At 43.2% G+C, this 72,089-nt stretch overlaps 1 protein-coding gene across 1 annotated transcript; it reads right to left on the reverse strand.

The window, feature by feature from the left end:
- Positions 1 to 2,253: 2,253 nt before the first annotated feature.
- ORAI2 (ORAI calcium release-activated calcium modulator 2) lies at positions 2,254 to 49,943 on the reverse strand. Its single transcript, XM_073565619.1, has 3 exons — positions 49,791 to 49,943; positions 17,423 to 17,661; positions 2,254 to 5,341 (listed from the first exon to the last, which is right to left on the reverse strand). The coding sequence occupies exons 2-3, from the start codon at positions 17,645 to 17,647 to the stop codon at positions 4,793 to 4,795; spliced, it is 774 nt and encodes a 257-aa protein (XP_073421720.1). The 5' UTR covers positions 17,648 to 17,661; positions 49,791 to 49,943; the 3' UTR covers positions 2,254 to 4,792.
- Between the last annotated feature and the right edge of the window lie 22,146 nt (positions 49,944 to 72,089).

Here is a 72,089-nt window from a genome sequence, read left to right on the forward strand (position 1 = left end):
ATTTGCTCTATGTTCTCCTGGGAATAAAAAATTGTGATAAGTGATTTCCTAATCATTGAGTTTTCTTTACATTCTACACAGTATCCCAAAATTTGGAATACTGGTAGTATCTAACATCTTAAAGGTGCTGTCCACTACTCCGACTACCCCCTCTGAAACCTTATGTTTCACCTCAGTAAAATAATAACTCCTATACTAACCTCTCGCCATTCTAGCAGTATCAACAATGGCTATAATAAAAGAAGAAGTGATCCAGCTGAAGTGCTCTGGTGATTTATTGAGTGCTGTTCAGACAACAGAACATTGTTTACGCGTTTCTGGCTAGACACCCTTAATCATAACGGTTTACGATTAAGGGCGTCTAGCCAGAAACGCGTAAACAATGTTCTGTTGTCTGAACAGCACTCAATAAATCACCAGAGCACTTCAGCTGGATCACTTCTTCTTTTATTATTGCTGTGCGGCCAGGGCAGGGCCGGATCCGAGTCTGAGGTGCGGTGAGGTCAGACGTGGGTGAGCTGGTCTTTCAAACCAATATCAACAATGGCTCTCCCAGGGCTTGCGTTGCATTGTTATATCATGTGATCCCTGTAGCCAATCAATGCTAGCTTCACTCTACTCCTCCTTCAGACAAATCAAGATATCCAGAAGAAGTCAGAGCTGGGACTGCTCGCACTTCATCCGCATGTCAATTATGTCCATAGGAGAGTGATAACATTGTCATGCCAGAGGTGAGCGTAAGTATTATTTTACTAAGGGGGAGCATAGAGATTCAGAAGGTGTTGTACGAGTAGTGGACAAAGCCTTAGATTTGTAGATTTCTATCAGGTATAAGTTGAATTTGTTGGACGCTCTGACACCAGGGTATGAGTGTGACTCCTACATCTGAACCCTTATAGATGTGCCCTGCATTGCTGCCCACGCTCCTTCCTACAGTATAATGACCTTATTCCTAATTTAGGTGCACTGCTTATACCTTATCTTAGTATTCTGGTAACTTTTATAGCCTTCTGTTGGTGTAAGCTGCTACACCAGTCTACATAAATTAACAATTATATTAAGAATAATAAAATAAATAGTCAAACAAAATATAAAATAGCACAGGAGGTAAAGTACACAGAAACTAAGATTGGAGTGAGTTTAGGATAAAATCATCCCAATGTGAATACAATATAAAAGATCATCCATATATCCAATATTTATTTTATACCATTAGCAATCTGAGAATATAAATAGAGGCGGCATGAAAAGTGACCGCAGCAGTTTGCTATCAGTAGATACTTGGCATTTACTGTAAATAGGAGCCACATAGGAGCTGATGACAAAGCTGTTCACCCGCTGGTCTGGATCATGTATTGTACCCTCACACACTGTACTAGGTACATCAGCTGTCAAGGTCCCATATCCCTTCCTGCCACCAATCTTCACAGATAGTATATCTGTAAAAAAACTTTAAAAAATGATGATGGAACTTCCATTTAATCTCACTTAAAGGGGTATTCCCATCTTCAAGATCCTATCCCCAATATATAGCATGTGTAATAATAAGAATATTGGAAAACACCTTCAATTAGAAATGTAGTATAGTACTTCTGATTTGTTAAGTCGCTTTCCTCATGTGCAGGCATTGCAGGACCTTAGGTTATGACCACTAGCAACTAACTGTCACTATATCAGTGGTCGTAACCATGGATACCTAAGGTCCTGCAATGCCTGAACATGAGGAAAGAGACATAGTGAATCAGAAAAACTATACTACATTTCTAATTGAAGGGATTTGCTAATATTATTATTATTACACCTACTACATATTAGGGTAAGATCTTGGAGATGGGAATACCCTTTTAACACAATATATTATCACGCTTGCATTTACTATGATAATGAAAAAACAAAAATTAGACTAATTAATTTTTGACATTAGATGCCTCTGTTGCCCCAAATATCACTTACATCAGTAATCAGGTGGTACCTCTTTGTCTCAGAAATCAAAGTAATTGTGAAATATAAAAGGAAAATATCTGTTTACCTGTAAAAATAAAGTGATCATCTGATTATCTAGGACACATACCTGGACCTTTTAGTGCCAGCTTAAAGAAATCTTACTGTAATTCTAATAAGTGTTACAATTCATTTGCATTTTAAAAAGGCACCGTATTATTAGTTAACATAAAACTTACATTGTTTGTGTAAAGTGTCATACCTAAATGTTAACCTTGTAAATGAGCATATACTTACAGTATAAACAACAAATGATAGAATGAAAATATTTAGAAAAAAGACACATAATACACCATACATTTACATTTAGACCTCTGCATATTAATATATATATATATACTGTATATATTGTTTTCATATCTCAACAATATGGATGTTTTATAACAAATAATTTATATACTTATGTTTATTATATAGGATCGAATGGTTATCAAGATTTCATGCTATTACTGTGCTTCTCTCAACCCACTAGATTAAATAAGTTGTCTACTACTAGGACAACCCCTTCTCATTCCCCACTCTTGGCCCCGATAAAATAAAAAAGCCTATACTCACCTCCCATGCTGGCGCCGTTACTGTGGTGTCGGCACCCGCGGTTCCGGGGCTCTGCTGCAGTTGTGATTACATGTGAGCCTGGTGCCTAATCAGTGCTGGCATCACTGGCCAGGTCTTCTGACGAATTGAACATGAAGAGGAAGCCAGGGATCAGCTGCAGCCCAGACTTCCTCTTCCTGTTTGATTTGTCTGAAGGCAGAGACAGTGACGCCGGCGTTGACTGGGCGCTGTGCACCATGTATCATGAAACCGCACAAAAGCGCCGGGACCACAAGTGCTGACACTGCAGAAACGGCACCGGCACTGGAGGTGAGTATAGGCTTTTTACTGGGGCAAAGTCTGGGAATGTGAAGGGGTTGTCCAAGTAGTGGACAAAACCGCTAAGTGCAACTCAGGTTTCTTCTTGTTCCACAAATGAAGAGAGCGTCCAATGTAAAAATTGAGAACAGTCAGAACTTACTATAGTAAGTCTGCACTGTATTTGTCAGGATTCAGTGCCCCATTGCATCTATAAAGGGTATAGAGAGAGCTGCCAACTCATCAGCTACTAAAAAGGCACCATTTATAATGATCAGTGTCATTGGAGCTCAAAACATTGGGTCTGATTTATAACTGCACGCGCACCCTTTTGTCTAGTTTTGCCTGAGTTTCATTTGCTTCTAATTCTTCTTTAAACTTGCAACTTTTTTTTATAAGTCCATTGTATATCTATATTCTCCTGTTTTCACCTTTTTGGGCAGAATTTAAGTTTTCAAGATGTTTTTTCCCGATACATTACTTGCAACTCTTTGAAAAGTCACAAAAGTTATTACAAATGAACTCTAGTCCTCATAGAGTGATTTTATGTACGCTGAGTATTTTGGAAAAATGTTCGCGCCATTATGCAACCTGTGCGACTGTTTGCTCTAAAAGGTCATCAGAAATGGTTTAAGGCAACAATAAAGACTATATTTTACTTTGCAAAAAGCATATTAACTTCATAAGCCATGTTGATGAATTTGGAGCAAAAAAAGTCAGCAAATACCACAAGATGAAAAAAAGACTTTAAAAAAATCAGAAATTGGGCAAATTGAGCCTGTATTATATACCGTTTATCACACCATGAAGGTAGCGGCTATGGTAAGGGTGTGTGCAGATGCTGCGGAATCCGCTGCGGATTAATCCGCACGGATTTTGCAAAAACTGCAGATAAACCGCAGGTCAAAAGACCTGCGGATTATCTGCGGTTTTGCCTGCGGTTTGGTCCTGCGGATTCACCATCTCCACAATGGTGGAGATAGGAACCCGCTGCGGATTCCGCAGAAAGAATTGACATGTCACTTCTTTCTGCGGTTTCAAAACCGCAGCAAATCCGCGCGGATTTTTCCGCAACGTCTACACAGCGTTTTTTTTTTACCATTCATTTGAATGGTACTGTACACCACAGCTAAAACTGCTGCGTGTCCGCAGCGGCCAAAACCGCTGCGGAAACGCAGCGGAATCCGCAGCGTGTGCACATACCCTAATACTCAAGTTTATGATTTTTCTGAGCAATTCTCCTTTCATAAATTTCAACATTTGGATTCATATTTTGTCAGGACCTCATCTATCTTTTCCCAGGTTCCCTTGAGCTTTACTGAGTACTGTACTTGGCTATTTCCTTCAGTCCCGTATACTTTCAATTGAGCCCCACCGTGTATGCTCAACTACCGCACCAGTGGACTTGTGAACTCCCCAGTAATCAGCAACTTATCACCTATGCCAAAGATAGGTGACACATTGTGATTGTGGCATAACTCCTTTAAACTGATGGTCCATTCTGAAAGTATTATGCCTAATTTTCCCAGTGGTGATGCTGCAGGAAAACTCAGTGCCAGGTATCCAGACACTATACAATGGTTTCGCTAGAGGTTCCAGCAGGGGGACTTTTTGTGATCAGCTTATTGTCAGTGGAAAACTCCAAAGCAGAAAATCCCTTTAATAAATCATTTAAAAGTACTCTGTACCCACTAAAAAGTTATGTTGTTTTTACACCATTGGTAAGTAAGCACTTCAGGCCCCATTTGTAAACAATACAACTTTTCCTTTTTAGATTTTGTCCCATTTACACCCTTCAGAACGACAATGAAAAAATAACCTGTAACTTGGGACAATTCAGGCTTAAAGCTCTACAGCTATGACCATTTGGCCTGAAATACAGGTCAACCTCTGAAAAGTGTTCAGTAATGGTGACTCATGAACTTGAGTCCATTGAACTTCACACCACATTGACATCCCGGTCATGCCCATCAAGTTGGATTTTTAACTTGTGGAGTTCTTCGATCTCCCTGTGATGGCGCTCTGTTTTGTGCCTCACCAGTGTGCGATAAAAGTGAATCGTGAAGATGACAAAGATAATGCCCACAGGTACCATGATGATGGTGGACACCAGTGCAGAGGTAAAACCGGCATCTGAACTTTGCCTCTGTGATGTGGCAGTTTCATTACGAACTTGTGGAGAGTCAATTGGTAAGAACTTTATCCAGCACAAAAGTACCACCTCCGCAAGAAACAAGAGGATCCCAAGAGCTGTGGAGAAGCCCCAAGCCAGTTCGATATAGGGATGCATACGGTCATGGGGTGATTCATTGACAGAGTTCAAATTATGGATATTACTCACTGCCTCGACATTGGGAAGTATACAAGTGCTGATCAGAAGTGCAAATAAGTGGACAGCCACCAGTATTGTGGTGCAGGCACTAAATGCAATGAGTAACGGTTTGGGGTAATCATATTTCATCTCGAGCTGGACTTCAACCATTGCCACCTAGGAAACAACATAAAAATAGAAAGACTTTTACAATGTTATAATAAAATATCATCAAAATGTCGCAGATAGAGATAAGAAAATCGATAGAAGGAATTTGAAATTCATGTTGAAGTTTTAGGAACATACTGAATCTGTCAAATTCGAGCAATGTGCAAATTGCGTTGTGCAAATCAGGAAAGATTGCTGCCATCATTTTACACATTTCAGAAGATTGGATCATCCAGAGAAGGATCACTTAACTTTGGGCGCATCTGGGTGGGCTTCCCCATAATGCACTGCAGTTATCCCATCATCTGATATAGCATAGCCAATTAAAAGGGACTATCGCAGCCTGTAACAAAGCAGAGGCAGGGAATGCAGCAGCCGTTTTGTGGTTGATCTAGATAGTGAGAGGATGTCGCAGCTCACAGCTTAGCCATAGAGATTGGAAGAGAAAGCCATAAAATACTGAAAAAAATGTATTAACAGTGTGTGACAGCACAGCAGTGATCAGATTTGTGCATGTGGAAAAGAAAATATTACAAATATAAGTGATACTAGCTGAAGAGCCTGGCGATGCCCGGGCAGAGTAAGTAGCTGTGGTTAGTTATCTATATATATAAAGCTGTGTGTAAAAGCTGTGCTGCAGAAAAATGCGGTGTATAAAGGAGGAGCGTGAGGTGCAGGAGGAGGCTGTGTAAAAAGAAGGAGCATGAGGTGCAGGAGGAATAAGGCCCCTTAACTGCTGCCGCTATTTGTTATAGCTAACCACAATTAGTTACTATGCCCGGGCTCTGCTCTCAGGTCATTCCCATTAACCCCTATTAGGTCTCAATCAGCACATTGGCGGCGGCGAACAGCACAGACAGAGTGAAACTCCGGAGAGGGTTCCTGTCTTCCCTGGCTGAACTCTCGGTAGATGCGAGATCCTGGGTAGCGAAAGGACTTGGGATGATTTCACGACCATGTGACCAGTCACGTGCTTGGGAGGAGGAGTCAGATGCAGGGCTCTGCTGGTGCTGGAGTAGAAGTGTCAGTTCATGTCACAGAGCAGGGTCTTATATGACATCAGTGGCAGAAGTATAGTAACCTCATATACATGGGGTCAGAGGGTCCCTGCAGCAGAGCTGTGTGTGCAATGTGTCACGATCCATGCTGGATTGTGACAGATAAAAGCACATGTAACCTTTTTCTTTCCTTTAAGCTGTTTGCTTAAAGTTAGTTTTGTCCCCGGTGGCCATTAGGGTCATTACACAGTGGTGTCTTTAGTTCTAGTTTTGCCCCCGGTGGTGGCTAGTATTATTACACGGGAATCACTAGCAGGTGTGATTGCTCTGGCTCTTGCCTAGAAAGGAGAGTCAGGTGGTCTCACTCACTGTTGGTGATATTGGTCATTTCCAACCATCCTTGGTGGAGGAAGGAGCTAGAGAAAAGTTCCTTGCAGCTCAGTCAGAGTCCTGGTGTGGAAAGAGCTACAGTGAGGAGTTCCTTGCGGCTCTGACAAAGCTTTGGTGAAGTAGCAGCTATTCAGGAGGAAAGCTGCACTCAAGTGCTGGACCCTTTTGCTGGGAGCAATAGCAACAGAGCAAAGCTAAGTGGTTTTTCCCTGTTTGTAACTTTCCTTATGTGTGTTTTAGTGCAGTGGTGGGATTAGTTTCTGCACCGTCCAATTCATTATAAAGGGAAAGGTGCAGGGCAAGCTAGGGTTTTTGGGTATCCTGCTCGTCGCCAGGTGCGGAACCTGCCTAGGGACCGTTAGGAGTGTAGAGACACTGACTCAGGGGAGTGCAGGAGGTCTCCACAATCCCCGTTCCCTATTGCAGGGCCCTCCAGTGTATCGGTTTCCCTGGTGTTTCTCTTATCTTTGTAAATTCGCCCTGCTGAAGGCGGTGTATCCAGATACACGTGTAACTACTGAATTGTTTAAATTTGCCCTGCTGGAGGCGGTGTATTCAGGGCCACGGGTGTCATAGGAATTCGCCCTGCTGGAGGTGGAGTATCCAGTCACCCGTGACATCACACAATGTATCTGAGTCCAAGCTGTGTGTCCCACCTTGTCAGGTGTCTCTGGACCAGGGGCTCTTTCCCTGTGGCTATGTGGAGTGGGCGCAGCTTGATACACACACACACACACACACACACACACACACACATACATACATACATACACTCAGCTTTATATATATAAATGTAGAGAAAGGAGAGTCGCTCTGTGGCTGGACCAGGGAGAGACACATAGACTATCAGTGTGGCTATAGTGCTGCTGTAATTTAGTCAGACATATGGAACTTTTTTGGGCATTTGCAAGTTTTGGAGTACTTTCAATTTGCTTTGAATAGATTAGATGAAAATCAATATTCCTAGCAAAATTTGGCAGAGCTGTCAAATTTGAATTTCAAAATATTCCCTCATTTCTAATTGTACATTTTATTAATTAAAGAAAAAAAAAAGAAGAAAACTGAACCTTAAGGCAATGTGCACACGGTGCGGATTCTGCTGCGGATCCGCAGCATTTCTGGCTCTGCGGGTCCGCAGCAGTTTCTGCTGCGTTGTACAGTACCATTCTTTGTAATGGTCAAACCAAAAACGCTGTGCACATGCTGTGGAATTTTCCGCGCGGATTTGCTGCGGGTTACAATCTGCAGTATGTCAATTCTTTGTGCGGATTCCGCTGCAGTTTCACACCTTATCCATTGTGAGGTGTAAAACCGCAGGGCTAAACCGCAGGCTAATCCGCAGGTAAACCGCAGGACTTTTGACCTGCGGATTTTTACAAATCTGCGGGGACAAATCCGCAGCTCTCCAAACTACATGTGCACATAGCCTAAAGTATTCAGCCTTTAGAAATTTGCGAGTTTGTCATTTTTGCTAAACAACTGGAAATGTTTCCAGCACACTCAAGCATCTTTCCCATGCACTGGCATTTTATGGGAATAGAAACAATGTTCCAGAAACCTTGAAATGACCAGAAATGTTTCCCTCTAATAAGAAACACATTATAAAATAACATTACTTTAGAGATTTTATATTTTTCTTATACTTAATTTACTTAAAGCATAACCCTTGTTTTAATTTTATAAATTAATACTTCACATGAAAGTAAGCAACTTTGTAATATATGTTATCAGAGCGATATGCTTCTGTCTCTGTCAGAATTGATCAGTCATTATTATCAAAATTCTCAGCTCTGGGGTAGAATCTGTATTCAGTGAAGACAGATTGTTATATTACTGAGACAGGAGATGGCAGCTGCTACTGAAAAGATTCTATGAAGGCAGGAGGAAGGAGGGGCTAGAGACAGACTCGTCCCTCCTCATCCCACCACCTATCGACATAGAATCTTATGAGCACCAACTGCCATCTCCAATCTCAGATATGGGACAATATGTCTTCACTGACTACAGGTTCTACCTCACAGCTGAGAATTTTGATAATGACTGATTAATTTTGGCCGAGAAAGAAGCAGAATTCTCTGATAAGATAAAGTTGAAACCAGAAGTTGACATACACTATATAAAAAGACACATATGCATGTTTTTCTCAAAATCTGACATGAAATCACAATAAAATTTTCCAGTTTTAGGTCAAATAGGATTACCATAATTATTTATATTTGCCAAATGCCAGAACAATGAGGGGAAGAGAATGTTTTAAGGCATTTTTATTACTTACTGCAAAGTCAAAAGTTTATATACACTAGGATTACTGTGCCTTTAAACAATTCTGGACTCCCCATATGATGTTTTTTGGCAACATCCGAGTTAATTAGAGACACACCTGTGGATGTATTTCAATGCACAACATGTTTGTGGCACATTTTCAAAGCTTTTAAGTCTATTAGTCTGTATCAGTTTACTAAACACTGGGGTAGAAAATTTTTTAATCTTATCATAGAGGATTTCCAATGAAAAACATAAAACTGACCAAAATGTTGGATTCACACAGCACAGTCTCACTGAGACCCCAATTCCTCAACATGTTTATGCTACAAAACGGTATTAAAACTCTTTGAAAGGTTGCAAAATTGTGCAAACAAAATATTAGGACTTTTAGTGTTTTCACATCAGTATCATGCAGCTTTGCCATAATGAGCAGAACTTGGGAGCAGTCCGAAACCACAGATAGAAGGTGCAAAATTCATTAGGCAGAGTTTGTATCTCATTCCCGAATGCCGCTCATTAAGGCTGGTGTACAAAACTTCACTCTTAAGCCACATTCACACAGCAGTATTTTGATAAGTAGTTTCCATCAGCATTTGTAAGGCCGGCTTCACATTTGCATTCGGCAAAGCTGTGGAGGGCTGCATAGTTCCTCCGTCAAGCTCCACCCACTGCCACACCTCCTCTGGTCAGCTCCGCCTACGTCTGTATGCGACCTGTGTACCTATCTTTAACATTGGGTACGCAGGCCGTGCGTATGTATGTGGATGTGTCCGCATGTGTCATTTTGATGATGCGGCGACCCGCGTCAAACGCAACGCGCTGCAATTTGTTGTGGTTTCCGCATCGTCAAATTGACGCATGCGGATGCATCCGCATGTTCCACAATTAGTTCCACAATTGGATGTGTTTAAATAAAATGTTCCTGTGCTGAGATAATCTTATAAATGTGCTCCTGCTGTGTACTGTGTAATGGCTGTGTGTGACTGTGCAGGAACATGGTCTGATCATACCACAGCTCCTGAGTAGGGGAGGATGCAAAAGAGAGTATACAGATAGCACAAAATCGGATCGCAAATGATTATTTCTTTGAAGTAAAACATTGTTTAAAAAAAGGCAGGAAAATGTTTTACCTCACAGAAAAAAAATCAGCTGTGATAACATGCTGTGATGTCTGTATACTCTCTTTTGCTTCCTCCCCTGCCCAGGAGCTGTGGTATGATCAGACCATGTCCCTGCACAGTCAGACACAGCCATTACTGTTAGGAATCTGGGTTCTATGATGCCTATGTGGGAATCCAGATTCTCACATTTGTCTCCAGAGGCTAAGTCCTTTTTTCCAGCTTCTCAGCATGCCCACGGGACGAGCTCCCTTTGAAGTTCAGGAGTCAGGTGCTCAGGTCCTGCTCCTGATTCCATTGGTTTAGCTCAGGGCTCTGGAGATTTCCGGCAGGTCCCGTACACTATAAAAAGTGCGCATGGCCGTTATGCCATGCGCTAGTATTTTCATACTGCTGCTGTGTGTATGGTGACGGATGCTTGGACTGATGACTGACTCATTAAGAAACCCCTTCCCTCTGATAATACGTCTGTGTGTGTGAGTGGTTTTCAGTCAGTACCTGCGCCAGCGCGCACAAGCTCCATCTTTCCAGCAGCTTAGCATCCTGCATCGCGCTTGCGATATTTGCGGTTGCAGCTTGACCAGGCGTGCGCAGTTGCGACGCCGAGCACACGTGTACACGGTAAGTCCGCTCGGTTGTAGTGATCTTATCTAACTACTCCGGTTTCCGGCTACCGCACGTGTGCCGCTGAGATCCTGTGCTGTTAACAGGCTCAGGGATACTAGTTTGGTATTATTTTCCCTGCAGCTCTGTGTCCCTTAACAGAGCTTGCCTTATTGCTTCTGGGTGTGTTAGAACCCTGTGCATATTTGTGCTCTGCCTCTCTCAGCAGCGGTTTTACCATCCACCGCACGGTGGACCCAGAGTGGCGAAGGCACTTTAATTATTTTTTTTTTTTAGTGCCTTCCGTCACTCCTAACAATTACACAGTACACAGCAGGGGCACATTTATAAGATTATCTCAGCACAGGAACATTTTATTTTAAATCACATCTAATTGTAGAACTTATTATTATTATTATTTCCAGATCTATTGATTAAAATGGACTTTTGTTCGTGGTAAAAATCCCTTTAAGGCTGAGTTCACACGTGGCGGTTTTTTCACGTTTCCGCGGCGGTTTTAACCACGTGATTTTGCCGCGAAAACGCAAAAAATAAACATCCCATGCATTCCTATGGGATTCCGCAATGCTGTGCTAATGCTGCGGTTTTTACCGTGGTGGAATCTCTTTGCGGTAAAAACCGCAGCATGCTCATTAATTTTGCGGAATCGTGGAGATCCCGCACCCATAGGAATGCATTGTTCCGCTTACTTCCCGCATGTGGCTGTGCCCACCATGCGAAAAGTAAGCAGAACATGTGCGGATGGTACCCACGGTCCGGAGGAGAGGAGACTGTCCTCCGGGCTTTGGGTACCATATCCCTGTAAAAAATAGAATTTAAAATAAAAAAATATTGTTATTCTTACCTTCCGGCGTCCCGCGCAGCCTTCTCGCCTCTCTCCACGCTCCCGTTCCCAGTAATCCTTTGCGAAAATGCCCGCGATGACGTCCATTCTCGCGGGATCGCGAAGTCTCACGGTCATTCGCGCGACGTCATCGCGAATTACCGCGAGACATCGCGATCCCGCGAGAACGGACGTCATCGCGGGCATTTTCGCAAAGGATTACTGGGAACGGCTGCGCGGGACGTCGGAAGGTAAGAATAACACCATTTTTTTATTTTTTTTACATTTTATCTTTTACTACTGATGCTGCATAGGCTAGCATTTTGCAAGCTAAATACGCTTGCAAAATGCTATTTTTTCCGCGGGAAAATCGCGGGAATTTAAAATGCGATTTTCCCGCGGAATGGAATTCCGGAATTCTCGCGGTAATTTCCGCGAGAGTTCCGGTACGTGTGCACATAGCCTTAGGCTGGAGTCACACTAACCTGCGCAAAATACGGTCAGTATTTTACATGCGTAATACGGATGACAGACCCCTAAATAGTGATCCGTATGTCATCCGTAATCAAGGTGTGGTCGCGTATTTTGCGCATGTCAGCATCCGTATGCAATCCGTATGGCATCCGTATGGCGAGATTTTCTCGCAGGCTTGCAAAATGGACATATAATGGAGCCCTATGACAGGGTTTCTAAAAGACACCTGGTGCGTATTTCTCGCAAGTCACATGTGTGGTCCGTGTGTAATCCGTATTTTTTGCGCACCCATAGACTTGCATTGGCGTACTACGGGAGTAGTACGCTGACAATCGCAGCATGCTGCGAGTGGCACGGAGCGTAGGATACGGATGAGAAATATACGGCTGGTGCGAGGGACCCCATAGAGAATCATTGGTCCGTGTCTAATGCGTGCTTTTTGCGCCTCTCACTCTCCCGTATTCCTCGCCAGTGTGACCCCGGCCTTAGGCTACATTCCCACAATGACCATTTGCTATGTTTTCAATACTTCAGAATTTCTTTAAAATAGGTTAATTGCGTTTTTTTCACTGCGTTTTTAACATGTGTTTTTGACAATGGGGTTTTGTCTCTTTTTGGTATGTCATGCTTTAAATAAAGCTGCTCTGTTTTTAATACTTCCTGTTATTTGGCTTTGACAAAACTTTACTACTGATATACTTAGGTCTGGATTACATGTGTTTGTGATGTGTTTTTGCTGTGGAAATGCACTAAAAATGACCTTGCGCATTTTACCAGCGGATTTTCTGCATCTAATGAAAGTCTATGGGAAAAATTCTCACAGAAAACTCAGTTACTGCAAGAGAAATTTACATGTTGCGGATTTGAAACACGCACCGCAGGTCAGTTTACGCAGACACACTTCCCTCTGCTTCATTTTCTCATTTGTCCTCACATACTATACTTCATATCTGATCATTTCAGTACACATTGTCCTTTATATCATTAACCCCTTAATGTCCAATGACGGACACAGTCCGTCATCAGACATTTCCCCTGCTTTGATGAAGGCTCCGGCGCTGAGCCCTCATCAAAGCAGGGGAAATGTCTGATGACGGACTGTGTCCGTCATTGGACATTAAGGGGTTAATGATATAAAGGACAATGTCCAATGACGTTGATGAGGGCTCCAGCGCAGAGCCCGCATCAAAGCCGGGACATGTCAGCTGTTATGAACAGCTGACATGTGCCCGCAATAGGCGCGAGCGGAATCGCCGTCCGCCCGCGCCTATTAACTAGTTAAATGCCGCTGTCAAAGCTGACAACGGGCATTTAAATAGCATTTCCGGCCGCCGGGCCGGAAATGACCTCATCGCCGACCCCCGTCACGTGATCGGGGGTCGGCGTCATGTTGCCTGGACAACCAGAGGTCTCTATGAGACCTCTATGGTTATTCCAGGCATATGGCTTTCAGCGCCACCCGGTGGTCGGTGCTGAAAGCACAGCTGAAAATCTGCTACATATGAGCGATCTGCTCATCGCCCATATGTAGCAAAGCCGATCGGGTTGCGCAAGCTTCTAGCCTCCTATGGGGGCTATTGAAGCATGCCAAAAGTAAAAAAAAAAAAAATGTTTAAAAATAAAAAAAAAATTAAAAGTTCAAATCACCCCCCTTTCGCCCCAATCAAAATAAAACAGTAAAAAAAAATCCCACATACACATATTAGGTATAGCCGCGTTCAGAATCGCCCGATCTATCAATAAAAAAAAAGCATTAACCCGATCGCTAAACGGCGTAGCGAGAAAAAAATTCAAAACGCCAGAATTACGTTTTTTTGGTCACCAAGACATTGCATTAAAATGCAATAACGGGCGATCAAAAGAACATATCTGCACAAAAGTGGTATCATTAAAAACGTCAGTCCGGCACGGAAAAAATAAGCCCTCACCCGACCCCAGATCATGAAAAATGGAGACGCTACGGGTCTCGGAATATTGCGCAAATTTTTTATTTTTTTTTTTTTTTTAGCAAACTTTGGATTTTATTTTCACCACTTAGATAAAAGAGGACATAGACATGTTTGGTGTCTATGAACTCATAATGACCTGGAGAATCATAATGGCAGGTCAGATTTAGCATCTAGTGAACCTAGCAAAAAAGCCAAGCAAAAAACAAGTGTGGGATTGCACTTTTTTTGCAATTTCACCGCACTTGGAATTTTTTTCCCGTTTTCGAGTACATGATATGGTAAAACCAATTATGTCATTTAAAAGTACAACTCGTCCCGCAAAAAACAAGCCCTCACATGGCCATATAAACGGAAAAATAAAAAAGTTATGGCTCTGGAAAGAAGGGGAGGGAAAAATGAAAATGTTAAACCAAAAATACCCCTGGTCGTTAAGGGGTTAAAAGGAGAACACACCGGTGACTCCTGTCCTTCCCTGTCTCCTCACATATCCAGTACAGATAACATTCTTTGTTAGGGGCTTCTTCTTTTGTCAGACATGAAGAACCATTCACTTGACCATCCTCTGATATTTCATTGTCAGTTCTGCCTAAAAATGTTTGAGTGTACGGTGGAATTAGAGAAATATCACACAATGACTAGAGATTTCCATGACTCATTCGTTTAGGAATTTATTTATTTCATAAGTTTGAATTATTATGTCGGCCTAGTAACATAAAAACCTGTTTTTGGCAGGTTGTCACAATGTTAAATTGATCATCTCAAACGTTTTTTTTAACATCCTTGATGCTCCGTCAAAGCTTCAGAGACAATTCTAGCAGCCAATAAAATTGTCCTTATTTAGTGAGGAAAATGAAACAATGTCTGCAGATTTTGTTACAAGTCCAAGATTTAAAACCACAATTATTTCTGTGTCTACAAAAGTGAGAAACTTGATGAGTTTTGAACGATATTGTAAATCTTCAGATAAAATTGTAAATTGCTCTTTCTACTGACTGCAATGTCAATTATGCGGTATTTAAAGGGAATCTGTCACTTGGTTTTTGCTACCCCATCTGAGAGCAGTATGACGACATAGGGGTCGAGACCCTGATTCCAGCAATGTATCACTTACTGGGCTGCTTGCAGCAGTTTTGAATAAAAACTGTTTTATCTGCTGCAGATCTATGAGTTCATTTCTGTTGGCGGCTGAGAGCTGATGATTTTAGTCTGAGAGGGGACCAATATCCATGGCCCCTTCCTAGCCTATTAATATCAGCCCGCAGCTGTCCGCCTAGCCTTTGCTGGTTATTAATTATAGGGGGGACTCTAAGTCATTTTTATAGGGGTACCTTATTTTAATAACCAATAAAGGCTTATTAGACCGCTGTGAGCTGTTAGTAATAGACTAAGAAGCTCCATGGATATTACCCCCTTCCTTGGCTATAAACATCAGCCCTCAGCTGTCTGCTTTCCTTCTGCTGGTTAATAAAATGTCGAGGGAGCCCTCGCCATTTTTTTCAGAAAACAATTTATTCAGTAATAAAGTACATGTACAGTAAGCTGCACACACTGTACTAATTATATACTGTATGTCACTGACATCTTTATATCTATTCTATGTATATATAACAATTCTATTCTGACTTGTCATGCTGTGATTTTACTGTACGTGGCAGATGAAATGTCAGGTTTTCAAGGACATGGGTGCGTAAAAATACAACGGCACTCACATGGTCCGAGTGCCATCCGACATACGAGGACAATTGCAGCATGCAATGTCCAATGACTGTTAACTGAAGGCACACTGTACAGTGCTTCTTATTGTAGAAGGTGATCCGAGTTGAAAAAAAAAATTGCAGATGAGCTGTGACTCCTAGAATAACATTAGTCAGAGTGCAATCCAATTATTTATCGGATTGCACTCGTCCATTCTTCTCGCAGATGACTATGAGCCTTTAAACTAAAAATCTTCCACAGGAAAATCAGTAACTTTATAAAGGCTCGCTCACACAAGCATATAAATCAGACGAGTGCAATCTGATTAAAAATTGGATAACTGTCAGTCCAAAGTAATGCTATGGGGCAGTGCAGATCTGCATTTATTTTCTCATGCCTACCCCCCATGAGAAAACAATGACAGAATACCGCAAGTGCATCCCAGAATCAGATTTCACTTCCCCATACAAGTCAATGGGTGCGTTTGAAACATCGCACTGCACTCAGATGTCATCCGAGTGCAGTCCAATTACCGCGGACGCTGGCAAATGGAAGAGAAGGAGAAATTACTTTCTCCGTCTCCTCTGCACTTGTGCTGCGTTTCTCTCATGCGAGACAATCGGAGCACAGAGCACTGACACTTGGTTCAATCTCTGATAGAGTTTGAGCCGAGTGTCATTTGCATAATCGTCCCAATTCTCTCGCACGGGACAACATACCACCAGTGTGACCCTGGCCTATGTGAAAGTATTTTAGTAAATTTGGTTTTGTCCCTTTAATTTATTTTTATACAGTGATTGCTATATGTGCATGTTTAATTGAGTATCCTTACTAATAAGAACACATACTGTGCTAGTTCACTTTCATTTTTATTTTGGGCTTTATTCCTTTTGTCATTACGTGGAAGTTTGGCAACTAGAGTCCCCGTTGATCTTGTATTCCATGGGCCTGATTACACAATTCTGTTAAGAGGTGTTTTCATAATGAGGGAATTCTGGGCCCCCGCTTGGGTCTGAGGCTCTGGGGGACCCATTGCCAGATTGTCCTCATCACCTGCAGATCCTCTTCATGGAAATAACAGAAGCTGTGTCATGTCTGTGTATGTAATGTCTCTTTCAGATCTCGCTCTGTATGCTTTTGGAAAATCCATGCTTTCTGCTTGCTCAGTGGGTGGGGGAGGCTCTTTCCGCTGTGATGCTACCGCTGTGAACAGACTTTGGACTCGCCACCTCTTCTGCTTCCTCACCCATCTCATCCCATGCAGCCTTACAGATGCAGCAGCTTCTTCCCCCTCATCCCTTTCTTTTATATACTGTTTTAATTAAAGGAATTTTAGAAGACTGAGTATAAATAGGCTAATGCAGAGGTGGACACAGACAGAAGAACAATAATCGGACCCTTTGGAGGTAGAAATGGCCCCCTTACCTCTTGGGCCCCTGGTTGCACCAATTATTATTATTATTATTATTATTATGCATTTATATGGCATGTTCTCTTCTGGGCTAATAAATAGCAAGGAGATAGGCAAGTTCCTCCGAATAAGATCCGTTGCAAAATTTCATTAAACACATGAACTGTTGATTTACCCTGTACAAACACATCACATATGCAAATAACCTCTTTATAGTCTCCAATGCCACCTATTACACCAGAGCTATTTAACACTTGATATGGCGTGAATTTTAATTTTGAAAGATCTTACGACATTAAAACCAATTCTATAAAAAAAAAATTAAAATAAAAAAGAAGCTTACCATAGCAAATCCAGAAAGCAGAGCTGAGGTCCTGCTGGAGGCCTTTAATTTGGCTCGGCTAAGATACAACTTCCTCCAGGATAAGGCTTGCACCGAGTGATGGTTGGATGTGACCAGCTCCAGGTAGCTGCGCCTAACCCAGTCTCTGTAGTCCATACCTTTGTTGCTGCGCTCGGAGACGGCCGGGGTGGAGGGATCCACTGGAACATTTAGCTCACTACTCATGGTTGCTAATAATTCTAGGAGGAAACAGAATATCAGTCAGATACCAAACTACAGTGACAATATATCATGACACAGCGACAACTAACCCAAAGGTTGAGTGCAAGTTATACTAATTACAAAGGACAAAGAATAAATAATGTGTTATCATGAGCCTTGAGCCTTTGGGTTTGTGCGCAGTTTTAATTACCATCATGGTCATTGCTCTAGAGTTTAAAAATCTATTTTCAAATATACTACTGAGAATGCGGATTTAAAACATTTGGATGGCTGCTTCAGGAATTTCCTTTTATTTAAAGAGGTATTTCCAACTCCAAGATGTAGTAGGTGTAATAATAATAATAATAATAATAATAATAATATTAGCAAATCCCTCCAATTAGAAATGTAGCATAGTTCTTCTGATTCACTATGCCGCTTACCCCATGCGCAGGGCATTGCAGTAGCTTAAAGTATACATGGTAATGACCACTAACTATCTGTCACTATATGAGCTGTTCTAACCAATGATCCCTAAGCTACAGCAATGGCCTGCACATGGGGTAAGCGACATAGTTAATCAGAAGAACAATAATAAATTTATAATTGGAGGTATTTGCTAATATTATTATTATTATACCTACTACATATTGGGATAGGATCTTGGAGATGGGAATACCCTTTTAAGTCCAAGTATTTGGGGTGAAAAATATTTTTTAGGTTTCATTAAACGTTTTGCACCAGCTTTTAAAGCTAATTTCCTACACATTGCTGGCTGCCAAATGAGTTATCTGAGAATCAGTCAGTGAGCTTGTTCTGACATGGAGATTATAACTCTTTTATCTGTTTGGGGGTAAGTTGACACTTGCGAGAGAATCTGGCCAATTATGCTAATGACACTCAGCTCAAACTCTCTCAAAGATTGATCTGAATATCATCTTACTGTGATTCAATTCTCTCACTTGAGAGAATTGTATCATGGGTGCAGAGAAGACTCAGAACTTAATTTCTCAATCTTCCCCATGGTCTCTGTGAGTGTACAGCAGACTGTACACGGATGTCATCCGAGTGCAGTCCGATGTTTCACTCGCACCCATAGACTTGTATGAGTGTGCGTAATCCGATCGGATGCACTCGCCTTCATGCTGCAATTGTTTTCTCATGGCATGAGAGAAAAATTGCAGATCTGCACTACCCTACAGTATAACATTGGGCAGAGTGCTATCTGATAAAACAATGGATAACACTGGGTCGTGTTATATGCCATTATGAGCGTACCCTTTTATAAAGCTTTCTGCTGATTTATGGCCACAAACCACATCAAATGAGAACCGAGTCTTCTGGTGGTCATAAATCAGCTTTGAAAAGCTCTATAAAAGACAGGTAAAAGAATTACAAACTCTCAGAATTAGCTCACTGACAAATTCTTTGTTTACTCATTCTGCAGTCGGCAATAGGCACTGCAGCACAGATGCTTTTGATGAAACCCAACTGCAAAACTTATTCTTAGTCCAAAATTCATGCATAATATGCACTTAAGTTAAATAATATATATTCAAGATTTTCCCGTCTTGGTAAGAATGGAGAGCTGTCGGGTAACAAAGAGCATCACTCACTCTGGAAGACCTGTCCGGACCCAAATTACACAGACAAGCTGCTGAACTGAATAAACACTGAATAATGGATCATTTCCCCTTTGGTGGCTGTGAGGGGAGACAGAGCATTTACTGACAGGTTTCCCCACAGGTCACAGTAGAACGGGGGTCAGAGCAAGGAACACTTTATGATGAACTGTTTTTTTTTTTTTTACCAATCTCAGTGCCTGTTCACATGACGTACGGCCCACATGTCGTCAAAGTACCTGTATGAACCCCGAAAAAACTAGATTGGCGGTGCCCCTGAGGGAGCCCCAACAGAGCCAGTCTCTATAACAAGGCAGACACAGTCACTTTGTACTCCGATTGGCCTCCATTCTAGTGGTGTTAATCTTTTCACAACAGACACAATAGCAGCATGGTAGACCATGAAATCCACCAAAAAAGAAATGTACAACACTGGAAGACGTGAACGCGTCTGCCTCATTATAGTGACTGATTCCATCAAGGCTCCCTCAGGGGCACAGGAGAGTCACATTTTCCAGGGTTTTAAACAGACCAAACGTGATGTGAACAGGTCTTAATAAGTATTATTCATAAAGGACAACTCTTCCATTGACATTGATGGCTAGATGTGACCCCAATGTGTCTGACCCCAGATGAAGAAGAGGAGAGGAGATTAGGTCACTTTAGTATGAGAACAAGGGTTAAGGTGTGAGTGAGGGTTTATGTGCCGGCCAGGGAAGGTGCCCCCTTTTTAATTCCCTCCAAACTAGTCCCATAAATCACTTTTTATTACAAAATAATAACGTGTTAGCCTACTCTTTGTTGCTGTCGCTCACCCATATTCTGAAGGCGACTTCTGTAATATGAACCTTGCAAATGTGCTCTTTCCATTCATGCAAAGCATAAAACAGCCCAGGAAAGAACACCGGGCCCTTACGGCATACAGACACAGACTGCGTTGGAAGGATTCCAGTGAAGGATGATACTCAATAATTCAGTATAACACCCAGATCTACACTTTAACGTTCATGTTCCTTTATACTGTGTGCTTAACACATGGTAAATTAGCCATTATTTTACAAACACTGGGTGTAATTGGACGTTATGGGTAATCTGAGAACGGAAAAATAACAATGGCCGACAGCATAATAAACACAGTACAATATTTATTTTACTTCTTCCTTAGTTAAATAGCTTAGTAAAAGCTCCAGTACCGGTATGTGCCAAATTCCACACATGAGTAAAGTGCCCACATAGCCAGTATGAGCAAACCCACCCACTAAAACGGAATGATTAACCTGAGCGTGGCACGTATTACACAGTCAGACGAGGTCGACGTGCCGTTTACAGGGCTCCGCGGGCGGCTCAAGGAACAGAGCTGTTTATGTAGATCTCATTGTAAGGCAGCTCTGTGCCAGAGACAGTCAAAGATGGGTTATAATAAGCTGACATAATAGCTAAAAAAAAGCCAAGCAAGCCAATCTAGAAGCCAAATAGGTTTTTCTAGCACCACTCCAGCGGGTTTTTTCCTATTTCAGCGCTGAAGTGGTGCCACTACCACTGCTTAATATTATACTTACTATTTGTGGTCTTCAACTCTTCCCAGTGCTGCTCCGGTCCCAATCCGCCATCTTTTGATCGCAACTTTTGACTGACCAGAAGTCAGAGGTAACGGTCACCAGCTCTCAGTGTAAATCTATGGGATCCCAGTTCTGGCCCTCATAGACTTACACTGAGATGTGACTTTTGGCTTGCACTCCAAACACTGGAGCGACCCGGCAGGTTATAAACAGATGGCGACCGATCGGAGTGGCGCCAACAACAGATGAAGGAGGCTGGTAAGTATAAGACTAGGAACAGGGAACTTAGATTACTAGCACCACTTCAGCACTAAAATGAAATCTGACGCTGAACGGTGCTTTAAAAGTATATTAGGGCCTCTCTAAAGTATTAAATGACAACAGATGGTAGTAGCAGGAACCCATTACACATTATGTATTGGGGTCTGGAAACTTTAAAATAATCCTCATTCTGTAAGTGTAGGACTCTATTGGTCACTCATACAGAAGTGCAGTATATTATGGAATTTAACAGTCCCAGCAATAAAAGACCACACAGAGATCGCAGAGGCTTTGTGTGTGTCGGCTGCATAGGGCGCTTTACTTGCCATACTGAATGGTCAGCACTGGCTCTCATGGCCGCACACCATGTGTATCGCACTGAATCCCACAGATGGTCTCTGAACCTATGAAGAGGCATAGACTGCGATCACTACAAAGTCCCTGGCAGCCCAGATACATCTCCTCCTCAGCCCCCGAGCCAGCTGCTCCTCTCCTCCCCCTGCCAGGGACTTTGCAGTAAGTTTTTTACTGCTTCACTGTTTATCAATATTAAGGTATTCCCAATTATAAAACTGGTATTCACTGTCAACTCCAATTGGAGTAATATATATATATATATATATATATATATATATATAAAAAAAATGCAACAAAAAGAAAACAAAAATACAAAAAACATTTCCTCAAAGGGGGCCAAATAAATGTACAAATAGTCACAGAAATTTATTTGTGAAAATCTCTCCAAGGATTCAGAGCAATTATCTATTATGAATAGGTATAATCATAACTACTGGGACTATGTTATCATCACCCAGCAATAAATAATAATCTCCACTGATTATAGGCTGATATACTCTATAAAGGTTAGCGACTCTCAAGGAATGTACAAATCATCACAGTAAATTCCTGTGACGATTTGTACATTTATTAACACACAAAATTCCCAAGACATAGTCTGGACAGCTTACAGCTTAGGTCATAATAGCAGTCCAGAAAGGAAAGAGGATTGCACCAGCTCAAAGATAACCTTTAAGGAGGAGAATAAAGAGCCAAAAGGTGTCTAAAGATAAAAGTCAAATTTTAATTTTATAAATAGTCATAACATATATTTCAATAACAATATGCAAATCCCAGTGATAAAGCAGAAGAGGATAACTATCCCTGGGTGCCACGTTGCTTTGTAAGTGAATTAGAAGCATGACACAGAAATAACATAAAAATCAAAACATATTAACCCTTTCGCGCCTGAGCCTGTTTTTGCCTTCGTGACCAGGCCAATTTTTTCAATTCTGACCAGTGTCACTTTATGAGGCCATAACTCTAGAACGCTTCAACGGATCCTGCTGATTCTGACATTGTTTTCTCATGACATATTGTACTTCAGGATAGTGGTAAAATTTCTTAGATATGAACTGCGCTTATATGTTAAAAAAATCGAAATTTGGCAAAAATTTTGAAAATTTTGCAATTTTCAAACTTTTAATTTTTATGCCCTTAAATCAGAGAGTGATATTGCACAAAATAGTTAATAAATAACATTTCCCACATGTCTACTTTACATCTGCACAATTTTGGAAACATCATTTTTTTTTTTTAGGAAGTTATAAGGGTTAAAAGTTGACCAGCGATTTCTCATTTTTACAACAAAATTTACAACACCATTTTTTTTAGGGACCACCTCACATTTGAAGTGAGTTTGGGGGGTCAATATGACAGAAAATACCCAAAAGTGACACCATTCTAAAAACTGCACCTCTCAATGTACTCAAAACCACATTCAAGAAGTTTATTAACCCTTCAGGTGTTTCACATGAATGAATGGAATGTGGAAGGAAAAAATAAACATTTAACTTTTTTTCACAAACATTTTACTTCAGAACCATTTTTTTTATTTTCACAAGTGTAAAAACAGAAAATGAACCACAAAATTTTTTGTGCAATTTCTCCCAAATACGCCGATACCCCGTATGTGGGGCTAAACCACTGTTTGAGCACACGGCAGAGCTCAGAAAGGAAGGAGTGCCGTTTGACTTTTTCAATGCAGAATTGGCTGGAATTGAGATAGGACGCCATGTCGCATTTGGAGAGCCCCTAATGTGCCTAAACAGTGGAAACCCCCACAAGTGACCCCATTTTGGAAACTAGACCCCTTAAAGAACTTATCTAGATGTGTCGTGAGCACTTTGAACCCCCAAGTGCTTCACAGAAGTTTATAACGTAGAGCCATGAAAATAAAAAATCATTTTTGTTCCACAAACATGATCTTTTAGCCCCCAATTTTTTATTTTCACAATGGTAACAGGAGAAATTGGACCCCAAAAGTTGTTGTCCAATTTGTCCTGAGTACACTGGTACCCCATATGTGGAAGAAAACTACTGTTTGGGCACACGGTGGGGATCGGAAGGGAAGTAGTGACGTTTTGAAATGCAGACTTTGATGGAATGGTCTGCGGGTGTCATGTCGCTTTTGCAGAGCCCCTGATGTGCCTAAACAGTGGAAATCCTCCACAAGTGACCCCTTTTTGGAAACTAGACCCCCCCAAGGAACTTATCTAGATGTGTGGTGAGCACTTTGAACCCCCAAGTGTTTCACTAAAGTTTATAATGTAGAGCCGTGAAAATAAAAAAATCATTTTTTTTCCACAAAAATGATCTTTTAGCTCCCAATTTTTATTTTCACAAGGGTAACAGGAGAAATTGGACCCTAAGAGTTGTTGTCCAATTTGTCCTGAGTACGCTGGTACCCCACATGTGGGGGGGGACCACTGTTTGGGCACACGGTGGGGCTCGGAAGGGAAGTAGTGACGTTCTGGAATGCAGACTTTGATGGAATGGTCTGCGGGCGTCATATTGCATTTACAGAGCCCCTGATGTACCTAAACAGTGGAAACCCCCAATTCGAATTCCAACCCTAACCCCACACACCCCTAACTCTAGCCCTAACCCTAGCCCTAACCCTAGCCCTAACCCTAGCCCTAACCCTAGACCTAACCCTAGACCTAGCCCCTAGCCTGCCTACCTGCTTTTTTTTTCTTTTTGTGTTTTTTATTTTTTGTATTTTTGACTCATAGTAACGCCACTTCTCCTCTGATCTCACACTGGCAGATGATCAGAGGAGAAGCAGCGTTACTATGTGACAAGATCGCTGCCCGGCACATAGTAACGCCACTTCTCCTCTGATCTCACACTGACAGATGAGCAGAGGTGAAGCAGCGTTACTGTGTGACAAGATCACTGCCTGACACAGCTGTGCCAGGCAGCGATCAGCTGTGCCAGGCAGCGATCTAGTCACACTGTAACGCTGCTTCACCTCTGCTCATCTGTCAGCATGAGCTCAGAGGAGAAATCGCGTTATAATGAGGGAGATCGCCGGGAAACAAGCAGCTTTCCCAGCGAGCTCTCTCATTGGCTGCTGTGACGCGACGTCATCAGGACCTGAACCAATCAGGTCTCGATGACGTCGGGGGTCCCAGCATGCATTGTGCACCGGGATCCCCGCGTTATAAGGTATGAGGGGGTCCCGGGGGGCACAAAACCGCCGACAGTAGATAAACGTCGGCGCTGCACAAAGCCCAGCAAGCGCCAAAGTTTATCTACTGTGGGCGGTCGCGAAGAGGTTAAAAATGATAAAAATACACACATCCTCCATTCAGGAATAGAATGGTGTGGGTGGGAATAGCAGGAGGGAGAAAAAGAACGCCACAAGGATTGATGAAGAATTTTAGAGAAATGGGGCAAAACTTAATGACTCGTTCAGACCATTAGGTGTGACTGTGTCAAGGCGTCTTTACCTTGCACGCGCCGCACACAGGGTTAATCCCTGTGGCGGCTCCTGTGCATGTGACGCCTTTGATGCACACGGGGCTTCCTCAGCGCACTGCGCATGCGCCGCTTTGCTCACTGCTATTGGCCATATACGATCATGTGACCCAGGAAGCGGCTCTTTGTGGCCGCGAAACGCGCGTCAGGGAGCCTCACATCCTCCTACTGGTGCCCGCTGCCTTCTTTTGGTAAGCTTGACAATCTGTGTTATCGCATACTGAGCTTGTCTTTACTTATTACTACCAAACGTTTGGTGCGTTCAGCGCCATGTTTTTTGTCACCTCATTGGATTTAACACTTATTGCTTCTGCTCATTTGACTTCTATTAATTATGTGTCATGCTTCTAATTCACTTACAAAGCAACGTGGCACCCAGGGATAGTTTTCCTCTTCTGCTTTATCACTGGGATTTGCATATTGTTATTGAAATATATGTTATGACTATTTATAAAATAAAAATTTGACTTTTATCTTTAGACACCTTTTGGCTCTTTATTCTCCTCCTGTGGTAAAGATTTGTACATTTAATTGGCCCCCTTTTAGGAAATATGGTTATTTTTTTGTGTGTTTTCGTTGCATTTTTAACATATACATTAAAAGCTATATTTTAATATATTATTCCAACTGAATTTGACAGTGAATAGGACTTTGCTGGGAGGTAGAATTGTAGTTCTAATGGTGATTCATGCGTGGGAAAATAGACTTTCTGTTTGTACACAAAGCGTAGAAGGATTCAGCTAGCCTGTTTTTAATCACATGATGTCATAGACCTAATGGAAAAGAGAAGAATTAACTGGGTAGAAGGACAAAATGAGCAATTGTAAGTACACAGTGCCAAATAATATGGTGACTGCAATATATTAAGAGGATAAAAATGTTGATGAAAGGGCTTTTTTAATGAAAATACAGCTATTTAGATTAAAGTTATGATATTCCAATGAGGAGGAAGACATTTTATGTCAATGTGGAATATGTGGATTTTCATGGGATTTTAAGTCACCGAAACTTTTATGTGAATATTTTCTTTTATTGTTATGTCATAACTCTGAGCTCAGCGTTCTTCTCTAATTCAATTTTTAATATATGTTTTTGGACATCCATTTTTTTATATGGAGCCCAAGTTCACTGCATAGTGATATAGCTTACGGAACGATGTTAAATAAAGGTTCCCGCTATAGACAGTTGTCAACTATCAACAGAATAAGTAATATTTGTATGAAAGCTGGGACTCCACTGATCATTAGAGTAGGTGCAGGGGAATGTCGCAGGGCTTTAGCATGGGTTGTCACTCTCCATTCAAGGTCATTAGAACTGACCATGGCAGGTGAGTCAATACTCAGACGTTTCAGTGAGTCTCATGAATATTAGGGTTAACTCACACTGGTGTATAAATGAGATGAGTGCAATCCGATAATAAATCGTATTGCTCTCAGACCAATTTTCTGAGTATTATTTATCAGCTGTATTCGGCATGAAAAAAAAAAATCGCAGCATGATGTAATTTACTTCCGAAATTTGTACGAGAATTAAAATCACATGCCATACGGACCATCAGTATTTTTAAGGATACAACAAAATTCTGTAACATAGGAAACTGTAAATTTTCCTGTAAAAGATTAGTAGCTGCTGAGTACAAAAAAAAGGATTATGAGGCTGTGTGCCCACGTTGTGCTTTTGTAAGCGTTTCTACAGTGTTTGTGCCGGATCAGACGCTGCAGAAACGCTTACAAGATGCATACAATTAATTTGCATGCATTTTTGGCTTTTTGTGCCAATGCATGCGTTTTTAACCGCTCAGGAATCGTTTAGCGGCTAAAAACGCAGCATGCTCATTAATTTCCGCATAGCTGAGCGTTTTTAGAATTCCCCCAATGTTCCCAGAAACCGCGTGTCAAAAAACGCGTCAAAAACGCGCGGCTTTTTGACAAAAACCGCGCAAGAATCGCGCGGAAAAAGACGCGCGTTTTCTGGGAAGGGGGATGCGATTCCTGAGCGTTTAAAAACGCTAGCGTGGGCACATAGCCTAAATGAACAGCAAAGGGATGACATGTGAGAAATAGTCATCCCACCCTCCTGGATGAGAATTGGATTATTTATACGCTAGTGTGAGCGATCCCATAAGTGAAGTTTCACTGACGTTACACTGCGGCTCCTCCTCACTGGAGAGGTGTAGTGAGGAGTAAAGGTGGGCTCAGATCCCCTCCACAAGAGCTTATGGTGACCTCACAGTAGATTGTTGGTAAATATGCATTGTGAAAAAAATCTTTAATATTGTCATCAATGTATAATGTATACTGTAGCTCTACAAGGTTGGAAACCATAACCTACTGTTACCCTTCTTTTTGGTCAACCCAGTGCGATTCCATCATTGAGATGTGCAGACATATTTCAGACTTTGTTCGGAACACATGCGATTGTAAGACAAGCAGTCCCTAGAAACTAATCAGCAAAGGAAGCCAAAAGGAAAGGGACAAGAATGCTTGGAAGTTATTAAACTTCTCTCACCGCTTTTATCTTCTGCCATTGAATGTTTGTCTAAATAAATTTATGGACATAATTTATGTAAAATAAAAAAGGACAATACACATGTGGGTACATAGGAATAATTTAGGAGTCATTAAATCACCACATTTTATATAGTACATGATTTGTTTTGTTAGAATTAGCTACAGAATTAAAATATTAAAACCATTAATACCATTATACGGCTCGTATAAAAGCATTGTGACATTATACAGTTTATCTCTAATTTTACTACAGTACATTGTGACCTTAACAAATCCGAGCTGGGAAAAATATTTACTTCTGCACCCAGAGGGAGATGAGCTTTGGCTATAAATAATGTAGTATTAAAAATTGGAATTTTTGTAACGCTAACTCTAACATGCCTGTAGAAGTGCGTAGGAAGCCGCAGCATTACCCACAGGTGAAACCACTTTAATGACTGTAAACCACAAAGGGCTGTTAGTATGACAGTGTGAATGATGGCAGGAAAGAAGGGGTACGATGCCCCTAATTTATTGAGAGACGCCAACTACTCAATGAATTACGGTAAGCGCATCTTATCACTGTTGTGCCCCATCATGCGCCTCCCCAGAAATGTAACTCCAGTCAGTGACTGCAGTACATTCCTGGCTTAAGTGTTACACCGCTCCGTCATACTCACCCGGCCTCTGCTCCCACACCGCAGCCTCTCTCCACCCGATGGCCACGGCGGTCACCTCTGACGGGCTCGCGGCCGATACCATCCCTGCATGCAATGCGCCATAGGCCGCACCTCCCTGCTGCTTCTTATGCTCCGGCTGTGCCCTGACCCGGAAGCACCTTCGGACCAAAGGCAGACCAGACGGGGTTATATCAGGCCGCTTTTCCCTGAGGGAGGCGCCTGATCGTTGTGTTACCTTGCACACTGGGCTCTGCTTCCTCCTGTGCTTCCTGCAGCCTCTCGGTTCCGTCCGCGGTGTTTCCTGCAGCAGCCTCGCAGCCCTGTCTCCCGTGTTCCCTGCAGTATACTCCAGTCCTGCTCCAGTGTACCTGTTCCTTCCTACTCCAGTCCTGTTCCTGTGTTCCATTTCTATCCTTCTCCAGTCCTGCTCCAGCTTTCCTGTTCCTTCCTACTCCAGTCCTGTTCCTGTGTTCCAGCTCCATCCTACTCCAGTCCTGCTCCAGCGTTCCGGTTCCTCCTACTCTAGTCCTGTTCCTGTGTTCCTGTTCCTGTGTCCCAGTTCCATCCTACTCCAGTCCTGCACCAGCGTTCCTGTTCCATCCTACTCCAGTCCTGCCTTTGGTGTTCCTGCTCCATCCAGCTATCCACACTCCTACAGTCCTACTCCAGTCCTGTCTCCTGTGTTCCGCTCCAGCCACCTCTCCATATTCCAGCCTTACAGTCCACGCTTCAGTCCCACACTCCTACTCCAGTCCATTCTGAGCCGCCCCTCTCGGTACCGGCTACCATGGTACTCGAACCCCTGGGCCTGCTCCTAACGGTCCCTGTATAGGGGTCTGTTCCACCTGGCAGCTCGCCCGGGGCCCCTCGGTGCCACAGTCCAGAGGGTCCACTCCTGGAGATTCCGCCTCCTGACCACCCACGCTAACATTAAGTTATGTCACTAAACTGACATAAGGTTTAAATAATTTGATGGTCAAAATTTGCCACATCCTATCTCACCCATCTTCAAGCCCACTTTGAAGTGAAAAATGTAAAAGTAAAAAATGTTTGCACAACTTTGAATTGAACAAACGTTTTAACATTTTTCATAGTGTTTAATTAACACTAGTTATCTGGTGAAAACACCTTGATGAGGCTTAGTCTTTACCATTTATTTTTCTAGCTCTAGCACTAGAAACATGGCACTTAACGAAATGAGATTTCATGAAGCTGTGGTATGTGAATACTAGGTAATCGTAAAATGATTGTCATGATTGTTGTTTTATTCCGACACTATATTGGTTCACATAGAGTATATTAACATGTTAGGGATGATGCACATGAGTGTATTATGGCTCTCCTTGGTACATAGGAATAGAGGGGCTCACACTGAGGTGCATGAAGCCTCTACTGCTGCTACAGAAGATTTCTAGATATACAGCAGCTTACGGAGCTCAGCAGTCAGCAGATAAATAATGTCACGCAGAAATCAGATAAATAATTTTCTCCAGTCCCCAAAAATAAATTGTTTTACAGAAACATATTGCTAGTAGCATCCAGACAAATTAGGGCAGCCCATAAATATTCTAGGATCCCAGAGAATACTAAATTTTGCAAGACAACAGACATGTCAAGTTGAGTGCAACTTGATTATCTAAGGTTGTGAAATACAGAATTTAAAACCTACCATTTTAGTGGTCACTGGTAGGCGGTATTCACCTGGTTTGGTAGACTGAGGGTATGTGCGCGGAATTTTCCACAGCATGTGCACAGCGTTTTTTGTTTTCCATAGGATAACATGGTACTGTACATCACTTGGAAAACTGCTGCGGATCCGCAGGGCCAAATCCGCAACGTGTGCACATACCTTAAGTGATTGAATTGGTTACTTGCAACATTTTTGGAGTTCTGGTGTCCAAGTGTAGTGAAGAGGTAATGCAACGTCGCCATTCTTGGAGCCTCAGCCTATAGCAGGGAACGGGTAATACTTCATGCCTGGTGTTGAGAAGTTTACTTATACCTTTTAAAGAGGTTATCCAGCACTATTTTATATTTTTCTCATGGGGCTGAGACCTGACAGGCCAGTAGTTGCTAACTACCTGCCTGTTCTGCTCGGTGCTAGCTCACAGAAGTCACGGACTGCTCCTGCTGGCGACTCTGCTGCTTCACTTGACCTCATGTCAATAGAGCAGCTCTTCCCCTTCCTGGCTGCTCTGACGACGTCATGATGGATGACAACCGGCTCCCCACAGTTAGGTAGCAGGGAGCCAGTTGTCATTCAGCATGACATGACAAATATTTCTTGTCAACAGAGCAGAGCGGAAGAGAAGCAGCTCTGTCGATGTGACGTTACTGGAAGCCGCACAATCAATGGCGGGAACGGTCTGTTACCATTCTGAGCCAGCAGAGATCGATGCCGGGTACAACTGGCAGTTAGTTATAAACTACCTGCCTGTAAGTTTTTAGGTCCAAAAGGAAAAAAAATAGTCCCGGATAACCATTTAAACATTTGAATCCAGGGACGTTCACAAAAAAACACCCATTTTGTTATTTGCATAAGCGCTGCCCCATGAAACCAAATGGTTCGAAGGTATGCTCACTTTTTCACGATTCAAAATATTGCTTCCGCTTCCATTTCTTGTGTTGCCCCAATCATAGACAATACTGAAAAGATCGGATAGCGAGGACTGAGAAATCTGCAATGCCAGGCATCGTATTGCTGTAATTAGTGGTCATAGAGGTCCAGCATATACGGTTCTAAAAGGACGATATCCTTTCACGCGTAACTAGCCCAATGTTGAAATTATTGATACTGCAGTTAAAGGGGTTGTGTATTTTTTTCTTTTTTTAACAAATGTGTTGGGGATACAATTTTGTGGCATTTACTAATATTACAAGTTTTTTCCTCCTATACTGACTGTAAAGGGTATGTGCACACGAGACACGGACATCTGAATGAGACCTAACATAGCGTCTAAAAAGGGGGTGTAATGTCCAGTCAGCAAAGAGTTAAAAAAGAAAAATATTTTTGTAAGTTCAACAAACTATTTAGCTCTATTTATAAATGATCCTCCCCTGACTGAGTAAGCGATCATCCAGATGGACGGGATATGCACTGGATTCTTGTGATACGCACAAGCAGCCTTCAATCCCATGACATTAAAATCACATAAAGGGCAGATATAGATCAGACCGAGGCCTGTGATCAGGGAGATTAGTGGTGGCTGTGCCGCTTTATGACAGATCACTGTTACCTCCAGAAACAAGCTTGGCTATTAAGTGTTTTCAGAGGCAGCAAACAGGCACCGTACTGAAATGGAACCTTTGGGGATTAAACTGAGAATGAAGAGCAACACTTACCCTTAGGGTTCACACCACCGTATACATCGGAAGAGTGCTAGACGACGTTTTATCGGACATCACTGTCACCAATGTTATTCAATGGGGCAGTGCTGCTGACTGATATTTATCACTGACAGATACCACACTCAATTTGAAATTGAATGCAATTCAACCATTCAAGTCTACGGGTTCGTGGAAAACATCAGACTGCACTCTGATGACCGTTGAACGATTTGCGTGGACTTTAAAACTGGAAAAGATGGAGAAATTTTGTTCTCCATCTTTTCCTCACATGTGATCATATCCTCTCAATTGTGACAACCGGAGCACACAATACTGACACAGAGTTTGATCAGAGTGTCAATTGCATGATGGGCATGATTCTCTCTGTTGAGAGAACACAGCTGTCGGACCATAGCCTAGGGGATAACTTGATGATAGCTGCAGATGCAACCGCAGAGATTCCCAGCAATTCCAAATCATGGCACAGGAATCCCAAGAACAGGGCTCTGTTGCTCCATCTTAAATGGAGTGGACTCTGCTCCATGCACTGTTGTCACGCAGGAACTATACATGATAAGGAAAGGGGCCCTGAACCATCCCTAGGACTGAGGTAACTATCCCTGCTCCCAAAGCTACCTCTAAAGGTGAGGTGGTTTGGGCCACCAGCTTTACTATTCTCCTGTTATTCCCTAAGCCGTTCATGTTCAGGGCCCCTTTTCCTACTCACATACAGTCACAGCGTGAGAACTGCCTATGGGAAAAAAATAACGATTGCACTCAGCAGTCCCATAGGCAATAGATGGAATCAATGCCAAGCATGTACTTATCCACCTAATTTTGGACAGAGCTGCAGAGCCCTGTTCTCCTGATTTTGAAATATACTAAAGGAACAGAAAAGCGCAATAGGGTCTTATCAGAGTTGATATTAAAAGATTAAAAGAAATTCACTCACCTATTTGTAGGAGAGATCAAGCACATAGGATTCGTGGTCAGCTGCTGCATGTCCAAGGGTCAAACCGAGTGACTGCTGATACATCAATTCTTATGGAAATAATTTATGGACTTCCATGCGCTGCTTGACAAAATACAGAATCCCACTTACGGTGAAAGATTAATCATTTATTCCCAACGTGTTTCGAAGTAACAACTTCTTCCTCAGGGGATGACAAACATCCCCTGAGGAAGAAGTTGTTACTTCGAAACGCGTTGGGAATAAATGACTAATCTTTCACCGTAAGTGGGATTCTGCATTTTGTCAAGCAGCGCATGGAAGTCCATAAATTAATTCCATAAGCATTGATGCATCCTGATTTTGGAATTGCTAATTATCACCAGTGGTAACACCTGCAGCTATCAGCAAGTTATCCCCTTTCTTAACTGGATTTTTTGTGAAGCCAATAATCATTTAAGGTTAAATGTTGTCCATCATTCTCAATTTAAGCCATTCCTGGGATTCCAAAGCCCTTTTCTTGGGATCGCTGGAGATCCTTTCGGTTGGACCCACGGGGATCAGCAAATTATCCTCTGTTGCATGGATAGGGAATAACCCTTTAATAGGATTTCTGGGATTTTTCAAACCTTGAGCAAGAGAAGGAAATGTTATAATACAAAGAAATAATGAATACTAATCAGTTGAATCCCCCAGTGCTCCACCACTGTCGTTTTGTAGGGCCCTGCCAGCCCGTCAGCAATCATACACCATAATTCGTTAACATGATTGCTGTAATTCACTGGTCCCAATGGTGAGATATTGGCTGCAGTGGTCACATGAATGATGGGATGGGACACTGTTACCTCTGGACCACTAAAGAGCACAGGAGTGGTGGTTCTGGAGAGGTGGGGGCTTCAACAGGCAGATACGTTTTATAAAACCCTGGAATGTCTTTAAACCATTGACATACTGTGGTCATTATGTCATTAAGGTAGAAATCACACATATAGCTTTTTGTGCCAAAAATCAGTAGATCAAAAATAAGGGTAAGGAAACAAGGCAAGACTTAACGTACAGTGGGGCAAAAAAGTATTTAGTCAGTCAGCAATAGTGCAAGTTCCACCACTTAAAAAGATGAGAGGCGTCTGTAATTTACATCATAGGTAGACCTCAACTATGGGAGACAAACTGAGAAAAAAAAATCCAGAAAATCACATTGTCTGTTTTTTTTTCATTTTATTTGCATATTATGGTGGAAAATAAGTATTTGGTCAGAAACAAAATTTCATCTCAATACTTTGTGATATATCCTTTGTTGGCAATGACAGAGGTCAAACGTTTTCTGTAAGTCTTCACAAAGTTGCCACACACTGTTGTTGGTATGTTGGCCCATTCCTCCATGCAGATCTCCTCTAGAGCAGTGATGTTTTTGGCTTTTCGCTTGGCAACACGGACTTTCAACTCCCTCCAAAGGTTTTCTATAGGGTTGAGATCTGGAGACTGGCTAGGCCACTCCAGGACCTTGAAATGCTTCTTACGAAGCCACTCCTTCGTTGCCCTGGCGGTGTGCTTTGGATCATTGTCATGTTGAAAGACCCAGCCACGTTTCATCTTCAATGCCCTTGCTGATGGAAGGAGGTTTGCACTCAAAATCTCACGATACATTGCCCCATTCATTCTTTCATGTACCCGGATCAGTCGTCCTGGCCCCTTTGCAGAGAAACAGCCCCAAAGCATGATGTTTCCACCACCATGCTTTACAGTAGGTATGGTGTTTGATGGATGCAACTCAGTATTCTTTTTCCTCCAAACACGACAAGTTGTGTTTCTACCAAACAGTTCCAGTTTGGTTTCATCAGACCATAGGACATTCTCCCAAAACTCCTCTGGATCATCCAAATGCTCTCTAGCAAACTTCAGACGGGCCCGGACATGTACAGGCTTAAGCAGTGGGACATGTCTGGCACTGCAGGATCTGAGTCCATGGTGGCGTAGTGTGTTACTTATGGTAGGCCTTGTTACATTGGTCCCAGCTCTCTGCAGTTCATTCACTAGGTCCCCCCGCGTGGTTCTGGGATTTTTGCTCACCGTTCTTGTGATCATTCTGACCCCACGGGGTGGGATTTTGCGTGGAGCACCAGATCGAGGGAGATTATCAGTGGTCTTGTATGTCTTCCATTTTCTAATTATTGCTCCCACAGTTGATTTCTTCACTCCAAGCTGGTTGGCTATTGCAGATTCAGTCTTCCCAGCCTGGTGCAGGGCTACAATTTTGTTTCTGGTGTCCTTTGACAGCTCTTTGGTCTTCACCATAGTGGAGTTTGGAGTCAGACTGTTTGATGGTGTGCACAGGTGTCTTTTTATACTGATAACAAGTTTAAACAGGTGCCATTACTACAGGTAATGAGTGGAGGAAAGAGGAGACTCTTAAAGAAGAAGTTACAGGTCTGTGAGAGCCAGAAATCTTGATTGCTTGTTTCTGACCAAATACTTATTTTCCACCATAATATGCAAATATAATGAAAAAAAAACAGACAATGTGATTTTCTGGATTTTTTTTTCTCAGTTTGTCTCCCATAGTGGAGGTCTACCTATGATGTAAATTACAGACGCCTCTCATCTTTTTAAGTGGTGGAACTTGCACTATTGCTGACTGACTAAATACTTTTTTGCCCCACTGTATGTTCACATATGAAGAATACACAGATTTTTCATCTAAAATCAAGAAATCTGCAGCATTTTACAGTACCAAAATATGATTTTATAAACTCTTACCCAAACATTACAGAAAAAATCCACAGCAGAAATTGATGGGCAATGCAGATTTTTACCACAGATTTTAGTCCTTGCAGCATTTGCACAATAAAATCAACCTACAGTCTCCTTCCCCCATCCTTTAGAATATAAGCCCGCAAGGGCAGGGTCCTCTCCCCTCTGTATCAGTCTGTGATTGTTAGTTTGTTTACTGTAAGTGATATCTGTAATTTGTATGTAACCCCTTCTCATGTACAGCACCATGGAATCAATGGTGCTGCATAAATAATAATAATAATTTGTTACTGATATTTCCACAGTGGATTTTGTAGTGAAAACTCCATAGTAGATTTCTCCCCTTTTTGGTATCCAATCCTGTGTTAAATGATCATTGTACTATCAGACAGCACAATCTCATTTGATAATTAATGTAAGGAAAGAATTTTTATTTTTTAAGTGTGTTGGAGAAGAGCAGCAGAATCGAGGCCATAATTACTGAAAGTGGCTCTGGATGGGGGATTTTATATCAGGAAGGGGCCCAGGATGAGGGACATTATGGCAGGAAGAGGCCCAGGATGGGAGATATACCAGGAAGGGGCCCAGAATGGGGGCTATGATTACGTGAAGGATCCAGGATGGGGGGACATTATTATAGGAAGGGGCTATAATGGAGGCATTATTACAGGAAGGGACTAGCATGGGGATATTATTACAGGAAGGTACCAAGATGAGGGACATTATTATAGGAAGGAACCAGGATGCTGGACATCCTTACATGGGGGCAAACACATATGTCTTTATAGGATCCAGAATCCTACAAGATCCATACATCTAACCAATATGCAGGTGGAACCCAGGTCCAAATTTTGCACTGGGGCCCATCACACTAGTTTTACACTACTGATTACAGGAAGTGTAGGGGAGGGTATATAGTTCTCTGCTCCAGCTCTCCAGTCTGTCAAGCTCTATACAGGCATAGCAAGCTGGAAGACCTTCAGTTTAGAGAGGTAAGACATCGCACAGTAGCAGAACTGATGCATGATGGGATGTGAGGGGAAAGGCAGTTCTAGAAACAATAGTGCTAGCAGAACGCCGATGATGAAAAACTGCACAACTGAAAAGGTGTGGATGGCGAGTGACAGAGGATGACAGCTGGGCAGTTCCAGGATATTTTACACTCCTATATGTACCAAAGGCAGTTTTAACCTGATATGGTTCGGCTACGCTTAACTGCAGATTTTGTGTGAATAGACAGGTACAATTTATACCAAAAGAAAACTTCACGAAAGATTCAAATGTTAAAATGATTTTCTGCCATTTTCATAACGTTGTAAAATATTAGAAAACGTTGTGCCTGGCCTGGTGTATGAAAGCTGCATTACAACTGATGCAGTCATTTCATACAATCACCCTGTCCAGGGTCTCGCATATCTATTAGGCTATGTGCACACGTATGCAGAAAATTTCTGCAGAAAAACCGGACTCCTTCCCAGAAAACGCGCGCTTTTTTCCGAGCGTTTTTACCGCGAGTTTTGCGTGTTTTTTCCGCGCATCCCCAGAAACATAGAAAATAGCTAGAAATGCGGAATTTTCCACAAAATGAATGAGCATGCTGCGTTTTTTATCGCGAAGCGTTTTTTTCGTAGAAAAAAGTGCATCAATATGCACAAAAAGTGCAAAATGCATTAAAATGAATGGGAAGCTTCTTTTAAGCATTTTTTGAGTGGATTTTTTGGTAAATCCGAGGGAAAAACGCGAAAAAAACGCTGTGTGTGAACACAGCCTTAAAGGGGTTTTCCACCCCAAGACAAACTTTGGACAAATGCTGCAGCTTGCCAAATACTAAAGTTGGGATCACACTACCGTGTGTAATGTGAGAAACTCGCACGAGTCTCTCGCGTCAACACCCGGCAGTGCCGCTGGCAGTCAGGACTGAAGCTGCGGCTGCATGGAAATACATGCAACCGCAGCTCCGGTCCTGAGTGCCGGTGGCATTGCCGGGTGTTGACGCGAGAGACTCGTGCGAGTTTCTCATATTACACACGGTAGTGTGATTCTGGCCTAACAGTGAGTTATTTGGGCTTTTCACACTTGCGGTGCCGACTAGATTGTCATCCGTTCCTCTCAATAGAACAATCTCGTGCAGGCAGTCACGTGATGACCACTCGAATCAGCCAGAAAAGGTGATTCACAGCACATTGTATGTTACCAACTGCCAGTGTTAAGCCGGCTTCACTGCTTGCAGGAAGTTTGCACTGGGGTTAAAAATCCTTTTACAGAAGTGAGAATTTTTCTCGCACTCATGGTGTGTTTGCACCTTGGTCGCTTCATAAATCTTGCAAGTCATTGTTAGGCCGGAGTCACACTAAACAAATGAAAAATCGGTCCAAGTCTCCCTGCCGAGAGTCGCACGAGTGTAATGCGAGTATCATGCAAGTGGAATCTGATTTTTCACATCTAGCATCTGATTTACATACGAATGCAGTGCGATTGCTATCCGACTGCAATGTGGTTTTAACATGAGCTTTTAGGCTATGTGCACACGCTGCAGATTCACCTGCGTTTTTTTCCGCACGGAACCGCAGGTAAAACCACAGGTAAAGTGACCTGCAGTTTTCCTGCGGTTTGATAGGCAGGATCGCTGGTGTATCGCTAAGTGGTCGCTAGTGAGCTGCCACACAGGCAGATCTCACCAGCGACATCGCAGGGGTCGGGGGTCGCTACTAAGGCCTCTTTCACACTTCAGTTTTTTGCATCAGTTCAAATCCGCCAAGCGGATCCGTTCTCAAAATGAGGAAATTTAAAGGGGGGGGGGGGGAGGAGAGAGAGAGAGAGAGAGAATTTTTTTTTTTGTCCGGCACCCAGAAAGAATTTCGGGTTAAATGAGTGTCTGGAGGATCCGCCAGAGAAGAAAACCTTACAAGCTCCGTTTTGAAATCTTTGAGGATGGTGACGGACAGTAACTTTTGGCGGATCCTCAAAAAAAACGGATGCAACGGACAGCAATCCGTCACAATCCGCCAATAATGGAAGTCAATGGGGAAAAAAACGGATCCTCAAAAAAAATTTGAGGATCCGTTTTTTTCAAAACCTGGCGGATTGTGGCTATTAATATCAGCCCGCATCTATCTGCATAACCTTTGCTGCTTATTAATTATAGGGGGGACTCCAAGTCATTTTTATAGGGGTACCTTATTTTAATAACCAGTAAAGGCTTATTAGACCACTGTGAGCTGTTAGTAATAGACCCCATGTCATTTTTTTTTTAAGGGTCCCCCAATTTTAAGTATACAGTTGTAACCTGATATTAATGGCCTGGGAAGCTCCATGGGTGTTACCCCTTTCTCAAGTCATAAACATTGGCCCCCAGCCATTGGCTTTTCCTCTGCTGGTTGCAAAAATTATGTGGGAGCCTACGCTATTTTTTTCCGGAAAATAATCTTTTATTAATTAAATACATGTACAGTAAGCTGCACACACACTGTACTAATTGTATTTGTCACAGACATCTATATATTTACGTTTTTTATTTGTATTTACTGTATGTAAGCCATCTCTCCTATCCTGTCGGCTCCTGCAGTGATTTTACAGTACACGGCTGCTGAATTGCCAGCTTTTCTTCTATGTATGTAATATATATATATACATATATATGTATATATATATGTGTGTTTGTGTGTTTCACTGACATCTATATATCTACTGTATGTATTCTATGTGTATATATCTATTCTATTCTAACCTGTCAGTGTGATTTTACTGAATGCGGCACATCAATTGCCGGTTTTCAAAGGACACCGATGTGTAAAAATTGGACAGCACATGCATGGTCTGAGTGCTGTGCAATTTTTTTCTCGCACCCATAGGCTTGCATTGGCGAGTCTTGGTGACAATTGCAGCATGCTGCGATTTTACACGCACACCGAATACAGCTGAGAAAATAAATAGTGATGGGAGCTGCCCCACAGATTAACACTGGTCCGAGTGCTATGCGATGTTTTCTCGCATAGCACTCGCCCGTATACAGTAGTGTGACGGGGCCTTTAGAATGAAATATGTTCACAATACTTACGAGATACATCCCACTTACTGAGAACTGTAAGGGCTAAGTCACAGCCAATGGCATCTACAATATCTGATGTAACAATTTCCTGTTTTGAAGCTGTGTTTTGCTGTTTAGACCACAGTTAGAAAGCAAGAAGCCCGAGTATATGATCTGTAAGCAGAAAGATGTAGTCAGGGAACAATAAATATGTCAGAAACGCACTGAACTATTTACTGTGATCTAGTGCTCTTCAATTGATCCTACTCGTGCTATAGGCAGATCTGTAGAGATCCCACATGAACAGGATCCAACATAATTTTTTTTATTATCAGTTTGTCATCAGTTTCTATAGGAAACATTTTGAAAAAAGTGTGAACCTCACCTTATACAGAATTTATATTAATAGGACGTATCCGATGACAAAATGCACAAACAAAAGCGTAAGTGGCAAGACACTGTATGTATCTCCCCCTTTAAGTCTACGCTATGGTGCATTGTGGTCTCCAAGCTGAGACCTGCGTCAGTAAGCTTCAGTCAGGGAATAAGAGATCAGCATTTCTCACCAGTATTGTTGGATATTGATATTTTTCATGTTGAGGTTTGATCTAAATTCTTACGGTCTGCAGGTATAGTACAGGACTCGGAATTAGGGGGGGCGTCGGCAGGAGCAGGGTAATGCTGCGGTGCCGGGGATCTCAGAACGTGTCAGCACTGGTGAGCAGAGTCCATTTTCCCAATGATATTCCTGTGGTGAGCCTTGGGAAAATGGCCACCGCCGGAAGCCTCCTGAAGCAGCAACCACGCTCCACCGCAGCTGCCCCCCCAGTTAAATGAGTCGCCCTCCAAGGGCTGTGGGGTACTCGGTACTGGGTCGGTATCAGCGGGATGTGTCACAGCAGCGGGGACCCAGTCCATGGCCCTGGGTGCCCAAGTAATGGGGGAATGTAATGGTTTGAATAAATAGTTTGTGACGCCACCTGTGGTGTACGGCAAGTGAGATGTTAGGCCAACGCTGCATGCAGATCCTCTGGGGCTGGTGGTGTGTTGCAGCCAAGATGGTGAAGCTCCCCACAGATGGAGCTGTAGCCCCAGGGCAGTGTAGATGTGGGGGAAGAGGAGAGGCACAAGCGGTGTAGAAGCTGGTACCCAGATGTAGCGGGGTTGGATGCGTTGGCGCAAGAATGAATGGAGGACACCAGGGCTTGCAGTTCCAAAGCTTTACGCACAGTCTGTAGTACACACAGGTGCCTGCCTCCGCGCCGTGTCCTCCGGGTCAGGGACTCAGTCAACCTCCAGGCAAGATGGAATGCTCCCTTCCAACGCTCCGCCAACATGTGCCTTTCTGAATGTCTCCTCTATAGCGCCTTTAAGTGTGAAGTACTCCCAGTACTGAGTTACACTGGAGTGCCTCCTGACAGATGTTCCCAAGAACTCTACTTGTACCGCAGACAGCTGTAGCCTGCTTCGGGGACTCTCTACTCCTGAGTCCCGGCTCACTATCCAAGTTGCTGTTGTGCCCCCAAGTCTTAGATGCGAGTAGTGCATTTACAGCCCACTACTCCACCGGTGTCTGCAGCAGAACCATTAGTGTCCATATAACCTCGGGGACCGGGCCCCGGCCTTGCGCTTAGAACTTCTAGGCAGGGTTTTTCCTCTAACCCACGTCCTCTCTGTTCCCTTTTACTCCTTCATTCCGTACTAATCTCTCTCTCTTATGGAAGATCAGGTTTCAGTTCAATGTCTTTCTCCTTCTGTCCTTTCCCGTGCCAGCAGACCCAGGTCACTGAGATCTGCTGCAGCACCTCCTTCCTCCATCCCTCTTCCAGGGATATTCTTTCCTCACTCCTCTCTGAGTGGCTTCCTCTCTCAGACTGACCTGTAATTCTAAACCTTCCCGCTCTTTTATGTATTCTAAACTCCACCCCCCTCCCAGCACGTTTCGTGTTCCAAGCAGGTAACCACCAAAGGTGCTCTGCTACTCTCTAATCATGGAGCCGCAATGTGGCTTTGCTGAACTACTCTGTTGTGTGGGGTGCGAGTGTTGGAGCGTGGTCAGGAGCCTCCAACTTACCTGGATGGTGGGGCACCACACCTCAGGAGGAGATGCAGTACCTCTGTGGCGACTGAGCCTCAGGGGCGCCACATAAAGGGAACATAAGAAGCACCACCATTTTATTTTAAAAATTGTTTTTCCTATTTTGCAGGCCAAAATTCGGGGTGCGTCTTATAGTCTCATAAATCCACAAAATACGGTACTTAGCATTTTTGATCAAAAAGCGCAAAGGCCATCCAGCCACGTCAAGGTATATGGTCCCTATCACTAATGTTCGAAATCTCGATGTGCTAATCCAGCCTCATCTGCATGGGGAAAAGGATTCCAGGCGTAGCTCATAAATAAAACCTTGTGTGGGAAAAATGGGTGGATAAGGGTGCAGAGCCCTGGGGGAGAAATACATGCAGCCGCACACTCTGGTCCCTTTAGTATAACTAATTTTTATGATACGAATTATTGGCAGACACACGTTTTCTTTTAACTAACAGATAACCATTAACCACTGACTCCTATGCATAAATACATACATCATATAAATATATACACATATTTTATTTATTTATTTTTATTTAACTAAATACAATTTTTTATGCGGCTGCAATGCAAACTGCAGAGGAGTTTTCATTAATACAGCTGAGCCTGCGGTATCCTGATGTATACAACCAGATGTATGCTATGGAGATAGCCACCTCATCTGCTCCTTTTCAGAAGCGGCATTCCCACCTATCAGGCATAAATGTCTCAGATGAGAATGTCCCTTTTATTTTTATTGAGAGTGGCATAATCTAACAATGTGGCCCTTGGACCACAACTTTGTAAACCACGGTTGTATATCTATTCTATTATTTCTAAACACTGTTTTTCAGTGATTCCTTTGTATCCCCGTTTATACTGCATCCACACAAACAAATGAAAGGTAAACTTGCCCCTTTCAGCAAGAAAATAGCCAAACAAACCACACATCAACGATTTGATCACAAAATACAGTTTAAACAATAATTTTCATAAACCTGCAGTAAGGAAAAATGACCTGCAGGTGGCACCACAGTACCCCAAAGCACACTACCAACACATCTGTAAACATGCACTGCTTTTTCTCTCATTACTTCGCCCCACACACACGATACACCAATTGAAAGGTAAACTTGCTCCCTTCAGCACTAAATACAGTTTAAACATTCATTTTCATAAACCTGCAGAAAGACACAATGACCTGCAGGTGGCACCTCAACCAGAAAACATTTTTTGGCCTGTACTTATCAAAAAATGTATTGTAGTACCAATCTACATATATACCTGTCTGTGTTCATCAGCTCATGTAATACATTTACATTTGACCAGCTTGCTTTTGCTGAAATTGCCTGTGCCCCCGATGACCAATGTGTGAAAATTTCCCATGGGCCAAGCTAGTAACCTATATTCATAATCTATCATCAGCGAGCTCCATATTGTCCATGTGAGTCTTCTTCACGCAGTTATACAATATATGCAGAGGGATGGAGGCTGCAGGCTTCTTTCTCACTTTTTTCCACCATGTTTGTTCTTGATGAACCGCTCTTTCATGTCAATGACAAGCGTGGAGCAGAACGTTGGAGCACTCACTCAAGATCAAGGAGGTGACGAGGGGCAGCGATGACAGAGGATACACTAAGCACTTGACAGGTTTGGAAATGCCCCTCGGGCACTTGTGACCTTATATGAATTTGGATTAAAGGTTTGATTTCTCACTTCTCCCGAACGCCACAGAGACATGTTCACACTTCTGATTCAGTCCCCTGCCCAGCATTATTAATGGTTAATGAGCAGAACGGAGCTGACAGACTCCATTTATACAGAACCAAAGTGCACAAACAGCGCTGTGTTCTGCTGAAGTCCCGGACTGAACCCGAGAGCATATTGTACAGACACTACATTTACAGGAATACTTTTTAAATATTTAGATCCTTTTATTTCAATGAGCTTAAGGACCATCACACAATGTGCTTTCGAATCTGAAACATACCCAGACTTAAAGGGGATTCCCATAATAAACATATCTCCCTTATCTGCTGTACATTTAATACATTTCTGATTGTTGAGGTCCCCATCAATCATTAAAGTGGGCTTCTGTTTCTGTGGCGCCCCTGAGGCTCAGTCGCCACAGAGGTACTGCACCTCCTTCTGAGGTGTGGTATCCCACCATCCAGGTAAGGTGAAGACTCCTGACCACACTCCAACACCTGCACCCCACACCACAAAGTAGTGTAGCAAAGCACCTTCGGCGGCTCCCTGCTTGGAGTATAGCAAAGCACACATTGGTGGCTCCCTGCTTGGAACACGAAACGTGCTGGGAGGTGGGTGGAGTTAGATTACATTACAAGGAGCGGGAAGAGTTAAGGACAACAGTTAGTCAGTTGGTTGGAGAGCTAGAAAGAAGATACCCGGAGAGAGGGATAGATGGATGGAAGTGCTGCAGCAAATCCCAGTGACCTGGGTCTGCTGGCACCGGAAAGGGAGAGTAAGAGCAAGAAAGACTGAAAGCCTGATTCTCCATAGAAAGGAAGGATTAGTACGGAACGTGAGGAGTAAAAGAGAACAGAGGACGTGGGTTAGAAGAGAACCCTTCCTAGAAGTTGTAAGCGCAAGGCCGGGGCCCGGTCCCCGAGGCTGTATGGATACTAATGGTTCTGCAGCAGACACCGGAGGAATAGAAGTAGTGACCGCTTTATTCCCACACAAGACTTGGGGGCACAACAGCAACTGGATAGTGAGCGGGGACTTAGTAGCAAGGAGTCCCCGAAGCAGGCTACAGCTGTCTGCCGTACAAGTAGGGTTCATAAGAACATCTGACAGGAGGCACTCCAGTGTAACTCAGTACTAGGAGTACTTCACTCAAAGGCGCTATAAGAGGAGACGTTCAGAAAGGCACATGTTGGCGGAGTGTTGGAAAGGAGTATTCCATCTGGCCTGGGGATTGACTGAGTCCCTGACCCGGAGGACACAGCACGGAGGCAGGCACCTGTTTGTACAACAGACTGTGAGTAAAGCTTTGGAACTACATGCCCTGGTGTCCTCCACTTATTCCTGCGCCAACCTGCCCAGCACTGCTACATCCCTTGCGCCTGAAACTACACCATCTACGTGTCACCTCATCTACTCTGCCCTGGGACTACAGCCCTGCCTGTGGAGGGCTATAACATTGCTGCACCACACCATCAGTCCCAGAGGATCTGCATGCAGAGTCGGCTTAACACCTCCCTTGCCGAACACCACAGGTGGTGTCACGAACTATTCATTTCCACTACAAAACACCATTCAATCTCCCTTTTACTTGGGCGCCCAGGGCCACGGCCCGGTCACCGCTGCTGTGACATTCCCATCCGAGAGACCGGCCCGGTACGAGTACCCCACAGCCCTGGGAGGGCGACCCATTTCTCCCAACAGCATGACTACAGCAAGGCTGAATTCAGCTGTCCATGTTTCAAAGAACCCCAAATGCCGACTGGTGGTGGTCTCAACCCAAGCTAAGCCTCACATATGTCTAGGCGGGGTTAGGCGACCTGTGGCTGATCCGAGGAATTGAGGTCTGTAAAACACAGAAAATCTACAGGAGGAGTTTGAATAGAGAGGCAATCCAGAATCAACATCCATAGGAGAGGCGAAAAATACGCCCTGCACTCAGGTGTTTACGTCATTCATTCAGCAGTGGTGAGACCATCAGGACATCTACTCCACCATGCTGCTCCATTCAAACACCTGCCCACTGCCATCTTGCCGGAATGAGGAATAGAATGGGGACTAAAGGCCCTTGCGCTAGTGGTCAGTGGGGGGGTCATAAATAACGAGAATTGTGGGAAGACCTCTTTATAGACATTAAAGGATGAGTTTATAGCTTTTTCCAACTGTATGCAAATAGCCTAGTCTGAGAGGAAGAAGACCAGAACTCTAGTGCCACCTAATGGAGGCAGCAATCTTTAAAAGTTAATATCAACTATTTAACACCTTAACCCCCAAGGGTGGTTTACACGTTCATGACCGGGCCAATTTTTACAATTCTGACCACTGTCCCTTTATGAGGTAATAACTATGAAACACTTCCATGGATCCCGGGGATTCTGACACTGTTTTCTCGTGACATATTGTGCTTCATGATAGTGGTAAAATTTCATTCATATAACTTGCGTTTATTTTGGAAAAAAACGGACATTTGGCCAAAATTTTGAAAATTTCGCAATTTTCCAACTTTGAATTTTTATACCCTTAAATCACAGTGATACGGCACACAAAAACTTAATAAGTAACATTTCCCACATGTTTACTTTACATCAGCACAATTTTGGAACCAAAATTTTTTTTGTTAGGAAGTTATAAGGGTTAAAAGTTGATCAGCGATTTCTCATTTTTGCAACACCATTTTATTTATTTTTACGGACCACATCATATTTGAAGCCACTTTGTGGGGTCTATATGATAGAAAATACCCAAAAGTGACACCATTCTAAAAACTGCACCCCTTAAGGTGCTCAAAACCACATTCAATAAGTTTATTAACCCTTCAGGTGCTTCACAGGAACTTTTTTAATATTTAAAAAATATGAACATTTAACTATTTTTCACACAAAAAATAATTCAGGTTCAATTTTTTTATTTTACTAAGGGTAACAGGAGAAATTGGACTGGAAAAGTTATTGTGCAATTTGTCCTGAGTATGCTGATACTTGATATGTGGGGGGGAACCACTATTTCTGCGAATGACAGAGCTCAGAAGGGAAGGAGCGTCGTTTGACTTTTTCAATGCAAAATTGGCTGGAATTCAGATCGGATGCCATGTCACGTTTGGAGAGCCCCTGATGTACCTAAACAGAGGAAACCCCCCACAAGTGACCCCATTTTGGAAACTAGACCCCCCAAGGAACTTATCCAGATATGTGGTGAGAACTTTGAACCCACAAGGGCTTCACAGAAGTTTATAACGTACAGCGGTACAATTAAAAAATCATATTTTTTCCACAAAAATGATCTTTTCACCCCCAATTTTTATTTTCCCAAGGGTAACAGGACCCCAAAAGTTATTGTGCAATTTGTCTTGAGTACGCTGATACCCAATATGTGGGTGTAAACAACTATTTGGGCGCATGGCAGAGCTTGGAAGGGAAGCAGCGCCGTTTGACGTTTTTGGCTGGAATTGGGATCGGACACCATGTCGCGTTTGGAAAGCCCCTGATGTACCTAAACAGTGGAATCCCCCCACAAGTGACCCCATTTTGGAAACTAGACCCCCCACGGAACTTATCTAGATGTGTGGTGAGCACTTTGAACCCCCCAGTGCTTCACAGAAGTTTATAACGCCCGGGCGTGAAAATAAAAAAATTGTATTTTTTTCCACAAACATGATCATTTAGTCCCCATTTTTTTTATTTTCCCAAGGGTACCAGGAGAAAATGGACCCCAAAAGTTGTTGTCCAATTTGTCCTGAGTAGGCTGATACCCCATATGTGGTGGTAAACCACTGTTTGGGTGAATGGCAGAGCTTGGAAGGGAAGGAGCACCATTTGACTTATTCAACGCATAATTGTCTGGAATTGAGATCAGATGCCATGTTGCGTTTGGAGAGCCCCTGATGTACCTAAACAGAGGAAACCCCCCACAAGTGACCCCATTTTGGAAACTAGACCCCCCAAGGAACTTATCCAGCTATGTGGTGAGAACTTTGAACCCACAAGGGCTTCACAGAAGTTTATAACGTACAGCGGTACAATTAAAAAATCATATTTTTTCCACAAAAATGATCTTTTCACCCCCAATTTTTATTTTCCCAAGGGTAACAGGACCCCAAAAGTTATTGTGCAATTTGTCTTGAGTACGCTGATACCCCATATGTGGGTGTAAACAACTATTTGGGCGCATGGCAGAGCTTGGAAGGGAAGCAGCGCCATTTGACGTTTTTGGCTGGAATTGGGATCGGACACCATGTCGCGTTTGGAAAGCCGCTGATGTACCTAAACAGTGGAATCCCCCCACAAGTGACCCCATTTTGGAAGCTAGACCCCCCACGGAACTTATCTAGCTGTGTGGTGAGCACTTTGAACCCCCCAGTGCTTCACAGAAGTTTATAACGCCTGGGCGTGAAAATAAAAAAATCGCATTTTTTTCCACAAACATGATCATTTAGTCCCCATTTTTTTTATTTTCCCAAGGGTACCAGGAGAAAATGGACCCCAAAAGTTGTTGTCCAATTTGTCCTGAGTAGGCTGATACCCCATATGTGGTGGTAAAACACTGTTTGGGTGAATGGCAGAGCTTGGAAGGGAAGGAGCACCATTTGACTTATTCAACGCATAATTGGCTGGAATTGAGATCAGATGTCATGTTGCGTTTGGAGAGCACCTGATGTGCCCAAACAGTGGAAAGAAACCCCCCAAATCTAACTCCAACCCTAACCCCAACACACCCCTAACCCTAATCTCAGCCCTAACTCTAGCCCTAGCCCTAACCCTAACAGGAAAATGTAAATAAATACATATTTTTAATTTTATTATTTTTCCCTAAGGGGGTGATAATGGGGGGTTTGATTTACTATTTATGGCTAAAAAATTTTCATATTTTGACTCACTGGGTCATGTGAGGTCTTATTTTTTGCGGGATGATTTGACGCTTTTATTGGTACCATTTTCGGGCACGTGATATTTTTTTATCGCTTTTTATTCCGATTTTTGGGACGCAGAATGAACAAAAACCAGAGTTTCATGAATTTCTTTTGGGTGGTGCGTTTACACCGTTCCGTGTGCGGTAAAATTGATAAAGCGGTTTTATTGTTCGGGTCAGCATGGTTACAGCGATACCTCGTTTATGTCATTTTTTTATGTTTTGGCGCTTTTATGCAATAAAAACAATTTTATATCAAAAATAATTATTTTTGCATTGCTTTATTCTGCAAGCTATAACTTTTTTATTTTTTCTCGATGATGCTGTATGATAGTAAAACATTATTTTTTTGCTTCGTTTTTTATTTTTATTTTTTAAGGGGTTTGCTAAAGGGGTTAACTAATGGGACAGTTTTATAGGGCAGGTCGTTACGGACGCGGCGATACCAAATATGTGTACTTTTATTGTTTTTTAATTTATTAGGGAATATTTTTTTTTTAATTTATTTAGCGATTTTTTTTAAATTATTTTTACACTTTTTTTTTATTTTTTGACTTTATTAGGTTGACCCAGGGGGGACATCACTGTCCTGTGACAGATCGCTGATCTGTCACATCACAGATCACTGTGACAGATCAGCGATCTGTCACAGGCATTGAAGAAGACTTCCTCTTGCCTGCGCTTTGCAGGCAGTGAGGAAGCCAGCTCCCTGCAGGCCCCCGAAGGTCCACGTCACCATCTTGGATTCGGGGACCTGCAGGGAAGGAGACCCCCGCAGCAGCGCTGCACATTGCGCTGCCGTGGGGGGCTCAGGGAAGCATGGAGGGAGCCCCCTTCCTGCCGATGCTTCCCTTTAACCCCCGGTACACCTCGATCGTGTTTGATCGCAGTGTGCAAGGGGTTAACATGTCGGGGACAGTCCGTGGCCGCCCCTGACGCATTGTGCCGGGTGTCAGCTGTGATAATAAGCTGACACCTGGCCGCGATCAACGGCGCTCACCACGTGGGCGCCGCTGATCGCTGTGACGTACTATCCCATCCCTGGGAATTAAGTCCCAGGGCACATGGACGGGATAGTGCGTCACATGGCAGTAAGGGGTTAAAGGGAATCTGTCAACAAGTTTTTACTATGTAATCTAAGGACAGCAGGAGACAGCAGCTGAGACATTGAATTCAGGGTTGTGTCACTTATTAGGCTGTGTGCTGTTGTTTACTTACAATAAAGGTTTTATCAGCAGGAGATTAGCATTGCCCTGACCACAGTGCATGGGAGCCCTGATCTGACCACGCCCCCACCTGTGATAAACAGCTTATGGTCAATAGACAATGTACATCCAGAGCCTTGTGTAGGTGGGGTTAGCTTTCTAAGCTCTGCTCCTTGCTAAATCTAAGAACTCTGATCGCGTCACAACTGCTGCACCCAGTAAACTAAGTGATACATCCCTGGAATCAGGGTCCCTTTCCTTACATTATGCTGCTCTCAGATGAGGTAGCAAAATCCTTGTGACGTAATCCCTTTTGAACATCCTTACCACATGATTTAGAATAAGAAGCTAAATAAACCAGACTCTCCATTTGTAGACAAGTGTTTGCTCCCTAATCAGTGCAAAGCAGGAGATATGATTAAGCTGGGTGAGAGGCCTCTGACAGGGGGTCTAATGGGTAAAGTATGTTGAGGAGACTTATAAGCCATTCAATGCTCTTCACTGAATGTAAATATGAAAATATCTTCTTCAGAGATCTAATACCAAAAATAACACAATAATGACAGTAGCCTAAAAGACAGAAATGTGCGCCGTGTGATTTATTATATTTAAGAAACATTTTAGCAGGATATTAATCCTACGTCAGGCACCCTCACTTTCACGATATGCCGCTTATCTTTATGGTCATCGGCATCTACAAAAAAAACAAAAACCTTTTTCCTATAATTGCTTCCTGTTTATTATACTAATATAATGAGTGACTAGAACATCAGAATAGAAAGAGATGGAGGCACTTACCAGTCACACCAGTGCAAGTAACCAGCCCAGGGCAGCCAGTGTGTCAGTGAGGGGGGAGGACAGGATGCCCAGCAGCTTCCCCTTCTCCAGTCCAGGCCCTGCAGCAGCAGCAGCAGCATCACTACATGCCAGCCATGCCGGGGACTGATGCAGCAGATCACGTGAGCAGACAGTGACACACAGACAGCGCCTCCTGTGTGTACAGTGTGTGCCGCACCGCCTGTAACCCCGGAGATGATTGGCTGCTGTCGTGTCCTCGCTGCTCCTTTGTGTTCTCCTCTCTGATTAGTCAGGGAGATGTCTGGTGTCTGCATGTTCAATGCTGTGCCCCTTCTAAGCTGATACAGGAAACATATACTGTATATCTTTGTACCGTTAGCCAGTAGATAAGCTGTGCACTCTGGAAAGGAAAGAGTTAAAGGAAGGAACAATCCAATAAAGGACCCATCAGGGATAAACTAGCTTGGAGGTCACCATGGCTCCACACATTAGATTTCATTTTTTTTATTTTTAGAAACATCCATTATGCGCAGAAGAGAAGTGCTCCTCCACCTGTGAGCCCGGCCGCTGCCTTTGGGAGGGTTATCCAGGTGGCCTCCCTGCTCTGCTATGTGGCCGCTGTAATAAGATAGTGTTTGCAGCCAGTTTACCGTGTCAGCGAGAAGGAAGCACAGGAGAGACGGTTACCGGCAGGATTTGCTTAGAAAGGGCCTGTGTGCAGACTGTGACTGCCAGCGCTCACCTCCCGGGCCGGGTACACGGCTAAATATATTCCGCAACTACCAGCGCCAAGACAGAGAGAGATCGGACAGATTGCATGGCGGACGCTGACAGCTTGAGGCCTCTGTGCAAGAAATCGGTCTGGGCCCCCTCCCTGCCCAGGATACCACTTATGATGAGGACAATCTGACCAAGGGACCCCCAGAGCCTCGGGCTCTGAGCAACAGGCCAGATTGCCCTCATTATCACCGCCCTGCAAGCAGGGGCGTACATGGAGTTCACAGGGCACCGTAACAAAAGTTCTGTTTGGGCCCCTACACATCTAATATACATATTTATATTTTGTTACTGAGATGGAGATATATACCTCCGTAAGGATTTGGTTCTGCTGAGCCCAACCATGTATATATTATACTAGCTGAAGAGCCCGGCGCTGCCCAGGCATAGTAACTAACTACGGATAATTAAAACAAATTATAATGATTATATCTATATATAAAGCTGAGTGTAGAGCCCCGCCCACTCCGCATAGCCACATTCACTATAATATCACACATCATCCCGTCAGCCAGAGCCACTGGACTACTACCCCTAATATCCCACATTATCCCGTCAGCCAGAGCCACCGGACTACTACCACTAATATCCCACATCATTCCGTCAGCCAGAGCCACTGGACTACTACCCCTAATATCCTACATTATCCCGTCAGCCAGAGACACCGGACTACTGCCCCTAATATCCCACATCATCCCGTCAGCCAGAGCCAATGGACTACTACCACTAATATCCCACATCATCCCGTCAAAGCCACCAGACTACTGCCCCTAATATCCCACATCATCCCGTCAGAGCCACCAGACTACTACCCCTAATATCCCACATCATCCCGTCAGCCAGAGCCAATTAACTACTACCACTAATATCCCACATTATCCCGTCAGAGCCACCGGACTGCTACCCCTAATATCCCACATCATCCCGTCAGCCACTGGACTACTACCCCTAATATCCCACATCATCCCGTCTTAGCCACTGGACTACTACCCCTAATATCCCACATAATTCCATCAGAGCCACCGGACAACTACCCCTAATATCCCACATCATCCCGTCAGCCAGAGCCAACGGACTACTAATATCCCACATCATCCCATCAGCCAGAGCCAATGAACTACTACCACTAATATCCCACATTATCCCGTCAGAGCCACCGGACTGCTACCCCTAATAACCCACATCATTCCATCAGAGCCACCGGACTACTACCCCTAATATCACACATCATCCTGTCAGCCACTGGACTACTACCCCTAATATCTCACATCATCTCGTTAGAGCTACTGGACTACTACCCCTAATATCCCACATCATCCCGTCAGCCAGAGCCACCGGACTACTACCCCTAATATCCCACATCATCCCATCAGCCAGAGCCACCGGACTACTACCACTAATATCCCACATCATCCCGTCAGAGCGACCGGACTACTACCCCTAATATCCCACATCATCCCGTCAAAGCCACCGGACTACTGCCCCTAATATCCCACATCATTCCGTCAGAGCCACCGGACAACTACACCTAATATCCCACATCATCCCATCAACCAGAGACATCGGACTACTACCCTTAATATCCCACATAATTCCATCAGAGCCACCGGACAGCTACCCCTAATATCCCACATATTCCCGTCAGAGCCACCGGACTACTACCCCTAATATCCCACATCATCCCATCAGCCAGAGCCACCGGACTAGTACCACTAATATCACACATCATCCCGTCTTAGCCACTGGACTACTACCCCTAATATCCCACATCATTCCGTCAGAGCCATCGGACTACTACCCCTAATATCCCACATCATCCCGTCAGAGCCACCAGACTACTACCCCTAATATCTCACATCCCGTCAGCCAGAGCCAACGGACTACTACCTCTAATATCCCACATCATCCCGTCAGCCAGAGACACCGGACTACTACCCCTAATATCCCACATCTTCCCATCAACCAGAGACACTGGACTACTACCCCTAATATCCCACCATCCCATCAGCCAGAGCCACCTCTAATTTCCCACATCATGCTGTCAGCCAGAGCCACCAGACTACTACCCCTAATATCCAACATCATCCCATCAACCTGAGCCACCGGACTACTACCCCTAATATCCCACATCATCCCATCAGCCAGAGCCACCGGACTACTCCCTCTAATTTCCCACATCTTCCCATCAGTCAGAGCCACCAGACTACTACCCCTAATATCCCACATCATTCCATCAGCCTGGGGTCAGAACCAGAGCGCTGAGTAGAACGGTCCTAACTTCCATACCGGGGATCCCTTTAACAGAGGCCTGGGGTCAGAACCACAGCGCTGGATGGATTTGCCCCGACTTCCAAACCAATAATCCCTTTAAAAGAGGCCTGGGGTCAGTACCAAAGTGCAGAGTGGATTTGCCCTCACTTCCGTACCGGGGATCCCTTTAAGACGAGTCTGAAGTCCAAACCAGAGCGCAAAGTGGAATTGCCCTAACTTCCATACAAAAAAATAGTAATAATTTTGATTTATATAGCGACAACATATTCCACAGCACTTTACAATTAAGCAGGGACATGTACAGACAATAAATTGAATACAAGTTAAGACAATTTAAAGTGTCATTAGGAGTGAGGTCCCTGCTTGCAAGCTTACAATCTACAAGGAAATGGAGGGGACACAGTAGGTGAAAAGTGCTTGTTATTTCTGGTCAGGCAATTATAATAAATAGGGATTTTCATATAAAGCTGCATGATCCGGTCATCAGCCCGTGTGTTTAAGTGCAATAGTCAAGTATCAAGTGCAGTTATCATGTACATGGAGGGTGTGGAGACAAATGAATAGTAGTGTGCAGATTCAGAATAATATTTGGAAGGAGCGAACAGGGCAAAGTTAGTTTACTGAGTAGTTGATGTGGTAGGCTTGTTTGAAGAGATGGGTTTTCAAAGCGTACTTGAATAGGTCGGGGCTAGGTATCAGTCTGATCGTCTGGGGAAGTGTATTCCAGAGAGCTGGCGCAGCACGAGAGAAGTCTTGGAGACGGAGGTGCGAGGTTCGGATTACGGGGAATGTTAATCTTAGGTCATTTGTAGAACGGAGGGCACGTGTAGGGCGATAGACAGAAATGAGAGAGGAGATACAGTTAGGTCCATATATATTTGGACAGAGACAACATTTTTCTAATTTTGGTTCTAGACATTGCCACAATGAATTTTAAACAAAGCAATTCAGATGCAGTTGAAGTTCAGACTTTCAGCTTTCATTTGAGGGTATCCACATTAAAATTGGATGAAGGGTTTAGGAGTTTCAGCTCCTTAACATGTGCCACCCTGTTTTAAAGGGGCCAAAAGTAATTGGACAGATTAAATAATTGTAAATAAAATGTTCATTTCTAGTACTTGGTTGAAAACCCTTTGTTGGCAATGACTGCCTGAAGTCTTGAACTCATGGACATCACCAGACGCTGTGTTTCCTCCTTTTTGATGCTCTGCCTGGCCTTCACTGCGGTGGTTTTCAGTTGCTGTTTGTTTGTGGGCCTTTTTGTCTGAAGTTTAGTCTTTAACAAGTGAAATGCATGCTCAATTGGGTTGAAATCAGGTGACTGACTTGGCCATTCAAGAATATTCCACTTCTTTGCTTTAATAAACTCCTGGGTTGCTTTGGCTTTATGTTTTGGGTCATTGTCCATCTGTAGTATGAAACGACGACCAATCAGTTTGGTTGCATTTGGCTGGATCTGAGCACACAGTATGGCTCTGAATACCTCAGAATTCATTTGGCTGCTTCTGTCCTGTGTCACATCATCAATAAACACTAGTGACCCAGTGCCACTGGCAGCCATGCATGTCCAAGCCATCACACTGCCTCCGCCGTGGTTTACAGATGATGTGGTATGCTTTGGATCATGAGCGGTACCACGCCTTCACCATACTTTTCTCTTTCCATCATTGTGGTAGAGGTTGATCTTGGTTTCATCTGTCCAAAGAATGTTCTTCCAGAACTGTGCTGGCTTTTTTAGATGTTTTTTAGCAAAGTCCAGTCTAGCCTTTTTATTCTGGATGCTTATGAGTGGCTTGCACCATGCAGTGAACCCTCTGTATTTACTTTCATGCAGTCTTCTCTTTATGGTAGATTTGGATATTGAGAAAAAGCCTCACCGCGAAACGCGCGTCGGGGTGCCACGGCCATCCAGGTACAGTATCTGCCCAGCAGCAGTAACTCTTTCCTCTCCCTCTCTGGTTTACCTTTTATCATACCTCTTGTAGGCAGCTGATGGGCTCTTATGACTGCACTATGCATTATCCTTTAGCCTTCTTGCTTACTGCATTATGCCTATGATTTAGTGTATATATATACTCTTGCCAATTAGGGATTAGGGATTTTCTTTGTTGCTTTATGCCATTATTTTTATAGGCAATCTGCATATATTTACTATTATTACTTTTGATACACTCTGTTTGCACTTTGTATTATGCATTTTTTGAGTAGTGTATATATATTATTGCCACTTTACGATTATGGCTTCTGCGGGCTTTTTATGTAAAGCTTTTTGAATATAACCTTTGTCATTTGTACATTTATTTGGGAATTCTATTCCCTGGAAGCTTTTTTATCTTAAAGCACCATATACTGATTATAAGATTTGCACTTATGTATATATTCTCTTTATGAGCTTTTTTGTACCTGGTCTATAGGCCTTTATCTTTTGCATCAATTGCTCCCACATGTATCGCATTGCATTTCAATGCTTTTTAATTGATTTATAATAAAACTTTATTGATTTTATGTCATATAGTTTCCACTCCCCTCTTTTTGGATATTGATACACCTACCTCCTGGAGAGTGTTGGTCACTTGGTTGGCTGTTGTGAAGGGGTTTCTCTTCACCATGGAGACTATTCTTTTATCATCCACCACTGTTGTCTTCCGTGGGTGCCCAGGTCTTTTTGCATTGATGAGTTCACCAGTGCTTTCTTTCTTTCTCAGGATGTACCAAACTGTAGATTTTGCCACTCCTAATGTTGTAGCAATTTCTCGGATCGGTTTTTTCTGTTTTTGCAGCTCAAGGATGGCTTGTTTCACCTGCATGGAGAGCTCCTTTGACTGCATGTTTCCTTCACAGCAAAACCTTCCAAATGCAAGCACCACACCTCAAATCAATCAGGCCTTTTATCTGCTTAATTGAGAATGACATAACGAAGGGATTGCCCACACCTGTCCATGAAATAGCCAATTGTCCAATTACTTTTGGTCCCTTTAAAAACAGGGTGGCACATGTTAAGGAGCTGAAACTCCTAAACCCTTCATTCAGTTTTAATGTGGATACCCTCAAATGAAAGCTGAAAGTCTGAACTTCAACTGCATATGAATTATTTTGTTTAAAATTCATTGTGGTAATGTCTAGAACCAAAATTAGAAAAATGTTGTCCCTGTCCAAATATATATGGACCTAACTGTATAAGGCGGTGCAGAAATGTGGAGAGCTTTGTGGATGAGAGAGATGAGTTTATACTGGAACTAGCGAATAAGTAGCCAGTGATCCCTTAAAGAGACCCTGGGGTCAGAACCACAGAGCTGAGTGGAACGGTCCTAGCTCCCATATCGGGGATCCCTTTAAGAGAAGCCTGGGGTCAGAAACAGAGCGCTTAGTGGAATTGCCCTAACTTCCATATCAATGATCCCTTTAAGAGACCCTGGGGTCAGAACCACAGCGTTGAGTGGAACGGTCCTAACTTCCATACCGGGGATCCCTTTAAGAGAGGCCTTGGGGTCAAAACCAAAGTGCTGGATGGATTTGCCCTGACTTCCATACCAATGATCCCTTTAATAGAAGCCTGGGATCAGAATCAGAGTGCTGAGGGATTTGCCCTAACTTCCATACCAGAGATCCCTTTAAGAGGGAACATGTGCCTATGGGAAGGAGGATGTGTGATGGGTATATGGGCACGGGAGGGGGGATTCATTTCTGTCATGTACTCTCTGCTCCTTTCTGGGGGGCAGACAATGGCTGAGAGCTTATGTTCCCGGGGATGCTAGAATTCTCCCACCCGGTCAGTGTCTGCTGAGGTGTTGTCGTGGAGTGGGAAAACTGCTCATAGCAACCAATCACAGCTCAGCTTCTTTTAAACAGCTCTGGTGAAATGGAGAGAGCAGAGGCCGACCATGCACAACTCCTATGGGTTGGAGATAACTTGATTATTTGGTGAATAACTATTTAACCCCAGGAGCTTTTTTCGGTTTTGCGTTTTTGTTTTTTGCTACCCTTATTCCCAGAGCCATAACTTTTTTATTTTTCCATCAATATGGCCGTGTGAGGGCTTATTTTTTGCGGGGCAAGTTGTACTTTTGAACAACTTCAATGGTTTACCATCAGGGCATTAGTGCCCTTACTGCTGTTTGGGGCCCGGTGATTAGAGGCAAAAAGGGGGGCGTCTGATAGGGAAGATATAGTACGCCTGCGCAGGTGCCGCGGCAGAAGTAAGGAGGAGGACATCACTAGAAGATGGGAGGTGCCAGACCGGACCGCGACACCCATCGGACTGGACCGCACCCGGGTGAGTATAATCTTACTCGTTTTTCTTATCTTTCAGGTTACATCGGGGGCTTATCTACAGCACCACAGAATGCTGTAGATAAGCTCCAGATGGCGGTGACCACATCTCATATGGCAAAAATAAGGTGACAGATTCCCTTTAATGTGTGATTGCTGAGGGCGTCATGCAGAAGTGGAGTTTTTCCAAGAAAGGGCAGAGGAACTTTAAAATGTTCGCATGTTGGAGGCGGAGCTAGGGTGAACGCAGAACTGGGGGTGGAGCCTGGGTGGAGTCTCAGGGGGCCGTAAATTTTGCCAGTATTGGGCCCCGAAATTCCTAGTGGCAGCCCTGCTCTTAGTGATCTTGAATTTGATAGTGTGCCATCTCCCTCGCCTGCTTTCTTGCCACCATTGACCAATCTGTCGCCGTGTGACAAGAGTGTTGAGAATGTGGTGGATCCTGCTGAGGAAAGAGAATCAGGTCAGCTGCTTGGTCCTGACGCCGTGCTGCAGGAGAAAGCAACCTCACTCGTTCCCTCTGGCAACATCATAGAAGAGGCTTCCGATCCCTCTAGGGCTGCGCCTGTTGGAGTAGGCCTCATGAGAACTACCCGATCTATGGCAGGAATACTGCCCCAGCGATATGCTTGAGTGGGGAGGTATGTTGAGAACGCCAACCTCTAGTGGGGTGGCATGTAAGAGGGTGAACTGTGATTACACCAGGAGAGCACTAGGACCCTGTGGTGTTTGCCTGCTGCAGCTAAGAGCAGGTGTTGTAAGTGCCCGGGAGTCTGTGTGTGCTGGGGCCCAGTGACGGCTGTCCAGAGCTGTAAGGACACTTCCAGATACAGAGTGACTGCCCAGAGAGACACTGTGTGTGTGGAGCAGCTTATGAGAAGCAAGGAGACTGAACACTGTAAGAGACTGTTTACTGCAACCCCTTCATCTTGGGAGCCTGAGGTCTTGCTGTGGAACAAGTACATAGCGTTCCTGAGAGCTGTGTGACTGTGGAGCTCTGTTGAGTCCCTGTTGTGATGAGATGAGAAGCAATATTGGACAGATATTTTATAGAGAAACAGGTGTATTACTTATAGGAGAATTCGTTAGGACTAGAGGAGAGACGGCATCTTGAGGCTACAGGACTATAAGTCTCCGGCGTTTGGGCTCGATGACAAGATGAGGAACTTTGTGTTGCTGCAACTGATTGGCGCTGAAGATTGGGACTGGCTGCAGCCTATGCATTCTATATGCCTGAGAGGAGACTCACCTGAGGTTAAAGATACCATAGTCATAGATACCCGGGTATCCTTAGTTGAAGCGCTTAAGGATCTTTGTATTATATTTATATGTATTGAAGTTGTAGGTTTTTGTAGGTTATACTCAGTGTGCCATTCCAGGGGGTCCCTTGACATCACTACATTTGATTTACACCTGTTCTCTGAGTACCTGAATGGACCTTTCTATTAGGTAAAGTTATTTCAAATCCCAGTGTAATACACTCTTCAGGGAACCTTGGATTGGCATAGTGATTTCAGCTCCGGCTGAGTTTGTGTACTGTATAAGGGTATTTCAATCTATTTCTTCCACATACTAAGTTCTACTTTATCTGCTGATTGAGTAAAGATACTTTTGGGATTTCTGCCTCAGTCTCGGTTTGTGACCCACTGGATCTTATTTGGACCTCTGGTCATTACAAATTCAACACACCTCAATTTTTGTAGTAAAAAAGTAGACATGTCCAAGAGTGGTAAAGGACGCAGCTTTCAGAGTATCATTTTTTTATTTAATACATTGAAAAAAATATACAAACTTTGCAAAAGGTTTAAGTGAACACTTTCTGTAAGAACCAGCGTGTTTAAAACGTTACAACATTCTTAGTCCTGGTATGAAATGCGTCGTTTTTTATGAAGGGTGTTCAGAAAGTGAAATCTCTGTTCCCCTGTACTTTACACACTCTCACCTGCTCTAGGACTGAATCTCTGGTGCAACTCATGTTGTCTGTTATTGTCTTCAGCGCAGACTTCACATCAACAGCGCTGCCGGCAATTAGTGAGCTCAGTAGCTTATGTTATCAACTCGAACAGTGTCATGGAGCTAAGTTACTGTCTGCAGCTCTGTCATCGATGTAATGATGAAGTCAGAAAGGATTTAGGGCACTTTTACATGGAGATATTTTGCATCAGTATTTGTTAACAGACTCCAGGAGTGGATCCAAAACACAATTGAGGTGAAAGTGATTCAGTTATTTTTTTTCTCTGTGTTTGCTCCTGGCTGTTATTTAGCTTCCAAATATTGATGTAAAATACTGCCCCAAATACTCACTGTGTGAATGAGGCGAGGAAGCTGCTTGTAATCCGATGTAATATAAGTCCTTATTCCAATAATGACTGCACACTTGTTTATCTTCTCTGCTCCAAGATATTCAGCAGAACAGGAGCAACACCTGGGGCAAAACTGTGGCCTGCAGATGTCCGGCACTATGACACAGTGACATGTGATAGACCCCGACTCCCAAACAAAGTGAATCTGACAGACGCACACAAAATAAATACACAAAGCATTGTAATTAGGTGTCAAACGTTCTCAATTTTATTTAAATTCATGACACCAAAAATGGCACAACCCCCGACTCACGAAGAGTCACCCTCCAGCACTCAGGAGAGGAAAAACCCCCTGTGGAGGAAACCTCTAGGGAACCATGGCTGGAGGATCGCCCTTCCCTTGGGCTTAGAGAGTTAGTGCCGATATAGCAGCTGTAACTGCAGAATTTTACAATTTGTACATTTTACTAAATTTAGAGAATGACATAACAAATATAGACTATAAATGTGATAACCAGATGTGGGAGAGATCTGGCTGCGATATCGATCACCACATTGGTTGCTAGACCCAATTTAGTTGATCTAATTGCCCAGATGGATGATCCAATTCTTCCTTATAGATCCAGGTCCAACTCTCAAAAATTTAGACTTTTGGTTACTGGGATTGTTCATAATGAATAATTCCTAATAGGAGAAATACTCCCTCCCCCCCTTCCTCCACCCCAATTTATCACCCATTAAAGTCATAGGTGCTTCCATAAACTCCCAAAGGAGAGCAGCTCTTTGCAGAGGGCAATAGAAGGGGATCCTGTGCTGGGGACCCCCCTCTGTTACCTTCCCATGCCCTGGGGGTGTCTAAAGCAGACAACCCCTTTCCCTGCTAGAACCTCCAAATTTCACCAAGGTCGGCACATTACGTGGGGTGGTCAAGCTCAACGTCCTCAGGCGCATCAGTAATGGCGCTGATTGTGGCAGCGCGCCCTTCTAATATGGAATCTTCTTTATCACACGTGTTTATGACCTCATAACAGTTGTCATGGTTACTACAGGGGCTATTACTGATGCAGGACCCAAGTATTAACCCTTTCATAAATGGTAATTCACTTCATTATAGAGGCAACTAACTGCGCTTGTTACCAAGCAGGCGCCGATCATTATGGCTTTCCTTAGGCACCAAAAGAAATACAGATTAAATGTGCAATTGTTTCAGGAGGGTTTTGCACTTTTTTGATCCAGGGATTGGGTTTATAGCTAGCACGTTACACTGAAACAAATAAGGGAAATTCTTAGAAAACAATATTATAGGGAATTGCATTTCAAGCATTTTCCTAATGTACAGCTTACATTATTACATAGGTTGAACATAGATCTGATGATTCTAGGTCTTTTTTCAACCTGTATTTAGTAAAGGTTAATTTTTTTTCCTCTACATGATTCATAAATAAAACTTATTTTAATTGCAGTTATTTCAGGTAGCGGGGTAAATATTCTCCTGTCACGATTACATAATGTTATCCCTGGATTAAAAGAGGCAGAGGAACATAAAACATGCACATGATCCCAGATGGTGATTTGTTCTGGTTGAGCATTAAAGGGAATCTGAGAGCAGTATGATGAAGGGGCAGAAAGCAGCCAATCAGTGGTCGGCGGGGCTACCCAGAGATCATGAATAAGGAGAAAGGTCACATGACAGCAGGTGTATTAGTCCTCTAGTGATAATCTCCTGCTGATAAATCAGTCATTTTATAAGAATTACAGCAAGCAGCCCAGTAAGTGACATATAACTGGAATCAGGGTCGCTGTCTCTGCATTATGCTGCTCTCAGATTAGGTGGCCAAAACCTGATGACAGATTCGGTTTAATGGTAGTAAACTTGAGTTTTAAATGTTTCTGGAAGCACAAAAAACAATCAAAAAACACCTGTTTAGTGTTTGATGAAGTGAAAGCCGCCCTAACGAGTGCCCCGTTGTTGGCATATGCCTGGTTTGACACCCCTTTTCTGTTGTACGCAGACGGTAGTCTTCATGGATTGGGGGCGGTACTAGCACAGGTGCAGGATGGCCGAGAGCGAGTGATTGCCTATGGCAGTAGGTCTTTAAGAGACAGTGCTAGTTATGATAGATAACAACCCACTGGCTCACTTAGAGAATTCAAAACTGGGAGCGCTGGAGCAGCAGTGGGTCGCCCACCTTGCTAAGTTCAAATATAGCATTAAATTCCGCTCTGGCTGAGAAAATGGAAATGCAGATGCATTGTCAAGGGTACCCCTTGGGTCCTCGGGGGAAGATGTTGATGACCAACTTGAGGACACTGAAACTCCAGCCTTGGGGCAGATACCTATCTTCCGAAGTGTGATACACCCAAGTGGGGTGGCCTCCGGGATGCCCTGTGTCCTGGCTAAAACACCCTTAGATTGGGCAAAGGTCCAGGATGAGTGACCTTGTGCGCAGTTGGGTACAAAATGAGGTCTGTATGTGCACATGTATTCTCCTTAAAAATCCTTTAATGATTCAATTTGAAATACACCAACCCAGTGAAAAAAGGTATATGCGGAGAATTTACCCAAAATAGACTAGCCTAACAGATACCCTATAGTAGACCTATGATTGCTGCTACCTGACTGTGGAGGTTGGCACCCAAAAGATCGATTTTTTGGCGCCCCCACTCAACGTAGACTATCCCTTACTGCCTGCCCTATTGCACCCTAGCACAAAGGTGAAAAAACAATATATTAAAGGGCAGAGATGAAGAGAGTCTTGGAACTAAAGATGATTTACCAAAGGGTATCTGATAAACATATAAATACTTCAAATATCAAACATCACGTACCATGATTTGTGCTCCATCTCATCATCTGTTATAAAAAAATATTATCTGATACAAGCCCACAGTAATGACCTCATAAGATGGACTCAGTATTTCATTCTAAGTCAAGGGAACATATGTACCCCACAATGGCAACTGCAGTCATGATTAAAGACCCACAATATAGAAAATGAACTTATACCAGTGCCGTATTGCTGTACAAAGGCTGCAAGATCTTTTGGAGCATAACTTATTGTGATTCTGATGCACCCTGACACATTTCCTCGTCAATATCACTGTTCATAAGGAGGTTACAGAGATACAGATGCCAGATGCCATGATGGATGATGACATACACCGGCAGTTCCATGGTGGACTTAAATTACCCCCATCAATTAAGCATACCTCAATAATCTCCGCCCGCCCAATCACGGGCAACATTACCGAGTCATAAAACTATGCTACTTTGCAGATATACCGACAGGGCCGCCATCAGTGCATTGCTGCCCTTACTGCTGTATGGGGCCTTGTGAACAGCAGTACAGAAGGGGGCCCGCTGGTCAGGGGCTCCGCTCCTGTGCTTCTAGTCATCAGGTCCTAAGTGCTGTGCACCTTTCTGAACCCTGCTCATGAAAGTATTGTTCACATGATCAGGTTTTAAACATATTAGATTGGACTGCTCCGAGAAGGGTATACCGTGACGCGGTGCAGTGGCTTAGCGTACATTTTTTTGCAAAAAAAGTATCAACTAAATGCCCTGGTTTTGTTAAATTCTTTTACTAGCACTTGCTGCTTACTGTTACATATATTTTACAACAGAGTATTTATGCACGTTTGTCATCAGCGTCGGACTGGCCCACCGGAGAACCGGTGGATTCTCCGGTGGGCCCTGGCATCTGGTGGGCCCTGGCACCTGCTGGCATACAGGGCCAGCAGTTGCCTAGGGCCCCCGCTGCTCCAGGGGCCCCCAGCCAATGGTGTGTTGCACACCATGCAGCTGCTATGGGGGCCCCTGCCAGCGGAGTAGCAGCGGGTGTCAGGAGGCAGGAGCCCCTGTCCCCGCTACTAAAGAGAAATGAATATTCACTGCGAAGCAGTGAATATCATTTCAGGTCTCCACCCCCAGAGGCCCCGCCCCCAGCCCAGTAAGCCGCTCTGCATCAGGGCCGGCGCCGCCCTCAGTCCCCTCTGCTCCTGACTCACAGCCAGTGCGCGATGACGTCACTACATCGCGCACCCGCTGTGTGTCTGGCAGAGGGGGCAGCTCCTGACACTGAAGCCGGGATCAGCGTGGGAGCGAGGAGGAGAGGTGAGTATCGTGGTTTGTTTGTTTTTTTTTTTTTATATCTCTCTCGCTCTATCTGTCTATCTATCTATCTCTATCTCTCTTATATCTATCTATCTATCTATCTCTATCATCTATATCTATCTATCTATCTCTATATCTATCTCTATCTATTATCTATATCTATTTCTATATCTATCTCTATCTATCGCACTATCTTTATATCTATCTTTCTATCTCTACATCTATATATCTATCTATCATCTTTCTATATATATATCTCTATATCTTTCTATTATGTCTATCTATCTATCTCTATATCTATCTATCTTACTCTATCTATCTCTATATCTATTATATCTATATTTATTATCTGTCTAGCTACCATCTATATCTATCTATCTTTATCTATATATCTCTATCTAATATCTATATCTATCTATCTCTATACCTATCTATCTATCCGTTATCTATCTCTACATCTTTTCTCTGTATCTATCTATCTCTATATCTATATCTCTCGCTATCTATCGCTCTATCTCTATATCTATCTCTATATCTATCTTTATCTCTATATCTATCTCTATATCTCTCTCTATAGCTATCTATCTATATATCTCTATCTATCTCTATATCTATCTCTCTGTATATCTATCTATCGCTCTCTCTCTATATCTATCTTTCTATCTCTATATCTATATATCTATCTATCTTTATCTATTTATCTCTATATCTTTTCTCTGTATCTATCTCTCTCTATATCTATATATCTCTATATATATCTATTATCTCTATCTATTTCTCTCTATATCTCTCTCTATCTATCTATTTATCTCTCTCTATATCTATCTATCTTTCTCTATCTATTTATCTCTATCTATTATCTATATCTATCTATCTCTATCTATCGCTCTATCTCTACATCTATCTTTCTATCTCTACATCTATCTTTCTATCTCTACATCTATCTTTCTATCTCTACATCTATCTTTCTATCTCTACATCTATCTTTCTATCTCTACATCTATCTTTCTATCTCTACATCTATCTTTCTATCTCTACATCTATCTCTATATCTATATCTATCTATATCTATCTATTATGTCTATCTATCTAGCTATCTCTATTATCTATATCTACCTATCTCTATATCTTTCTATCTTACTCTATCTCTATATCTATCTATTATCTCTATATTTATTATCTATCTTTATCTATCTCTATTATCTATATCTATATCTATCTCTCTATCTATTTATCGATCTCTGTATCTATCTCTCTATCTCTATCTCTCTATCTACCGCTCTCTCTATCTCTATCTATCTTTATATCTATATCTATCTATCTTTCTTTCTATCTATATCTATCTAACTCTATATCTATATATCTATATAGCATTATTCCCTATGAGGGGGGCAGTATTATACCCTATGAGGGGGCAGCATTATACCCTATGAGGGGGCAGCATTATACCCTATGAGGGGGGCAGTATTATACCCTATGAGGGGGCAGCATTATACCCTATGAGGAGGCAGCATTATACCCTATGAGGAGGCAGCATTATACCCTATGAGGGGGGCAGTATTATACCCTATGAGGAGGGCAGCATTATACCCTATGAGGAGGCAGCATTATACCCTATGAGGAGGGCAGCATTATTCCCTATGACGGGGTGCATTATTCCCTATGAGGGGGGCAGTATTATACCCTATGAGGGGGGCAGTATTATACCCTATGAGGGGGCAGCATTATACCCTATGAGAGGGTGCATTATACACTATGAGGAGGCAGCATTATACCCTATGAGGGGGTGCATTATACCCTATGAGGAGGCAGCATTATACCCTATGAGGAGGGCAGCATTATTCCCTATGACGGGGTGCATTATTCCCTATGAGGGGGGAAGTATTATACCCTATGAGGGGGCAGTATTATACCCTATGAGGGGGTGCATTATTCCCTATGAGGGGGCAGCATTATACCCTATGAGGGGGGCAGCATTATACCCTATGAGGGGGATACATTATACCCTATGAGGGGGTGCATTATTCCCTATGAGGGGGCAGCATTATACCCTATGAGGGGGGCAGCATTATACCCTATGAGGGGGATACATTATACCCTATGAGGGGGTGCATTATACCCTATGAGGGGGACAGTATTATACCCTATGAGGGGGACAGTATTATACCCTATGAGGGGGGCAGTATTATACCCTATGAGGGGGGCAGTATTATACCCTATGAGGGGGTGCATTATACCCTATGAGGGGGTGCATTATTCCCTATGAGGGGGCAGTATTATACCCTATGAGGGGGGCATTATACCATATGAGGGGGGCATTATACCATATGAGGGGGGCAGTATTATATTCTATGAGATGGCTGCATTATATTCTATGAGGGGTCTACATTATATTCTATGAGGGGGCTACCCCAACTCCTGCTACATAATTAAGACATGTACAACCTTATATTATACCCGGATATTAGCGTGTTTTACCGCACAATTGGTGGTCTGGTATTTAACTATGCAGCTACATAGTGGGCCCCAAGAATGATTTTCTATGGTGGGCCCAAGGTGTTCCAGTCCGACGCTGTTTGTCATACTGTGTGTTTTTTTGTGTCTTAGTTCTTGGGTGGTGTGAACAGGGTCTTACTGACCTGTTCATTTTTTGTGCATGTGTCATGTGTTCTGAATCTATTGATTTCTTGCTTATGCAAGCTTTGGGAGATCCCCGCCTCTCTCTTTTGGGAAATGCACATAAAAAGCCATTTTGCCCAGCGAACCCATGCCGGGCAGCACCTTTCTGAACCCTGCTCAGGAAGGTATTGTTCACATGATCAGGTTTTAAATATATTAGATAGGACTGCTCCGAGAAGGGAATACCGTGACGTGATGGAGTGGCTTAGCGTACATTTTTTTGCAAAAAAAGTATCAACTAAATGCCCTGGTTTTGTTAACATCTTTTACTAGCACTTGCTGCTTACTGTTACATATATTTTACAACAGAGTACTTATGCACGTTTTTCATACTGTGTGTTTTTTCTGTGTCTTTATATTTACTGGTATAATGAGAACATGCATTTAACATTAGAGCAACAACTAAATGAGCCTGGTGTCAATGTTCGGGGTGGTATTTCAAGTTTTGATGTTTTTGGACCATTTTTTTGTTTGGTGGAATAGTCACAGGAGATAAGTATCTCAAAATTCTAATGAATCAAGTTGTTCCCCAGATATAGCAACAGCCTAATTCAAATGACCTTTATTTCCAACAAGATGGGGCCCCTCCACATTATTCAAGAGTAGTCTGTGAGTATCTTGATGAAACAATTCCTAATAAATGGATTGGCCGAAGAGGCCCACTTGATTGGCCGGCATGTTCACCAAACTTGACCCCAATGGTTTTCTTCTTTTGGAGAGTACTCAAGGACAAAGTTTATAGTCGAAAACCAAAAAGTGTCAGTGATTTGAAAGATTACATAAGAGATGCATTTGAAGAAATTAATACCCAAAGAGACTTGTGCAAAAAATGTTTGTCGAAGCGTAAGAGACAGACTTCAAAGCTGTGCAAATTGTGTTGGAAAACAGTTTGAACGCCTGCGTGATAAAATGTAAGGGCTTTTGTATTATTGTTCAGAATAAAATGTAATTGTCAATGTTATGCTTGTGTTAGTAAATATAATTTTATATATAAATCAAAATAAATGTTATTATTTTCTGTCCACCCACCCTGTATATTGTTTTTTCACCTTTGTGGTAGGGCATAATAGGGCAGTAAGGAATAGTCTACGTTGAGTAGGGGCGCCAAAAAATCGTTCTTTAGGGTGTCAACCTCCACAGTCAGGTAGGGGCAATCATAGGCCTACTATAGGGTATCTGTTAGGCTAGTCTATTTTGGGTATATTCTCGGCATATACCTTTTTTCACTCGGTTGGTGTATTTTAAATTGAATCATTAAAGGATTTTTAAGGAGAATACATGTGCACATACAGACCTCGTTTTGTACCCAACTGCGCACAAGTGCAATGTCCGGACACTCATCCTGGACCTTTGCCCAATCTAAGGGTGTTTTAGGCAGGACAAAGGGAATCCCGGAGGCCACCCCACTTGAGGGTACCACACTTCGGAAGATAGGTATCTGCCCAAAGGCCGTTGTTTCAGTGTCCTCAAGTTGGTCATCAACATCTTCCTCCGAGGACCCAAGGGGTACCCTTGACAATGCTTTTAATGTCTCTAAGTGAGCCAGCGGGTTGTTATCTATCATGACTCCCACCTCAGCTCCTGCTAGATACTCGGCAAGGCATTCTGTCTCTTAAAGACCTGCTGCCATAGGCAATCACTCGCTCTCGGCCATCCTACACCTGTGCTAGTACCGCCCCCAATCCATGAAGACTTCTGTCTGTGTACAACAGAAAAGGGGTGTCAAACCAGGCATATGCCAACAACAGGGCACTCGTTGACTGATTTATCAGCAGGAGATTATCACTAGAGGACTAATACACCTGCTGTCATGAGACCTTTTTCCTTATCCATGATCTCTCTGTAACCTTGCCCACCACTGATTGGCTGATTTGTGCCCCTTCATCATACTGCTCTCAGATTCCCTTTAATGCTCAACCAGAACAAATCACCATCTGGGATCATTTGCATGTTTTATGTTCCTCTGCCTCTTTTAATCCAGGGATAACATTATGTAATCGTGACCGGAGAATATTTACCCCGCTACCTGAAATAACTGCAATTAAAATACGTTTTATTTATGGATCAAGTAGAGGAAAAAAAATTATCCATTACTAAACCCAGGTTGAAAAAAGACCTAGAATCATCAAGTTCAACCTATGTAATTATGTAAGCTGTACATTAGGAAAATGCTTGAAATGCAATTCCCTATAATATTGTTTTCTAAGAATTTCCCTTATTTTTTTCAGTGTAACGTGCTAGCTATAAACCCAATCCCTGGATCAAAAAAGTGCAAAACCCTCCTGAAACAATTGCACATTTAATCTGTATTTCTTATGGTGCCTAAGGAAAGCCATAATGATAGGCGCCTGCTTGGTAACAAGCGCAGTTAGTTGCCTCTATAATGAAGTGAATTACCATTTATGAAAGGGTTAATACTTGGGTCCTGCATCAGTAATAGCCCCTGTAGTAACCATGACAACTCTTATCAGGTCATAAACACGTGTGATAAAGGTGATTCCATAATAGAAGGGCGCGCTGCCACGATCAGCGCCATTACTGATGCGCCTGAGGACGTTGAGCTTGAACACCCCACGTAATGTGCCGACCTTGGTGAAATTTGGAGGTTCTAGCAGGGAAAGGGGTTGTCTGCTTTAGACACCCCCAGGGCATGGGAAGGTAACAGAGGGGGGTCCCCAGCACAGGATCCCCTTCTATTACCCTCTACAAAGAGCTGCTCTCCATTGGGAGTTCATGGAAGCACCTATGACATTAATGGGTGATAGATTGGGGTGGAGGAAGGGGAGAAGGAGGTATTTCTCTTATTAGGGATTATTCATTATGAACAATCCCAGTAACCAAAAGTCAAAATTTTTAAGAGTTGGACCTGGATCTATAAGGAAGAAATGGTTCATCTATCTGGGCAATCAGAACAACTAAATTGGGTCTAAGCAACCAATGTGGTGACCGATATCGCAGCCAGATGTCTCCCACATCCGGTTATCACATTTATAGTCTACTAGCTGAAGAGCCCGGCGCTGCCCGGGCATAGTAACTAACTGTGGTTAGTTATAGAAAATTATAATTATCTTCCATCCCATAGTCCCGTGCCCATATACCCATCATACATATCCACGATCCCATAGGCCCGTGCCCATATACCCATCATACATATCCTCCATCACATAGTCGAGTGCCCATATACCCATCACACATCCTCCATCCCATAGTCCCATGCCCATATACCCATCATACATATTCTCCATCCCATAGTCCCATGCCCATATACCCATCATACATATTCACCATCCCATAGTCGAGTGCCCATATACCCATCACACATCCTTCATCTCATAGTCCCGTGCCCATATACCCATCATACATATCCACGATCCCATAGGCCCATGCCCATATACCCATCATACATTTCCTCCATCTCATAGTCACATGCCCATATACCCATCACACATTCTTCATCTCATAGTCCCATGCCCATATACCCATCATACATATCCTCCATCCCATGGTCCCGTGCCCATATACCCATCATACATATCCACCATCTCATAGTCCCGTGCCCATATACCCATCATACATATCCTCCATCCCATAGTCCAGTGCCCATATACCCATCACACATCCTCCATCCCATAGTCCCATGCCCATATACATATCCGCCATCCCATAGTCCCGTGCCCATATACCCGTCAAACATATCCTCCATCCCATAGTCCAGTGCCCATATACCCATCACACATCCTCCATCCCATAGTCCCGTGCCCATATACATATCCGCCATCCCATAGTCCCGTGCCCATATACCCATCATACATTTCCTCCATCCCATAGTCCAGTGCCCATATACCCATCACACATCCTCCATCCCATAGTCCCGTGCCCATATACATATCCTCCATCCCATAGTCCCGTGCCCATATACCCATCATACATATCCTCCATCCCATAGTCCCGTGCCCATATACATATCCTCCATCCCATAGTCCCGTGCCCATATACCTGTCATACATATCCTCCATCCCATAGTCCGGTGCCCATATACTCATCACACATCCTCCAATCCATAGTCAACCATTATGACATCATAATGAGTGGCAGCAGGGCTTGCAACCTTTGATGACATCAGCGTCGTCATGGCAACCATTGTGACATCATAATGAGGGGCGGGGCTTGATACGCACACACTGCTTCCCCAGTATGCAAATAGGGGCATTGTGACATCACAATGAGGGGTGGGGCTTGACACGCACACACTTTTTCCCCCAGTATGTAGATAGGGGCAACATTGTTTGGTGAATTGGAACGCGCGGGGTTAAAGTTTCGCCTCACAACATAGCTTAGGACGCTCTCGGGGTCCAGACGTGTGACTGTGCCAAATTTTGTGGCTGTAGTTGCGAAGGTGCGGATGCCTATCCCGGACATACAAACAAACATACACACACACACACACATACATACACACATACACACTTTGAGCTTTATATATTAGATATTTGTTATGTCTTTCTCTGTAAATTTAGTAAAATGTACAAATTGTAAAATTCTGCAGTTACATCTGCTATATCGGCACTAACTCTCTAAGCCCAAGGGAAGGGCGATCCTCCAGCTTTGGTTCCCTACAGGTTTCCCACCACAGGAAGTTTTTTCTCTCCTGAGTGCTGGAGGATGACTCTTCGTGAGTCGGGGGTTGTGCCATTTTTGGTGTCATGAATTTATATAAAATTGAGAACGTTTGACACCTAATTACAATGCTTCGTGTATTTATTTTGTGTGTGTCTGTCAGATTAATTTTGTTTGGGAGTCGGGGTCTATCACGTCACTGTGTCATTGGTTCGTACATCTGCCGGCCACAGTTTTGCCCCAGGTGCACTGCCGAATATCATGGAGCAGAGAAGAGAAGCAAGTGTGCATCATTGGAATAAGGACTTATATTACAGCAGCATTACAAGCAGCTTCCTCGCCTCATTCACACAGTGAGTATTTGGGGCAATATTATACATCAGTATTTGGAAGCTAAAAAACAGACAGGAGCAAACACAGAGAAAAAAATAACTGAATCACTTTCTCCTCGTCTGTGTTTTGGATCCACTCCTGGAGTCTGTTAACAAATACTGATGCAAAATATCTCCATGTAAAAGTGCCCTAAATCCTTACTGACCTCATCATTACATCGATGACAGTGCTGCAGACAGTAACTTAGCTCCATGACTCTGCTCGAGTTGATAACATAAGCTGCTGAGCTCACTAATCACCGGCAGCGCTGTCGATGTGAAGTCAGCGCTGAAGACAATAACAGACACCATGAGTGGCACCAGAGATTCAGTCCTGGAGCAGGGGAGAGTGTGTAATGTACAGGGGAACAGAGATTTCACCTACTGAACACCCTTCATAAAAAACAACGCATTTCATACCAGGACTAAGAATGTTGTAACGTTTGAAACGCGATGGTTCTTACAGAAAGTGTTCACTTCAACCTTTTGCAAAGTTTGTATATTTTTTCACTTTTTTCAATGTATTAAATTATAAAAAAAGATATTCTGACAGCTGGATCCTTTACCGCTCTTGGACATGTCTACTTTTTTACTACAAAAATTGAGGAGTGTTGAATTTGTAATGACCAGAGGTCCGAATAAGATCCAGTGGGTCACAAACCGAGACCGAGGCAGAAATCCCAAAAGTATCTTTACTCAAACAGCAGATAAAGTAGAACTTAGTATGTGGAAGAAACAGATTGAAATACCCTTATACAGTACACCCACTCAACCGGAGCTGAAATCACTATGCCAATCCAAGGTTCCCTGAAGAGTGTATTATACTGGGATTTAAAATAGATTTACCTAACAGAAAGGTCAATTTAGGTACTCAGAGAACAGGTGTAAATCAAATGTA

This window comes from Dendrobates tinctorius, unplaced genomic scaffold, assembly GCF_039654945.1.
Source record: "Dendrobates tinctorius isolate UK_male_01 unplaced genomic scaffold, ASM3965494v1 ptg000016l, whole genome shotgun sequence".
NCBI classification, from domain to species: Eukaryota; Metazoa; Chordata; class Amphibia; order Anura; family Dendrobatidae; genus Dendrobates; species Dendrobates tinctorius.

What these genes read in the sequence shown, in the direction of transcription:
- ORAI2 (XM_073565619.1), bottom strand. Translation starts at nt 17,647, where the DNA reads ATGAGTAGTGAGCTAAATGTTCCAGTGGATCCCTCCACCCCGGCCGTC. An exon ending in TGCTTTCTGGATTTGCTATG is followed by an intron (nt 5,342 to 17,422) that starts GTAAGCTTCTTT and finishes GTTGTTTCCTAG; the next exon opens with GTGGCAATGGTTGAAGTCCA.